Source organism: Cannabis sativa, chromosome 3, assembly GCF_029168945.1.
Source record: "Cannabis sativa cultivar Pink pepper isolate KNU-18-1 chromosome 3, ASM2916894v1, whole genome shotgun sequence".
NCBI classification, from domain to species: Eukaryota; Viridiplantae; Streptophyta; class Magnoliopsida; order Rosales; family Cannabaceae; genus Cannabis; species Cannabis sativa.
This window is the reverse complement of record NC_083603.1, coordinates 7,001,938-7,074,026: the sequence shown is the minus strand read 5'-3', so window position 1 is coordinate 7,074,026 and position 72,089 is coordinate 7,001,938. Positions and strand designations below refer to the sequence as shown.

Genomic DNA, 72,089 nt, shown 5'->3' with positions numbered 1-72,089 from the left:
CAACGAGAGATTGATTTTGTTATTGATTTGGCACCTGGAGTCGAGCCTGTTTCTAAAGCTCCATATAGGATGGCTCCAGCAGAACTCAAGGAGCTTAAGTTGCAACTTCAGGGGATGCTGGATATTGGGTTTATTCGACCCAGTGTATCGCCCTGGGGAGCTCCGGTTCTTTTTGTAAAGAAGAAAGATGGTTCCCTCAGAATGTGTATTGATTATCGGGAACTGAACAAGCTGACGATTAAGAACAAGTACCCGTTGCCTAGGATCGATGATCTGTTCGATCAGCTTCAGGGAAAGATAGTGTTTTCGAAGATTGATTTACGGTCTGGTTATCATCAACTCAGAATTCGGGAGGAGGACATACCAAAGACTGCTTTTAGAACCAGATATGGGCACTATGAGTTTCTGGTAATGTCGTTCGGATTGACCAATGCTCCTGCAGCCTTTATGGATCTCATGAATAGGGTGTTCAAGGATTTCCTCGATAACTGCGTTATAGTGTTTATCGATGACATTCTTGTATACTCTCAGTCAGAAGAGGAGCACGAGCATCATCTCCGAATGGTGTTACAGCGACTTAGAGATCACAAGCTGTATGCCAAGTTCAAAAAGTGCGAATTCTGGTTGTCTGAGGTGTCCTTTTTGGGTCATATTATTGGGAAAAATGGAATTATGGTTGATCCAAACAAGATAGAATCAGTGAAGAATTGGCCGAGGCGCAAGTACCGTGGCGAAATTCGAAGTTTTCTCGGGTTAGCAGGGTATTATCGACGTTTCGTCGAAGGATTTTCTAAACTTTCTATGCCCCTAACCGAATTGACTAAGAAAAATCAGAGATTCGTGTGGTCAGATAAGTGTGAATCAAGCTTCCAGGAGTTGAAGCAGCGTTTGATAACAAACTCTCCCGTGTTAGCTTTGCCATCGGAATCAAGAGAAATTTGTTGTGTATTGTGATGCATCCGGACGAGTCCGGGATGTGTTCTGATGCAAGCTGACAGAGTCATAGCTTATGCCTCTCGTCAACTGAAGGATTATGAGCAACGTTATCCAACTCATGATTTAGAGCTCGCTGCTGTGGTTTTTGCTTTAAAGATTTGGCGACATTATCTTTACGGTGAGAAGTGTGAAATTTATACTGATCATAAAAGTCTTAAATACTTTTTCACCCAAAAAGATCTGAATATGAGGCAGAGAAGGTGGTTGGAGTTGGTTAAGGACTACGATTGTGAAATACTGTATCACCCCGGGAAAGCCAATGTTGTGGCCGACGCTACGAGCGAGAAAAGGTCCCTTGGCCAAGTGTGTACTACGGTTATGATAGCTCCTCAGCTAGCCTCGGAAATGGTTAGTGCAGGAATTGAATTCGTGGTCGGGAAACTACATAATTTAACACTCCAATCTGATCTGTTGGAAAGAATCAGAAAGGCGCAACTGGAAGATCCCGAGCTAGTTAAAGTTCGAGATGAAGTGATGGCCGGTCGGCCTAGAGGTTTTTCAGTCTCGAACAGTGGAATGTTGTTATATAAGGCTCGAGTCTGTGTTCCTTGTGTGAATGAGCTTAAGAAAGAAATACTGGATGAAGCTCACACCACTCCATATTCATTGCATCCGGGAACCACCAAGATGTATCAGGATTTGAAACCCTACTTCTGGTGGTATGGGATGAAAAGAGATGTGGTGGACTACGTGTCTAAATGTTTAACCTGCCAGCAGATTAAGGCTGAACATCAAAGGCCTAAGCAGGGGTTATTACGGCCTTTAGTCCTTCCGGAATGGAAGTGGGAGGACATCACAATGGACTTCGTAACTGGTTTGCCTAGAACCACAGGGATGTATGATTCTGTTTGGGTCATTGTGGACAGATTCACAAAGTCAGCTCACTTTCTACCTGTGAAAGTTACATATTCAGTGGATCAGTATGCTGAATTGTATGTGAAGGAGATAGTTCGTCTCCATGGAGCCCCTAAATCTATTGTATCAGACAGGGATCCAAAGTTCACATCGAAGTTTTGGGTGAGTCTCCAGAAGGCTATGGGTACCAAGTTAAAGTTTAGTACAGCCTTTCACCCTCAGACTGATGGTCAGTCAGAAAGAACTATCCAGATTTTAGAAGACCTATTACGAGCCTGTGTCATGGACTTTGAGGGTTCATGGGTTAAGTACTTGCCACTAATTGAATTCTCCTACAACAACAGCTACCAAAGTACAATAGGGATGGCTCCCTATGAGATGTTATATGGTAGAAAATGTCGTTCTCCTATTCATTGGGACGAGACAGGAGAAAGGAAGTACCTGGGTCCTGAGTTAGTGCAGAAGACCAACGAAGCTATTGATAAGATCAAGGCTCGGATGCTTGCTTCTCAAAGCAGGCAGAAAAGTTATGCTGATCCGAAGCGCAGAGATGTCACATTTCAGGCAGGGGAACATGTTTTCCTGCGAGTTTCACCCATGAAGGGTATTCGGCGCTTCGGGAAGAAGGGTAAGTTAAGCCCTAGGTTCATTGGGCCATTTCAGATACTTGAGAAGGTCGGGCAGGTAGCGTATCGGCTAGCCTTACCACCAGCATTGTCAGCTGTTCATGACGTATTTCACATTTCTATGTTAAGGAAATACGTGTCAGACCCGACTCATGTCTTGAGTTATGAAGCTCTTGAACTTCAACCAGACTTATCCTATGAAGAGCAACCTGTTCAGATTTTGGATAGAAAAGAAAAAGTTCTTCGGAACAAAACTATTGCACTGGTTAAGGTGCTCTGGAGGAATAGTAAGGTGGAAGAAGCCACCTGGGAGTTGGAATCAGATATGAGAACTCAACATCCAGAGCTATTCAGGTTAGATTTCGCGGACGAAATCCTATTAACGGGGGGATAATTGTAATGACCGCTCTAGTATGTGGATTAGAAAAGGCAATTAGCACTAATTTTTATTATTTTATTATTATTTGTGAATTAATTTATTTGTGGATCCCAATATTTAGAAATAAATATTTGAGTTATAATTTCTCAATTCCGGAGATTTTATTAAACTCTAGGGGTATTATTTAGCTTATATGTGAAATATGTTAATTTTGTAATTTTTGCTCGGCGACAACGGAAAATGCGATGGATGGCTAGATTGATCACATGGGTAAGTTTAGAACCCTATTTCCTAGTGGGGAATATTTTAGAAGAAATAAATTATCGGGAATGAGCGGGGTTATGGAATTGACCATTTTACCCCTAGTTTCAAAGAAATACCTTAGTTTTAGTCTAAGGGCATTTTTGTCATTTGAAAGGGATAAGTGATAGGTGGCTGCCCTAGGTCTTTGACACCTAAGCTAGTTAATTTCAGCAAGGGATTAGTTTAACCCTTTTGTCTCATTTGAAGAAAAACCAAGGAAAAGGAAAAATTAGAAAATTTCATTACTCTTGAATCCCTCTCTTTCTTGCTTTCGGCTGAGACAAACCAAGGGAGTTTGTTGTGATTTGTTGGATTTCAGCAAGGATTTCATAGGAAATAATCAAGCTAAGGTAATCTTCAATGAACCCTTCTTAGTTTTTTTAAGTTTTTAAGCTAGGTTGAATGGTATTTTGGGGTGTTAGGAGCTGTTAAGGTTTGATTTGCTTAGAGTTCGAATTCTAGGGTTAATTTGAGTTGATTGAAGTCCCTAGCTACTGTTTTTAATGCTTGAGAATGGTTTTAAGCAAGCTTGAGTTTTGAAACTCAAGCTTTGAGCTTTAATGGCAAGTTGATATTTATTGTGTTATTCTGTGAAATACTGGCTGGGTTTTATTGTGTATGCATTGTTTAGGTATACTGGAAAGTTTGGTAGAGATTGGGCTTGATTTGAATCAAGGGGGAGAAATTTTTGGGTTTCTGCAGATGAACCGGAATTCCGGTTCTGGGTGGTCTGTACCAACCGGTCGACCGGTTGGTGACCCAGAACCGGGATACCGGTTGGATCCGGTCTGCCTGTTGGGGATTTTTCCAGAACCCTAGTTTTGGCCAATTTTGGGTAATATAGGGTATTGCCATGAGGTTTATTGATAGGGAAACATTTAGTTTCGGGTTTTAAGTCCCGGAAAGTGATTTGGCGAGTCACTCATCTGTGTTATCATTCTTGTGATTAGGGCATCCATCTAGCACGTAAATTCCGTTCGGGTCGGCCAGCACACTTGAATTCGGAAAACAGGTAAGAACTGTGTATGATGTATGATGTGATTATCTGAATGTGTGTATATGTGTTTATATATGCATGCTTGAATTATGTTAAACACTACCAACACTTGTGTGAGTGTATTGGTACAGTGATTGTTGTTAATTGAGTACGATACGGTGATACCAACACAAGCATAGAAAATGCTAAGGTGTGTGGTACATCACTCAGTGATACTCAGTGATCGGGATAAACCCTACCAACACTCGTACAGCGAGGTACGTTGTGTATGTGGTATAGTGGTTGTACCCTGGTATTGAACGTTCATGCTCATCTGTTAAGCTCTGTAAATAGGTGTATGGGCACCTATTTACAGGTCGGAAATTATATGTTATGTTATATGCATTTCTTACTGAGTCTGTTGACTCACAGATTCTGCTTTCATGTGTAGGTAAAGGAAAGGCGAAGGCTGAACAGGAATGAACCTGAGCTTGGGTGAGATTGTACTTGTCAAGCAGCGCGACCTGGAGTGTTCGGTCTCGGGACATCTGGGAGTTGTATTTTGAATGTCGCTGTGCGACCTGTAAATCTGTATATTTTGGAATGTATATTTATAAAGTAAAGATTGTAAAGTTTTAAAAATCGGGATCCCGGCACTTGTAAATATTTTATTAAATTACAAAGTTTCATGTTTAAAGCAAAAATTTTAATTTGACACGTTTTTCAAGAAATTACTTTGATTAGCAAAGTTTGCACAATAACTGAAAAAGCACTGTAGCGTGCCTTAGCATTAGGGCGTTACAATTTATACTCCTTTGCACCATGTATTGTTGCATGTGGTTGTTTTGCTGAATTATGTAACTCAGCTGTGCATGAGTATATTGTGTTGTAGGATCGATGGGCCCAGGCAATTGAAGTGTTTGCTCCTCTTCTTCTTCTTCAACACTAGGTTCACGTTGCCGCCTACGCCCTTGCGGTGCATCAGGTGGTGGCTGCCCATAGGGGTGTGGCTCTTTCAGCCTGTTGACAAAGGCGATGTCCATCTTACGAAGTGGCAACACCGTATTGTCAAACTCTAACTGGGGAACTTCATATGCCCCGCAGAGTTCTGTGATAACCCCTGCCAAACCGAAACCACCTCCCGTGGCTCCTTGCACGATTTGGTCAATGCTTTGCCGTATGACTTGTCCAATGTTAATGTTGTACCCTTTCATTATGGCGTACACATATTTAAGGCGATCCATTTGGACATCGGAAAAATGCTTGTTGGGCACTAACCGAGCACTCACAAAGTACAGCCATGTTTTTGCCACCGGGTTAATCTCACACCGGTACAGAATATTGGGCGACCCCTCGGTACCATCATTGTCATGGAACCTCAACCCAGGAAATCCCACTGTCTCCGCGACATCCACCATGTCAAATTGCTCTTCTTCCTCAATAATTCGGAGGCGTTGTTCCTCCCTAGTGTAATCTGGGACAGAGAACATCACATTGAATGCGTCAGCAGTGGCGGGAACCTTCTTTCCACGAACCTTCACTTCCCCATTTCGACGGTCGGGCCAATTTGCAAGGAATTCACAGGCCATAGTAACATTAGCCCGACCCCGAGTATCCACGAAACTTCCCCACTTCATTCTTTCAATTTGCGCTCTGATTGTCTCAAACCGAGGTTGGCGCCTCAATGGATTTTCAGGGAATTCAATACCCCTATCTTCAATATAAGCTCTATTCTTCAACCTTACGAAGCGATTGTGAGCCTCGATACTACCAAAGCGGGTTCTATCAAAACCCGTTGGTGGTGGGTTCGAAGACGAACCTTCTTCAACATTCCTTGTCCTCTTTGGTGCCATTTTTTTTCTTTTCTTTTTTTTTTTTCGAAATTACTTCTTTTTTTTTTTCTGAAACTTTTTTTCTAAGAAAAAAAATTGGGCAGCACCTCCCCTTAAATTTCCTCTATCCCAAAAATACAAAATTCACTCAATCAATGTTCCTAATCACTTAATACCACAATACAATAATAATAAACCCAATATTATCAATTTCTACCCCACACACAATTATATCACTCAAAACTTAAAATAATTAATCAACTTTTTAAGAGCATGAAGAAAGTGATACTTACAACCCGAAAACGCTTAACTCCACCTCCATTGTTGAATGTCTTGAAAGCTTGAGTTTGAGGGTGACAACAATGGTGATTTTTTTTGGTTTTGGGTATTCTTTGGTGTGGGTTTTGAAGATATGTGTAGATTATTGAGTGAAATTGGGTTTTTGATTGGATTGGGTTTAAGAAATTTGAGAAAAGATGAAAAGATTGAAGTTTGAAGATGAAAAATTGAATTTTTGAGAGGAAAAGAGTGTAGGGTCGGCTGAGAGGATTTGAAATTTGAATTTGGTTTGTGTAGGGTTGAATGAGGGGGAAAGTGTGAATTTATAGAATTTTTCGTCAGCAAGTCGCGACCTGGCCACAGGCTAGTCGCGACTTGCTAATCGAGGAAAATTGGTCGTTTCTGGAAAATCAGCAAGTCGCGACTGAGGTCGCGACTTGAGAAATAGGTCGCGACTAGGCTTAGTGCTAGTCGCGACCTCTGGGCTTCAGGTCGAATTTTTTTTTTTTTTTATTTCACGCTTTTCACGATTCAATTAAAAAGAAATAATGTCTGGTACGAAACTAAAAATTGAAAATACTAACAAAACAATCAAAACAAAATAAAACTTGGGCTGCCTCCCAGAAGCGCTGTGTTTATCGTCATGCAGCTAGACGCTGAGCCTTGGATTTCAAAGTGGCGCCAGGATCATGGCGGACTTGGCTTGGTCAAACTGACCTCCCAAGTAGAGCTTTAACCTTTGTCCATTGACTTTGAAAGTTGTTGGACTTTCACCTTTTAACTCCACCGCTCCATAAGGAAACACCTTGACCACCGAAAATGGTCCCGACCATCTTGATTTCAGCTTTCCAGGAAACAGTTTCAGCCTTGAATTGAAGAGTAGCACTTGCTGTCCTGGTTGAAACTCTTTCCGTATTAGACCTTTATCGTGCCACTTTTTAGTTCTCTCCTTGTATATCTTGGCGTTTTCATAGGCTTCGTTCCGAAACTCATCTAACTCATTCAGCTGTAACAGTCTTTTCTCCCCTGCAGCTTTTAGTTCCATGTTGAGAGTCTTCATGGCCCAAAAAGCTCTATGCTCTAATCTTGACAAATGGTCTGCTACCAGGTTCTCGGTGCCCTTTTTATCTTTTATCTCTAAGTCGAACTCTTGAAGTAAAAGTACCCACCGAATCAGTCTTGGTTTTGCATCCTTCTTGGTCATAAGGTATTTGATTGCTGAATGATCTGTGTAAACAATTACCTTATTTCCAATTAGGTAGGGTCGAAATTTGTCACAAGCAAACACTATTGCCAGCATTTCTTTCTCTGTAGTGGCGTAGTTTAATTGAGCGTCATTCAGAGTTCTACTAGCATAGTAGATTGTGTGGAATACTCTGTCAACTCTTTGACCCAGAACCGCTCCAATGGCATAGTCACTAGCATCACACATCAACTCAAACGGCAGTTCCCAATTTGGTGAAGTTACTATCGGTGCTGTAATCAATTTCTCCTTTAAAATCTTGAAAGCTTTTAAACAATCTTCTCCGAACTCAAATGGAACTCCATTTACAAGTAAGCTCGATAAAGGTTTTGAGATTTTAGAGAAGTCCTTGATAAATCTGCGGTAGAAGCCAGCATGTCCCAGGAAACTCCTCACTCCTTTTACAGAAACTGGAGGTGGCAAATTTTCTATTGTTGAGACCTTTGCCTTATCCACCTCAATTCCTGCTTTTGAAATTTTGTGCCCAAGAACAATTCCTTCTGTTACCATAAAGTGACACTTCTCCCAGTTCAACACCAAGTTAGACTTCTCGCACCTTGTTAGTACTTTTTCCAGATTTTCCAAACAATGATCAAAGGAAGAACCAAACACTGAGAAATCATCCATAAAAATTTCAATACAAGATTCTATCAGATCTGAAAAGATAGCCATCATACACCTTTGAAAAGTGGCAGGGGCGTTGCACAAGCCGAAGGGCATTCTTCTGAAGGCAAAGGTACCATAAGGACATGTGAAAGTAGTCTTCTCCTGATCTTCAGGCGCTATAGCTATCTGGTGGTACCCAGAATATCCATCAAGAAAACAGTAGTACTCTTGCCCCGCTAATCTGTCTAGCATTTGATCGATGAAGGGCAAAGGGAAGTGATCTTTTCTTGTTGCCTTGTTGAGTTTCCTATAATCGATGCAGATCCTCCAACCTAAGGATTGTTCTTGTAGGAATCAACTCATTCTTTTCATTCTTTATCACTGTCATTCCACCTTTCTTCGGGACCACTTGCACCGGACTAACCCACTTACTATCTGAAATAGGATAAGCAACTCCAGCATCCAACCACTTAACTACTTCTTTTCTGACTACTTCTTTCATGGGTGGATTGAGTCTTCTTTGAGCATCAATAGTTGGTTTGGCGTTGTCTTCCATGAGAATTCGATGCATCACTGTTGAAGGACTGATTCCTTTAACATCTCCTAGTGTCCAAGCGATTGCCTTGTTGTGAGCCCGAAGTACCCTCAAAAGTCTATCAGTTTCCACATCAGAGAGAGAAAATTTGAAACAATAACTGGCAGCTTTTTATCTTGACCCAAAAACTCATACCTCAAGTGACTAGGAAGCACCTTCAATTCAAGTTCTGGGGGCTTTTCAGTAGATGGCTTCAGCTCTTTTGGAACTGCTCCCAATTCCTCAAAGTATCTTCTGTTCAGAGGCCCATAGGAGTCGAGCCACTTCACATACCCCATGACCTCTTGTCCTTCTTGCTCCGTCAATTCATATTCAGTTAGACTTAGTTCAAGAGGATCATCTAGCAGCTTTTTCTCACTCACCATTTCATCAATCAAATCAATAAAGAAGCAGTTATCACTTGCCTTTGGGTACGTCATAGCCTTTAGCACATTAAAGACCACTTCTTCTCCTTGGACTCTCAGCTTTAATTCACCTTTGTGAACATCGATTAGGGCTTGGCCAGTTGCCAAGAATGGTCTCCCAAGAATAATTGGGACATTGCTATCTTCTTCCATATCCAAGACGATGAAATCAGCTGGAAAGATGAACTTATCAACCTTAACTAACACATCCTCAATGACTCCTCTAGGATGGGCTAGTGATCGGTCCGCCAATTGGAGAGTTCTTGTTGTTGGCTTTGCTTCACCCAAGCTGCAGTCTTTTAAACACCGATAGAGGCATCAAGTTAATGCTAGCTCCCAAGTCACAAAGTGCATTTATTCCCTCAATTTTTCCTATAGTACAAGGAATAGTAAAACTCCCTGGATCTCTTAGTTTAGGAGGGAGTTTCTTCTGTAGGATGGCACTGCACTCTTCAGTTAGAGCCACTGTCTCATAGTCCTCCATCTTTCTCTTCTTTGACAGGATTTCCTTCATAAACTTCACATAACTTGGCATCTGCTCTAAAGCTTCAGCAAAGGGAATGTTAATGTGAAGTCTTTTGAACACTTCCAGGAATTTGGTGAACTGCTTGTCCAAACTTGACTTTCTGAGCCTCTGAGGATAGGGTATTTTCACATGGTGATCTATATTAATTGGTGGAGACTGCTGTGGCTGTGGTTGACTATCAGTAGCCTTCGTTGGAGTGGGTGTTGGGGTCGACATCGGTTGCTCTTTATTCTCCTTTTCTCCATTCACTAGTTGTGGCAATTCAGGACCATCATAATTTTTACCGCTTCTCAGGGTAATTGCCTTGCAGTTTTCCTTGGGGTTTACTTCAGTTGTGCTAGGCAAATTCCCTTGAGGACGGTTTGCTACTTGAGTTGCTAGTTGGCCCATCTGTGTCTCGTGTGTCTTTGATTGAAGATCTAGTTTCGATCATGAATTGAAGCAAGAATACGTCCGCAAACTAGAATTTCCACCAGAGGTTTGTTGCTGATTAAACTGTTGATTCTGATTCTGGTTCTGATTTCGTTGCTGATAGAACCCACTGTTTCTTCGGTTGTTACCCTGGTTGAACCCATAATTGTTGTTGTTGTTCTGTGAATAATTTCCAATGGCTTTAGCTTCATCCATTGGCAAATCATCCACATCTGCTTGGCATTCTGAAAAGTGATGGCTTCCCCCACATAATTCACACACAACTTGGGCTTGTTTAGCTTGCCCTGCAATTATCTTTGTCAATGCCTCAACCTGTGCTGTCAACTTGGTGATGGCGTCGACCTCTAACACACCAGCTACTTTCTTTGATTGACTCCTCTCAGTTGGCCACTGTTGATTGTTTAGAGCCATCTCCTCTAATAGATCATATGCCTCATTAGCACTCTTCCTCATAAAGGCTCCCCCAGCTGCAGCATCTATTAAAGTTCTTGTATTTCCTACCAACCCATTGTAGAAGTTGTGAACCAGCATCTACTTCTCTATACCATGGTGAGGGCACTTTCTGATCAAATCTTTAAACCTCTCCCAAGCCTCATGGAGAGATTCATTATCTTGTTGGAGAAAATTATTAATTTCTCCTCTCAGCTTTGCAGACTTGGCTGGAGGAAAGAACTTTGACAAGAATTTCGTTGCCAGATCATTCCAGGTGGCAATAGAGTTGGGTGGCAAGGAGTTTAGCCAACTCTTGGCTCGCTCTCTAAGAGAGAATGGGAACAGTCTCAGTCGAATAGCATCATCACTAACTCCATTAACTTTAAAGGTTTCACAAAGTTCCATGAAATTAGAGAGATGCAGATTAGGATCTTCAGAAGGGAGGCCACCAAACTGAACTGAAGATTGCACCATCTGCAGTATGGCAGGTTTGATCTCAAAGTTGTTTGCTTCCACTGTCGGTTGCCTGATACATGACTGCACTCCCGTCAGAGTAGGGAGAATGTAATCTCTCAAGCTGCGGCCATTAGCTTGATCTTCTACTGCGCCACCATTGTTACCGTTATTGCCTCCATTGTTTGCAGCATTGGCAGCCATGATGTCTGAAGTTTCAGCTGTTGCTGAAACTCCCTCTTGCCTCTTGTTCTTTCGGTTTCTTCTACAAGTTTTCTCGATTTCGGGATCAACTGGCAATATCACTGCTTGTCCTTGACGGCGCATACACTTATGATTCCTGAAATAGATCAAGAAAATATTGCAAGAAAAAGGTTAGAAAAATCAGCAAGAGAAAATATACCAAAGTAGAAGTTAGTATAATTTTGTGTAATATCAATCTTTAAACAATTCTAGGCAACGGCGCCAAAAACTTGTTACGAAAATTCTGTTTATTACGCAAGTGTACGTATCAAGTAGTATCTCACGCAAGTGAGGTCGAACCACAGGGAATTGGATTGAGTACTACTAAATTATAATTATGATTCTATTTGGTAGAATAATAAGTTGCAATTTTAAAAGTAAATAACTCAGAAATTAAAGAGAAAATAAACGAAGATTAATCAAGATGAGAGATTAGGGAGGTGAATCCTGTTGATAAGTTACCTATGTTATTGCCTAACTGCTATCCTTATCTCAATGTGAAAGACAGATTATAAATTAACCTAACTCTTTTCAGATCTTTTAGGTTCTAAATAATATGTTCTCTAATTAACTTCTTAATTAGATCAACACAAAATCAGCATTAAGCAATAATCTATTAGTCACTAGGCTATGTAAATACTGTCGTTTTACATCAAAACCTAGACTATCCAAATTTTAGCATTCCTAATTCTCACTTTTCAGATTTCGAATTAGGATCATAGAGCATGTAAAAGGTGATCAAGCTTACACATGAAATTAAACACAAATAAAGATAGTATTCACACATAAGATGAAGGAATGGCAATTATTTATTAACTAGGCATAAACTTAAACAACATTCATCATCCTCCCTTATTGGGAAATTTAGCTCATAATAACTCTAAAAACATCCATGATTAATTCAGAATTAAAAACAAACATAAAGATGAATAAAAAGGGTAAAAGAAAGAAACTAGAAGTTGGTATCGCTCCGGGTCTTCAAGATAGCTTCCTCTCCACTTTGCCTCCACTATTAGGTCTGTTTTTGCTTGCCTTTGACCTTCAATGTCGTATTCCTTATATAGGGATAAGTGGTGAGCCTCCAATTGAGTGAAAAATCAAAATTAGGTCAAATCTGCGATTTCCGTACATAGTCGCGACTAGCATTTAAGCAAGTCGCGACTACAGGCAAAACTCGAAAAACCGAGTTTCTGCCAATCTTACGAAGTCGCGACCTGGGTCGCGACCAGGAAAAAGGGTCGCGACCAGGCTCATCAGAGGTCGCGACTACTGATGCTTCAGGAACCAAATTTTCCAATTTTTCCAAGTTTGTCCCAGTTTTTCGCCATTTGACTGAATTCGAACTTTAACACCCCGGGAACCTGAAATAATGAAAATCAAGCGTAAAACTGCTCCAAAAGACACCAATAGACGAAATAATGCTAACTTTGAAGACCCGAAATATAGGTTAATTATAACCTAACAATTAGCATCATCAGAACTGTTCTCTTTCAAATCATCATCTCCGAATACAGGATCATCTAGGTTTGTATATTTGCCAACCTAATCTTTATGACAGCTAGTCGCCTCGTTCTGATCTTCTGCATCTCCTGTCTTGGAATTAGGATCAGTGAAGTGAAGACCAGACTTGTTACGGGTGAGTGCCATGATTACTAACGCAACCTCTAGATGGTATCACTGCTTCCTTCAACTCTCAATGAAAGTACCAAAATATTTATCGAGTAAAAGAGAAAGAGTAAGAATAACACAAATATTTTTACGTGATTGGGGCGTTAACGAGCCTTAATCCACGAGTCAATGTTATTATGTAACTTAGAAAAACCTTGGAAATACAATGAGCATAAGTTCTCAAGTTTTCCTGAGCAAATATTGCAAGAGAAATCAACCCTTAATTCGAATGATTCATTAGGTATTTATAGTATTTAGAGAATTATACTTAGTTTTCATTTTCCCTCTACTAGGGAGTTTACATTGAATTACATAACTTGAGTTGTCTTGTGAAGTTCAGCCCACGAAGGAAGTGATCTTATGACTAGGCAGATTAGATACAGCTGAATTAGTGAAAACCGTGTCCTATAATTGTGGGCAATTAATCGTAAATTAATTGCTTGATCTTTGTTTAGGAAGTTTTCCCTTTTAGCTTGATACGATCTTTTGTCAAGATTTAGAGAGCATTTATTTCCTTATTTGTGTGCAAGAATAAAAAGGAAAACCAGACGACTAGTCTTTTAGGAACATGTTGTCCAACTCTTCGGCATCACAATACTGGAGCTACTTCCGAATACGAGCTGTCACTGGCAGAAGATCATTTAACCACGAAGCTAAGGTACGTTCTTAGAAGGTCCTATATAACTTGGGCTTGGCCCAAATTGTCTTCTTTGTGACCCACTGGTGGGCCTAGATGCTGACTTAGATTCCACGTGTTACTTGTCAAAAACACGGATAACACACCCAATTCATAAGGCTTCACAAAGAAAATTAATTGTTTATCAATCGTCCAGGACCTCCCCCTCCCCTCAAAAAACTCTCTATCTGTAGTTGTTAAGACCAAAAATTTCAAGACAAAAGTTGTCAGGATAAAAGTGTTGGGCTTTATGCCCTAAATAAAACTCTATTTCAATGTAATCTCTATTAGTTAAATATCAATAAAGAAACAGAAGTATTTTCATCACTTATTGTGTTATTTGGTTCATGTTATCATTTATTTGTTTATTTGATTTATAAATTCATCCAAATCCTTATCACATTTATGTTCTTATTATTGTGTCGTCAGCACAGTGGAAAGTAATCAAGATTATGTGATTAAATATATATTCCTAGATTTATCAGTACACAGGGTTTAACTGATATGATAATCTACAACATAGTTTACTTGCACCTTGGATAAGTGCTATGTCCTTTCCAGGGCATTGGTTAAAGTAAAGCTTGGGTTGGATGCATGGACACTACAAGAAATCCAATCATAGCGGCGGGGGTATTAGCGGCGGAGCTCCTCCGCCGCTAATAATGGGGGTATTAGCGGCGGAGGCCCTCCCCCGCCGCTATTGGTGGGCTGAGTTTATTTTTTTTTAAAAATATTAATAGCGGCGGGCTGTCCGCCGCTAATGCCCGCCGCTATTACTATTAGCGGCGGGGTCCGCCGCTAACTATTAGCGGCGGGGTCCGCCGCTAATACCCCGCCGCTAATAGGTGGGCGGGAAAAATCCCGCCCATATTGATTCAAACTATTAGCGGCGGGGTATTAGCGGCGGACCCCGCCGCTAATAGTATTTTATTTAAAAAAAAAAATAAAAAATTTAATGAAATGTTATTAGCGGCGGGGTCCGCCGCTATTGCCCCGCCGCTAATAACACTATATATACCCCATCAGACCCCTCATCCCCATTTTTCCATTTTCTCTCAAAAAATTCCCAAACCGCCTCCTCCTTTCCCCTTCTCCATTTCTGAAATTTCCACCGCCTCCATATCCGACGCACCACCACCCCGACGCACCACCACCCCGACGCACCACCACCCCGACGCACCACCACCCCGACGCACCACCGGTTATTTTAGGTAAGTATTGTATTTTTTTTTATTATTTTAGATTTGTTATTATATAGTTTTAGGTTTTAGATTGGTTTATATAATGTATAGAAAAATCTGTGTATATAGAAAAATGTAGGTTTTTATAATCTGTGTAGGTTTTTATATAGAAAAATCTGTGTATATAGAAAAATGTAGGTTTTTATAATCTGTGTAGGTTTTTATAAATGTAGGTTTTTATATAGAAAAATCTGTGTATATATATATTTTTGTATATAAAATTGGTTATATTTACATATAAATATATGTTTATCTGTGTTTGTGTATATATAATTGGGTATATTTGATTTTTTTTATGTATTATACTTTATAAAAACTGTACATATATTGTAGTGTAGTATATATATTATATATTTTGTAAAGTATATTATATATATAATCTGGGTATATTATATATATATATTTGTATATAACAGTTTATATATATATATGTATATCGTAGTGTAGTATATATATTGTATTGTATTATTATGTAAAGTATAAAAACTATACATTATATATATATATTATATATTTTGTATATATTATTTTTGTAATATAATAGTGTATATATTTGTGTATATACACTATTATATTATTTTTATTATTGTATATTGTATATTTTGTATATTGTAATATAATAGTGTATATATTTGTGTATTGTATATTTTGTATATATTATTTTTTTATTTATATATTTGTGTATATAAAATATATAGTATTGGGTTTTTTTTTTAAGAAAATATAGATTATATGTTAATGTATATATAATTTATATATTGTAACAATATTGTATATTGTATTGTTGTTATTTGTAGGTTTTTTAATTAATTTTAGTAATTAGTAATTTGTATTTGTTTGTATTTGTTTATTTTATGTTAGATTTTATTGATATTAAATTAATTTGTTGTTAAGTTTGCTAAAATTTGAGAAGTAAATTTAGCAAATTTAGAATATTGAAAAAAATTTAAAAAATTAGAAAAAAAAAATATTAGTTTGTAGCTTAATATATACATAAAAAGATTTTTTTAAATAATAATAATTAGTTTTTTAGTAACTTAATAAATAATATAAATATTAAAAGTTAAAAAGATTAATTAGAAGATTTGATTTATTTTTTTAATTTTTATTAAAATTTAAATTAAATGGATTAACTTTTATTTGAATTTTAAAAAATAATTTTTTTTTTGTATTTTTAAGGTGGTAAAAATTAATTATTTTATATTTATTTTAATTTAGAAAATAAATTTTTTTTTTTATATAAATGATAAATAATTCAAAAATTTAAAAATTAAAAATTTAAAATTTAGTAATTTAATGAATTTTTATAGTGTAATATGTAAAATGAATTTTTTTATAATATAATTAGTTTAACTTTTGATAACTAATTTTAAGTTTCAAAAAATAATAATTCATTTAAAATTTAATTATTTGATATTTATTTAAATTTTGAAAATAAATTTATTTTTTTATAAATAATAAAAATAACACAAAAAATTAAAAATTAATAATAAAGAACAATAATAATTCATATTTATAAATATATTAAAAATATATCATAACTTTTGTACTCATAAAATTTCATAAGACTTTACAAAAATTTAAAAATTAATAATAAGTAACAATAATAATTCATATTTATAATTATATTTAAAAATATATCATAAAATTTATATTCATAAAATTTCATAATACTTTACAAAATTCATATTTATAATTATATTTAAAAATATATATCATAACTTTTGTACTCATAAAATTTCATAAGACTTTACAAAAAATTAAAAATTAATAATAAAGTACAATAATAATTCATATTTATAATTATATTTAAAAATATATCATAACTTTTGTACTTATAAAATTTCATAAAACTTTACAAAAATTTAAAAATTAACAATAAAGAACAATAATAATTATATTTAAAAATATATCATAAAATTCGTACTCATAAAATTTCATAAGACTTTACAAAAATTTAAATATTTAATACTTCATTTGTCGTCTAAATTGTAGATGGCGACAATCGATAAGTCTTGGACCAAAATCAGAAATCGTGGTTTCCATGAATTTTGGAATGGTCTACAAGCCTTTTTAGCAATGGCATCAGAACATAAGGATTGTGATGGACGAATACGATGTCCTTGTGTGAGATGTATAAATAGTAGGTTTGAAAAAATAGATAGGGTTAGAGCACACGTATTTGATCGAGGTTTTATGCAAGGATATGACAAGTGGATTTATCACGGGAGCCCGAGGATGCCGTCGTTGATGTAGCGATTCTTAGATGTTGAATCGAGAGGATGAAATGATTCCTATTTTGGAAGATTTCTTTCCCTCGACAATCGAGGCACAAGGAGAAGATGAACAACCAACCACAAACCCACAATTTGATGACTTATTTGAGGAAATTGAAGCCGAATTGTATCCCGGTTGTGATTGGATTTCATCTCTTAACTTTTTAGCAAAGCTATTGCATTTAAAAGTTAGGGGAAAAATTCCTAATAACATCTTTGAAGAATTATTGAAGCTTTTAAAGTTTGCGTTTCCGAAGGAAAATAATATTCCATCAACTTACTACGAGGCAAAAAAGAGATTGAAGAAATTAGGCTTGGGTTATGATAATATCGATGTCTGTTTGTATAATTGTTGCTTATTTTATAAGGAGAATGCATCCAAGGAGGCTTGTCCAGTTTGCGGAACTAGTCGTTGGGTTACTTCCGAGAACGGGAAAGGAAAAAAAGTTCCTTGCAAAGTCATGCGATACTTTCCGTTGACACCTCGACTTAAAAGATTATATAGTTCGAGGATTACAGCGAAAAGCATGATATGGCATCATACTGGAAAATCAAAAGATGATGGGGTGTTGCGACACCCGGTCGATGGTTTAGCTTGGAAAGACTTTGATGCAAAACATCCCGATTTTGCAAGGGACCCAAGAAATGTTCGACTTGGGTTAGCTGTTGATGGATTTAATCCATTTGGCAACATGAGTCTTGCATACAGCATGTGGCCAGTGGTGTTGGCTAACTATAATCTACCACCTTGGTTATGTATGAAAGATAATTATTTCTTGCTATCTACCCTAATTCCTGGTGCAAAATCTCCAGGTAAAGACATGGATATATTTTTAAGACCTTTGGTGGATGAATTAAAGGAGTTGTGGAATAATGGGGTAGCAACGAGAGATAGTTCGACCAACTCAATGTTCACCATGCGTGCTGCGCTTTTGTGGACAGTGAATGATTTTCCTGCTCGTAGTAGCTTGTCTGGGTGGAGTGGTCAAGGTTATAAAGCTTGCCCTACTTGTAATGAAGACACGACGTCCATTCGAGTGATCGGGAAGACATCATATGTTGGTCATCGAAGGTTCTTGCCAAGTAACCATGCAATGAGAAGGGATACTCGATTTGATGGTAAAGTTGAAAGAAGACCTCCTCCAAGACGATTTACTTGTGAAGAAATATTATCACAAGTTAATGCTCTCGAACCCCAAATTCCGGACATCATGAAAATTTTGGGGGCGTGAAACGTAGAAGAGTTGCAGAAAATTATAATTGGAGGAAAAAAAGTATTTTCTACGAGTTGGAGTATTGGAGCACGAATATTTTAAAACACAACATTGATGTCATGCATGTTGAGAAGAATGTTTGTGATAGTCTCCTAGGAACCATCTTGGATAATGATAAATCAAAGGACACAACCAATGCGCGCCATGATTTAAAGAAGATGGGTATTAGGGAATCGTTGTGGATTTATGAAGATGTGAATGGGAGGGTAATGAAACCGCATGCTCCTTATGTTTTGACTCGTGAGAAAAGACAACTTTTTTGTCAGTTTGTTAAAGGAATAAAGTTTCCCGATGGCTTCTGTTCAAATTTAAAGAGCAAAGTTTCTCCAGATGAGTCTAACATTATTGGGTTAAAATCCCACGATTGTCATGTCATTATGCAGCGAGTACTAGCGGTTGGTGTCCGTAAATTTCTACCTCGTGACACTGCAACAACTATTACTCAAACTCGTGTAATTTTTTTCGACAAGCTTATGCTCTAGAACTCTAAATGTAAAAGATATGGAGGATGCTCAAAATAATTTAATTCTGTTATTGTGCAAGATGGAATTGATTTTTCCTCCAGCTTTTTTTGACATAATGATACACTTGGTATTGCATTTGCCTGAAGAAGCGATATTGGGTGGCCCGGTCTTTATGAGATGGATGTATCCTTTTGAAAGGTACATGAAAAAATTGAAAAATTATGTGGGAAATAAGGCACGTCCTGAAGGGTCAATTGCAGAAGGTTATGTTGCTGATGAGGCAGTAACCTTTTGTTCAATGTACTTTAAAGGGTGTGAAACAAGATTTAATCGGCTTGATCGAAATGAAGATGCGCCTTCTGTTTGTCGCTATCTCTCAGTTTTTAATTCTCAATCTCGTCCTTTAACTAGCGGACTTATCAAGCCTCTTGATCATACCAGTCGTGAAAAAGCTGAGTGGTACATTCTTCAAAATTCTCCTGAAATCCAAGCTTACTTAGAGTAAGTTTGTTACATTTTTATAAATTATTTTATTAAATTTTTAGTTTTTATTTTCTATCTCCTTCTATCGTATCTTGACATTATCATACTTCACAGTGAACATTTGGACAAGATCAAGCATGAAAATCCTAATGGTAATCACGATGCCTTGCATAGGCAAACTTTCCGTCCGTGGTTTCACAAGAAGGTATAACGACAAAATTGTTAAGTTTTAATTCAATCATTTATATTCCTCTCATATTAATACATTTTATGTATTTAGATATATGAGCTGCACAAGCTTGGAACTTTACAAAATGGTGATGAGTTACTCGCTCTCGCTTCCGGGTCTGATTACTTAGCAACATTTTACGAAGGTTGTGTAGTGAATGGTGTTCGGTTTATTGCATCAAAGCGAGACCAAAAGCGGAAGACACAAAATAGTGGTGTTATTCTTATTCTTTGGAACGAAGGGTTTAATTATTACGGCACACTTGAAGATGTAATCACTATATCTTATACTGGTGCATTTACAGTGTCATTGTTTGAATGTAAATGGTATAACACTAATCCATTAAGAAAGAAGACAATCACTGAAAATAATATAACTAGTATAAATACTCGTGGACATTGGTATCAAGATGAACCGTACATCCTTGCCAACTGTGCAAAGCAAGTTTTCTATCTTGAAGATCCACTCGCAGGTCGCGATTGGAAGGTTGTTGAAGATATTAGTCATCGACAAATTTGGGACATTACCGACAACGAAGATGAGGCCGATGTAGATGTTGTTAGTGATTCTAACTCGCCAATTTTGTGTTGACAGTTGATCTTGGAGAGTTGATTATGCAATCGAATGAACCTCCAGTAATTGTTGAATCGTCCGATCAATTAGTGGATTCTGAGATAGAGAATAATGAACTGGATGAGAATTATGTTGCTGAAGAAGTAGATGATTTACTAGTTGAACATGTAGAGGATGAAAATGTAAACTTAGTGAATGATGGAAATGATAGTGATTCTTCAGTGTAACTTTTATTTTGTAAACATTTGTTACTAAAATTTTTTACAATTAAAGGAATATTTAATTTCTTTCGTATTAACATTTTAAATACTTATATTTCAATTATGTGTTTCACATTTGTGAATTCTTACGTTTTTTTCCGTCTTCAAAGTAAAGTAAAATGTCAGCTACGTTAGCGACATACCACGGTGGGGATGGTGATGGCAGGGATCCCCCTGATCCTTCTAGGGTACCGTCGTCTTGCGAAGCAGGTTTTCATATTTTTTCAAATCTACAATTGTTCTGAATATAAATAGTGAATGTATGATTTACTAATAAAATTATTTTTCCCTCGAATATATATAGTTCCACCTCCGGTCAGAAAGGGTCGTGGGGTTGCCGCAAACGCTAATCTCGAAAAAAAAGGAGAAGAAGCTGGTAAGCCCTTACGGTGGAGGTAGATCTTGAAACCTAAGAAAGTAGTTGGCACCGAAGCCGGCAATTATGTTCGATTTCTTGGCCAACAAGTGAGCATGTTGTGCCGGGTGGTCATCTAAATTTTTCCGATGTACCCCAACAATACAAGGATCAAGTGCTCAATCGAATCAGAGTGAGTGATTTTTAATTATTAAAGGTTGTAATAATTTTATGTCCTCATTTACAAATTAACATAATTTTAAATTATTTTATTACATAGTACTACTTTGATATCGATGGGAATCCCCACCGAGACCTACTTATGGGGACTTTATATTCGGTGATGGCGGAGCGGTATAGTGAGCGAAAGACGCTCAGACACAAGCATTTCAAACAACATTACAAAAAACCAGAAGATTGGGACACAGTTCTCAAATTCCCCCCTGACTACTTGAATACCGAGACTTGGAAACCGGTTTGCGAATTGTTCGTTAGCGAGGCATTTTTGAATCGTTCAACTAAAAATAAATCGAATCGGCAACTAATGAAATATCCAACAACGCAAGGCACAAAATCGTTGGCGTCCATACGCCACGGAATGGTATGTATTAATTCTTTAATTGTTAAATGTTTCATAAAAAAAAATTCTTTAATAGTTAATAATATTTTTTTCTTATAATAAACTAATTTAATTGTTTATATTTGTATAGGGGGGTCCTCCTGGAGAGCATGTAGTTGAAGCATGGAAGGAGATCCATGTGAAAAAACCGTCTGGAAATTTCGTTAATGAATTAGCTGCAAAAGATTATGTAAGTGATTAAAATTATTTATTATTAAAATTTATATTTTATATTAATTACATATTCTAATAATTTTGATTTAAATAGGAGGAGCCGATCAAGGAGCTTGATAGGAAGCGACTTGAACGACAATCCCGGAGCGATGCGGGACCGAATGCGAATGCGATGCGGTTATCAGTTTGACGTAATGGAAACAGTTCTAGGCCAAAGATCTGACTATCAAAGAGGCGTGGGTAAAAGGCTCAAGGGCAAAGGAAAGAAACCAATCCCTCAAACTCAATCAACGGTGCCTCCCCAACCAACTACTGAAATGATGAGCACCATGGCAGATATATTCTCAGCTATGCGTGCCACTTGGGGGGTAATTTGACGCCTGAACAACGTGCCCAAATATTTAACCCACGCTTTGACAATTTCGTTCAAACGTATAGTCAATCGCAGTCGCCTGGTGGTTCGTCTTCTCAGAGTCATGCCGCTCCTCCGGAACAGCAACAACAACCTCCTACGCAACCACAATTTCAGCCTTCCTCGCAACAACAATTCCAAAATTTGTCACAGCAGCAATTTGAAAATTTTTTGCAGCAGCAACCCCAATCTTTTCCTCAGCAATTTCCTCAGCAGCAACAACAGTCTGCTCCGCCAATGGGAAATCAGTTCTTATACCGAACACCGTCAGAGTCTCCTCCGCTCGGCTCAAACTTTCTTGATTTTGGATTATTTGGGAGTTCATCGCGGGAGAACCAATTTTTTCAACTCCCATTTTCAACCAAGCTGAGCTCGGTAATTTGACGCTGGGTTTATCATCAGACCAAGCGTATGTGCCTTCTCCGCCACGGGCTTCGGGGACTCGTACCGAAAATAATCCAGATCAAGACTTCATAATTAGAGACTTGAATGAAGATGTTAATGAATAATTTATTTATGTTTTGTAATAATTTAGTTTAATTTTGAGACAATATTTTATTAGGATTAATATGTTAAAGTTAATTACTTTGGAGACAATTTTAAATTATTAATAAATTTTATTAAATTGTTTTAATTATATTAATTAGATTTATTTATTAAATATTTAATTAAATTGTTTTAATTATATTAATTAGATTTATTTATTAAATATTTAATTATTTATTTATATATAAGATAAATAAATTTTTAAAAATAATTAATATTTTTTTTTATTATTGGGTGTTGTAGCGGCGGAGCAATAGCGGCGGGACCCGCCGCTTGTGCCTGTGTCAGTCTCGAAACACGAAACTGACACAAAGCAATAGCGGCGGGGTCCCGCCGCTATTGCTCCGCCGCTATTAATAGTATTAGCGGCGGAACCAGTTTTTGGCCGCTAATACTATTAATAGCGGCCAAGCAATAGCGGCGGACCAATAGCGGCCGAGGTCCGCCGCTATTGCCCTTTAGCGGCCAAAAACTGGAGCAATAGCGGCCGAGGGGCCCGCCGCTATTGCTCCTGAATGTTGTAGTGGGAGTATGAATCGGAAGGGACCGATATTGAACTTTGAATCAGATATGTTAAACTTACTGTAATATCTATTCAATTCAATATCACCTAGTTGATCCTAGATCAAATGATCTTAATCCTGACATGGTTAGGTTCGATCTCAAGAGTATTATACATGTTCTTTGATTTGTTAATTAAGCCTACTTTTTGGTCAAGGTGATACGTACATTTTGGGAACATGGTAGTGCAATTGAGTGGGAGCGCTAAACATAGATATGGAATCTATAGATTCTATCAGGGCATAGAAGTGAAATGATGATTTCCTTCGAGCTTGGCTAAACAGAGATAAATGGTTGAGTACTCATTTCAGTGATTATGTTTAGTTCACTGAAATATCATTTATAGGTGGCTAAGTGTTTTAAGGATAAAATACATTAAAGGGTGTAACGGTAAATTAATTCCTATACAATGTAAATCATCTATAGAGGATCATTGATTATTGGGATTATAACAATGGATAACTAATAGCGTATCTATATCGTGAAACATATAGAGCGTTCTATATAACTGAGAGTGCAATTCCAAGTTCTATGGTGGATGCAACAAGGAATTAATAAGTCAGTAAATTTACTTGGTAAATTCTAGAGCTGCTTATTGGAAGCTCAGATATATAGGCCCATGGTCCCCATACTAGTTGAGATAATACTACTTGTAAGACTCAGTTAATTGATTTTGATTAATCAATTATAATTCTAAAATTAGACTGTGTCTAGTTTATGAATTTTCACTAAGCAATGGCTAAATTGTGAAGAAAGAGTTTGTAGGGTTAATTTGTTAATTAAGAGACTTTTATAAGTCTAATTAATAAATATATTAAATGACAATATTATTTAATAATTAATTTTTAGTTATTAAATAATTAGAATTGGCATTTAAGTGGTTAAATTAGAAAATTGGTATTTTTGAGAAAATAAGATGGAAAAAATGAGAAAATGGCAAAATTGGAAAGTGTGGCCCAATATACAACCCATGGCTGGCCACTCTAATAGCAATTTACCATTTATTTTTTTATTATTTTAATGAGAAATAAATCTAACCTAACCCTAGGTGGTTTTCTATAAATAGATAGTGATGGCTTAAGGGAAAAGATGATGCATCTCATTCGTTCAGTTAAAATTTAAGCCTCTCTTCCTATACCTAGCCGAAACCACTCTCTCTCTCTCTTCCTCTCTTCTAAACCGAACCCTATAGTGAAAGAGTGAGTGCCCACACACATCAAGTGGTACTCAATCATAGTGTGTAAGGCTGTGAAGAATCCAGTTTCAAGAGAAGGAGATTCGGACTCAGATCTTGGTGATACTCTGCTACAGAAAGGATACAAGGGATAAAGATCTGAGTGGAATGAGACATTATATTCTGCTGCAACCACTGTAAGATTTCTAATACTTTATATGTGTTTATTTCATATCGTTTTAGAAGTTCATATTTAGGATGTTAATAACATACTTATTAGTAAATCTAGATCCTGGTAAAATAATTCCAACAAAAGGACACAATCCTTGTCCTAAACAAGACATGGTAGGCACATGTCCCTATGAAGTTAATTTGTCTTTTTGGGTTAATTAATTCAATCAGATAAATATTTAAATTTAAAAAGTAGTTAAAGATATTTCAAAGTAGTTGTGATATTCTCTCGAGTAGTTAAAAGATTTTCTCATAAATATCAATAACTGAATTTGGTTATAGATATTTATTTATTTAAATAATTAAATTTGATTTAATAAGTAGAGATTTAGCTACTATAAATAGAAGCTTAATTTGAGAAATCAAAAGAGCTTTTTACATTGCTATTTTCGAAATATAGAGAAGAAAAAGAAATAATTTTCTCTCTCAAATTATTTTTCCTCATGTGTTAAGAATTAACAAGAACACATTATATACTTTATCCTAATAGCACATACTACTCCTTGTGTGTAGTGAATCAATTTAGAAGACACTGGCGTGAGTTCAATTGCATCATCCTCATCATTTGGAATAAAGAATACAACATACGAGAAGTTTCAAGGATACCTTGATAGTCATCAAGAGGTATATGTTTTAAACTTACATTTTATGTTTTGATTTAATGTACACGCATCTGAAGATCCACTGAGCTATGGTACAATGATAATCACGCATCCTGATTTAGTACCATAAAAACCAACACACTTCTCTCAGAGTTCCTCTTAGTTGGACCCCTTCCTTTGTTTGGTCTAGTTTGAGTTTGTGTTCCCTGAGGCTCTTTTCCCGATCGACGCACCGTCTCTTCTTCCATATCTGGTTCATCATGTTGAGTATCCTCCATGACAAGGTGGTTTGGTTATATCGGGGAGACGTGTTTCGTTTTTTTTTTTTTTTTACAAAGACTCTCAATGAAAGCACCAAACAGTTAACTCCAAATTTTGTTAAAAATAAATGAAGTCTTGTAAAGAAAAAATATATATTTATCGTTAATAAATATATATATCTATCACGAAGAACTTTTATGTGGTTTTGTAATTTAAATCTACATACTCCATAAGTGTTGCGATATTTAGCACACGCAAGTGTACGTATCGTTTAAAGTAGTAGACTCACTAGGAGTGAGGTCGATCCCACAGGGAGTGTAGTTAAGTACGTTAAAATTAAACTTTTACTTCTATTTGGTTAAATAAAAAATAAGGAAAGAATTAAGAATAAGAAACTAGTAAGAAACAATTATACAAGAAAATTGAAAGTTAATAAAAACTAGGGCTTCGATTTCAATTGTTTCTATTGAATATGGCCTAATATGATTATTTTCCTAATATTAATTTCTATGCAATGGCAGGTTTACTAAGGTAATTTATAGTCTTCTCAGATATATAAATCTCAATTACATGCAAACTTTCTACTCTCGTGATAAATTTAACATGCAACAGGCATTAAACACAGAAACCCTATAAGCTATCTAAACCATATAGGTACTCTCGTCCTATATCGAAATTCAGTTCTATTCTACTATAGCATATTTGACACTCACTTCTCAGATCTCGCATCAAAATCATAGACAGTTAATTGGTGGCCAGACAATTAAAAGTAATTAAGCACAAATAGAATAAAATACATAGAAATTAGGGGGAAAATAAATCATATTAAAACCATAAAACAATGTTAAACAATATCCATCTAACCCTAATTAAAGTGTTTAGTTACTCATGTTCAATGAAGCACAAATACACATATTAACTGATAGAAAAGAGATGAAAAAATACTGAAGAGAAGAAAAGATGAATGCTGAAAAATCCTGAGCAGTATGTCTTCAATATTGCAGCTGATCTCCTTATTCTGTATCTGAACTCTCACTTTTTCTCTCTGAGATTGCTTGCTGAAATCAACTCTATTCTTCCCTTTATATAGGCATTGAAGGCCTAAAAATATGGAAAAAAACGCAATATTTAAATTCCCATTCGGATTTAAATTTTTGGGAAACCTCAAACGAGATATTTTTTTTTTCTGCTGCGTTGGCTGATAGTATTTTGGCCATAACTCTCTCAATATTGCTTGGAATTGGACGATTCAAGATGTTCTGGAAAGATAAAAGAGAGATCTAGAACTTTTATGTTTTGACTTTTTCCAAAATCTGAACAGAACATCATCGAATTAAGGCTTGAAGTTTTGGCTTGCACAATTTTCTCCATTTTAAATATCATGATATTTTTATTTTTTTCCCATCTTTTTCTCTGATATTTTTCTAATCTTTTTCTATTTTAAATCTGCACAAATAAAAGATAACAAGCGTAAAAATGCTCCAAACACGATTAAAACTCAATTAAAAATATACTAAAATTAATACTAAAAATAACCTAACAAATTCTCCCAAACTAAGCTTTTACTCGTCCTCGAGTAAAACACTAAACAAACATTAAACAAGTCAATATCCAAAACATGAGTAATTTTCAAGTAGCTTCAATAACATGATTATGAAAAAAATTCACTTATGCATATAATCCAGAATTTCAGTTCAATTACACCCTTGACAGATTTCAATTTATTTTCATTTAGCTCATGAAACCATATAATGCAATTAACTAACAATTAAACCACTTTATGCATGCCAATTACAATCATCAATCCACTAACCCAAAATTCCATATGCTTGCAATACTTACTATTCTCCACTAATATAAATTAATGCACAACTAAGAATCAGAAGGTCTTTCTAGGCTTGTAATGTTAGGCTTAGGGTAAAGGTAGTTGAAATGGTCATTTAGACTTGTCTATACCATAAGCTTCTCCAATCATGTCACCCAAAATATTTTTCACACAATCCCAATACCCTTTTTCTAATTGCATGAGGGATATTATTATTTTCAACAAGGTTCCAACAACTTTATATTTATCTTTTTTTTTTATTTGACATTGGTTGTCAGATTTTTCTTCCTTTTCTGTTTTTTTTTTTCAAGTTGTTGCCAATCAATTTTTTTTTTCTATTCTCTCAATTTTCACACCTTTTCCACACACATACAACAAATTTCCCATCCAAATTCCCCCAAACTAAAGATCCACTTATGGTATAATTAGGGTTGAATATTTTGGATATTTATGGGTTTATCTTTTTAGGCTCAATATGTGTAGAACAAAGAATAGGTTAAGGCTGAAAAAGGGTAACTAGGATAAAAATTACAAGGATGGCTTGAAAGGCACAATCGATCCAAAAAAAATTGCCTAAATCACTTTCCTAGTCATGCATAATTTATTATTTCGCCTCAAATAGCAAGCAAGCAAGTTCTAGAATTTTCCAAACAACTTTTCACATATCAAATCAGCATACATAAACCAATTCAATTACTAGAAAATTACCTAATATGATTCTATGTTCTTTTAAGTATAAAATTAAAATTAGTCAAGAATGTGATATCACCAAGCACACGGATTTTTCGAAAAATAAATGAACTTTTTAAATCATGCTATCTACCTACTTTCAAATTGAATCATATTAAGAAAATTAACTTACATTAAAAATAAAAAAATTAAAATTAAAATTTTAAAATTTAAGTTCACCCCCCAAACTAAAGTGACACATTGTCCCCAATGTGACATTAAACTAAAGGGAAGGGAACTTACCTGAGCGCCATGTCAGTATGGCGGCGGTGGTGGTGGCGGGTAGAATCCACCTCTCGCATCCATGAGGGCCTTTGTGCCAAACGAAGAAAACTGACCTCCAATGTTGCAATTTTTAAAGCTTTCCTTAGATTGAGAGTCACCTTCATAATTCTCACACAATAGTCTTTTCATACGTCGTCGAAAAGTTCGAAAGCGTTCTTTAGACTTTCCTTTCTTCTTGTTGGTAGTTACTTCTCGATCATCCTTTACAACTTCCACTCGACAACAAGTAGGAATTTCAGTTGCGGCAAATACCTTGAAAGTCTCTTCTTCTTTTTGAACACGCAACTTTAACTCCCCCTTCTGTACATCAATTAATGCTCTTCCCGTTGCTAGGAATGGTCTTCCAAAGATGATAGGAATATTCTCATCTTCCTCCATGTCAAGTATTAAGAAATCAGCAGGGAAGATGAACTTACCAACCTTTACCAAAACATCTTCAATTATACCCCGAGGATGAGTCAAAGAACGATCTGCCATCTGTAAAGTCACTGTTGTGGGCTTGGATTCCCCTAATTTTAATCTTTTAAACATAGATAGGGGCATTAAGTTGATACTGGCTCCCAAGTCACATAAAGCTTTTGTTTGTATCGAACCCCCTATTGAGCATGGAATGTTGAAACTACCCGGATCTTTTAGCTTGGGTGGTAGTTTCTTTTGCAGGACCGCAGTGCACTCTTCAGTGAGTGCCACCATCTCAAATTCTTCCAACTTTCTTTTCTTAGATAGGATATCTTTCATGAACTTCAGATAAGTTGGCATCTGTTCCAAAGCCTCTATGAATGGGATGTTGATATGCAGTTTCTTGAATATTTCTAGGAATTTCAAAAACTGCTTATCCATCTTGTTCTTGTGAAGTCTTTGAGGATAAGGAATTTTGATGTGATGGTCAATGCTGATTGGAGGTGGTGTTTCTTTTTGTGGAAGCCCATCAGTAGTCTTCTCTTTCTCTGGTGTAGGTGTTGTCTCTACATCATCTTCCTCCTTTGGCTTGTTTTTGTTTGGCCCATCATAGGTCTTACCACTTCTCAAGGTAATTGCATTACAATTCTCCTTTGGATTGACTTCAGTAGTGCTAGGCAAGTTACCTTGAGTCCTGTTAGTGTTTTGAGAAGCCAACTGCTCCACTTTGTTTTCCAAGACCTTAATGGATGACTTAATCTCTGTCATGAATTGTAGCAACATGTCTAATTGAGGATTAGACCCTACACTAGAGTCCTGTTGTTGTTGATGTTGGCTTTGCTGAGGATAAAACCCTTGTTGTTGCTGATTAGGAAACTGCTTCTGGAAGTTCTGCTGACGACCATAATTATTCTGATAGTTTCCAATGGCGTGGGCTTGCTCCATTGGCAAACTGTCAACATCTATAGGGCAGGTGTTAGTAGTATGAGGTCCTCCACACAACTTGCAGACAACTTGAGCTTGTTTGGCTTGTGCAGTCACCAACTTTGTTAATGCCTCCACCTGGGCTGTCAACTTGGTTATTGCATCAACTTCTTGCATACCTGCAACCTTTTTAGTTGGGCCTTTCTCTGTTGACCATTGTTGATTAGTTATGGCCATTTCTTCAAGTAATTCAAAGGCCTCATTAGCACTTTTCCTCATGAAAGCTCCACCAGCGGCAGCATCTATCAGTGTTCGGGTGTTGTTCAGTAATCCAGTATAGAAGTTATGCACTTGTAACCACTTTTCAATCCCATGGTTTGGGCACTTCCTCAATAAGTCCTTGAATCTCTCCCAGGCTTCATAAAGAGATTCGTCGTCATGTTGGGTGAAGTTGTTGATGTCAGCTCTCAGCTTGGCAATCTTCGCAGGAGGAAAGAATTTGGACAGGAATTTCAGGGCCAATTCCTCCCAAGTGTTGATTGAGTGAGTTGGTAAAGAAACTAACCAACTTTTGGCTCGCTCCCTTAGTGAGAATGGGAACAACCTTAACCTAATGGCGTCATCGCTAACTCCATTCACCTTGAATGTCTGACACAGCTCTTCGAAGTTGGCGAGGTGCATGTTTGGGTCTTCTGATGGCAGTCCCCCAAACTGGACTGAAGATTGGACCATCTGCAGTATGGCTGGATTGATTTCAAAATTGTTGGCATCGATGGGAGGTGGTCTTATACAAGATCTAGCCCCTATCAAGTTAGGAAGCAAATAATCCCTCAGGCTACGGTCATTGTTGCCATTATTGGCGTTGTCAGCCATGACTTTGTTCAATCTCTACTGCCGCTCTTTCCAATCTCTTCCTTCTTCTGTTCTTTTTACAAGTCTTCTCTATTTCAAGTAATCTCACGATTGCACCTTGACTTAAACCTGAAAAAGATAAGATTCTAAAACAAACAGGATTAGTACTATAATTGGAAAGAAAAACCAAATTAGAACAAAATTTAATTTTTAATAATATTAACTATCACTCCCCGGCAACGGCGCCAAAAACTTGTTGCGATATTTAGCACACGCAAGTGTACGTATCGTTTAAAGTAGTAGACTCACTAGGAGTGAGGTCGATCCCACAGGGAGTGTAGTTAAGTACGTTAAAATTAAACTTTTACTTCTATTTGGTTAAATAAAAAATAAGGAAAGAATTAAGAATAAGAAACTAGTAAGAAACAATTATACAAGAAAATTGAAAGTTAATAAAAACTAGGGCTTCGATTTCAATTGTTTCTATTGAATATGGCCTAATATGATTATTTTCCTAATATTAATTTCTATGCAATGGCAGGTTTACTAAGGTAATTTATAGTCTTCTCAGATATATAAATCTCAATTACATGCAAACTTTCTACTCTCGTGATAAATTTAACATGCAACAGGCATTAAACACAGAAACCCTATAAGCTATCTAAACCATATAGGTACTCTCGTCCTATATCGAAATTCAGTTCTATTCTACTATAGCATATTTGACACTCACTTCTCAGATCTCGCATCAAAATCATAGACAGTTAATTGGTGGCCAGACAATTAAAAGTAATTAAGCACAAATAGAATAAAATACATAGAAATTAGGGGGAAAATAAATCATATTAAAACCATAAAACAATGTTAAACAATATCCATCTAACCCTAATTAAAGTGTTTAGTTACTCATGTTCAATGAAGCACAAATACACATATTAACTGATAGAAAAGAGATGAAAAAATACTGAAGAGAAGAAAAGATGAATGCTGAAAAATCCTGAGCAGTATGTCTTCAATATTGCAGCTGATCTCCTTATTCTGTATCTGAACTCTCACTTTTTCTCTCTGAGATTGCTTGCTGAAATCAACTCTATTCTTCCCTTTATATAGGCATTGAAGGCCTAAAAATATGGAAAAAAACGCAATATTTAAATTCCCATTCGGATTTAAATTTTTGGGAAACCTCAAACGAGATATTTTTTTTTCTGCTGCGTTGGCTGATAGTATTTTGGCCATAACTCTCTCAATATTGCTTGGAATTGGACGATTCAAGATGTTCTGGAAAGATAAAAGAGAGATCTAGAACTTTTATGTTTTGACTTTTTCCAAAATCTGAACAGAACATCATCGAATTAAGGCTTGAAGTTTTGGCTTGCACAATTTTCTCCATTTTAAATATCATGATATTTTTATTTTTTTCCCATCTTTTTCTCTGATATTTTTCTAATCTTTTTCTATTTTAAATCTGCACAAATAAAAGATAACAAGCGTAAAAATGCTCCAAACACGATTAAAACTCAATTAAAAATATACTAAAATTAATACTAAAAATAACCTAACAATAAGTCAATATTATTTCTGAATTTATCTTTATAGTGTTTACTGATTACAAGAGAATATCTTTGGATATTATCCTAATCTCACAAAGTTTTTCTTTCCCAAAAAGACCGATCCTTTTTTCCGTAGGTTTTGTCCTTATTTATAAGATTTTTAGGAATGACAATTATTCTCTTTTGATTTTATCTAGGTAACCGTTCATTAAACATGGACAATCCCCACGTTTTATATTTACAGCATGTGGATAAATAAAATAACTGTTGATAACCGCTTTTTGTTCTTATCAGGAAGTAGTTTGTTCGTAGCTAAGATAACGTATTCCAAATATAGCTTGTATTCTTCAGCGGTGTTCTGGAATAGCTGGTCATTTCCCGCGAGACGCTAGTTAAGATGTTTGTCCTCGCTATTGTCTTTTACGACAATTCTCAAACTAGTCCTTAGGAATCCCGAGATAGGTTGCACTTTGCTTATTTCTCTTAATCTTTCAACATACTCACGAGTATGTGGATCAAAAGACTGGAAGCTCTTAAAGAACTCACTATCTACCTTTTCCACTTAACTCATCCCTTCATGATATAATCCTACCTCGTTTATCTCGGTCAAGTTTCGAGATTAGCTTGTGATCTTGTTATCCTCGAAAATCACTATATTTATAGCATAACGCGAGGTCATTACATCTTTTGACGGTCGTCTATCCTGAGGTAGAACATTTAATTTATTCCTCACATTTATTGTTTTCCTCGATCTTCGAGACCTACATCCACATGCCATATTTATAATTACTGCTTAAAATATGGACGTAACAAAAATATATTGTCAAAAAATAACATTCAAATAGCGAGTTACATTCGTATAAACAACAAAACATGAAAATGATTCACTTAACTGAATTACTTAATTAATTAACCTTGTTGTTAGCACTATAGTACTTAAAATTCTCCTAAAACTAATAGATGGTATGTTCTAACTATTATTTACATTGTTTTATAGAACAATTTCATTGATAATTTTCCCATAAGCTAAAAACAAAGATGCCCTTGTCCGTAGTAGGTATAAAAATGACAAATAGTTTTAAATGGCACCCACAAAACATAAAGATACAAATAAAAAAGAATGGGCATCTCTTCCCACTTGCTCAACTCTCACAGCTTAAGTACAGTTAAACCTCAGTGTAGGTCCCCACACCCACACCCAAATATAAATGTAACAATTTGATGAAACCATGCAACTTGCAAGGCAGAGACCATACCCCCCACAACAACACCTATATGACCTATATATATAATTGTACTATACTATATACTCTCTATACGTACAACTCAAAATAAATTAAAATTAAATATAGGACTCTTACTCCCATGTTCATTTTCCCAGTCTTGATCACATGATGCATTTGCCTTCCAAATAAACTTTGATATTATATATATATAATATTCATACAATAAACATACACCACAAGAAAAAAGAATTAAAAAGAGTATCTAAAACATTTGAGTAGTCGGTTTCTTTTTGACAATTTAAAAACAAACAAGGAACTAGGCCGACCTCTTCAAAATTTAAAATGTATTTTTATTTACATGATGATGATCTTCAAATTCAATATTGAGAGTGACCCCACCCTAACCCTAACCCTAACCCTAACTCTTAACATATCTATAAATTTATGGTGCACTCTCCAAAAGATGTGCATTGATGTAATTCTTTGGTGTTTTTGAAATCCAAATTATTTTATTTGTTATGACAGCGTACAACGTAATTATTTAACACATTCAACAAATTTTCAAAAAATTTAATATGCTAAAAATAAGGTTTAAATAGCATGTCTCACACGTGCCTTTTTTATTTTATATTGCAAATCCAATCCCAATCCATCTAATAGAATCAGATATCCAATAATAATTGGATCGGATTGGATGTAAATTTTAAAAATTAAATCGGATCGGTTGTTGGATAAGACATCCAATCCAATAGATAACCGACCAAACCGATTCAATTATCATCCAATGGTCATCCATTTATATTTATATATTTTTAAAATACATTTCTAATTTTATATATTTAATATATTTTATTTAAAAATATATATTAATTAATTTAATATACATTTAACACATGAGATTAATGAAAAAAAAAATCTTAATTCTAAAATATTAATTCTCATCTTCCTAAATGCTATAAAATTGTCAATGCGTATTGAATAAATTTTATTTTTTAGTAATTTTATTATGAGATCATGAGAATTAAGTTGGACTAAACTAATGTTTATTAGGTATGTTAGATTATTAAGTTTTAAATTATGTTTTATATATATATTTTTAATGAAATATCAACTTAAATGGTAGCTGAAATGGATTGGATGGATCCAATCCAATCTAATAGAAAATCAGTCAATGCATCCAATGGTTGGAACCGATCCAATTCAATACATCCATTGGATCGGATCGGATCGAATGTCTCAATTCATGACAAAATTCAATATCCCATAAATAATTTGATTAGATCGGTTGGGTCTAAATACATTGGATGTGATTCAATAAACACTCCTTACTAAGAGGGGGATAGTGAGAGAAGGAGGGGGTTCTAGTGGTTGACGGCGATAGATCTTAGCCTAGGAGAGAGAGAGAGAGAGAGAGAGAGAGAGAGAGAGAGAGAGAGAGGAGTGAGGGCGACGAGACGAGAGACTAAGAGGGAGAATCGTGAGAGTGGGAGGGGTTGTTTGGATTTTGGGGTTATAGTTTTGGGTTTATACTTTTAGAAAATTAGATTAGGGTTTCGAGGAGAATCGTGAGAGTAGGAGGGGCTCTTTGGTAGAAGAAAAAGAGGAAGAACAAGAAGAATAAAGATGTGTCTAGACCAAACCAAAGGGGTCTCGATGGTTCTAGAGAGAAAGAAAAAGAAAGGAAAAATAAATAAAGGGAATAAAATGGTAATTTGTAATTTACATTATTTCTTAAAATTATTTTTTAAATTTGAAATATTTTTTATAATATTTAAAGAATTAATATTATGTGGTTCGCGAAAAATTCGCTACATTAAAGAATACAATGTGATATATCTACCGTGATACTTAACAGAGTATTTAAGACGTAAGAGTAAATAGCATAAAAGAAGTTATAGTTCAAGTAATTTTGTTGCCAATATTAAAAATTAAAAAAAATACGGAAAAAGTGCACCGTAAAAGTACACATTTATATAATAACATATTATAGTTATAGCAAATATTTTCTTGATTCCCCTTTAAAGCTTGTTACCATAAATTGTTTGTAGATTTTCAAAAGTAAATGGAATATCTGCTAAAAAAAATTAGTTTATAACTCTTCAAAATGCCAAAAAAACAAAAAACACTAGAACATGAACGAAAGTCATACTCTTACCTAAACAAAATTACAATAAATATAGGTGCAATTTTTATATTTAGTACATTTATTTGTATTTATCCAAAAAGAAAAAAAGTGGATTTCCTTTGGAGTTATATATGTGCCACTCAAAGTGTAATAACGGCCATTGATAACTATTTTCATTTATTCATCATTAATAATAATAATAATAACATCGAATAGAAAGAGACTTTTTATGTCAAATGATATATAAAGTTTAGTTATAATATTGACCAAAGAGACTTGTATTTTTCATTTAATAAAACGCGTTAAATATTGAATTGAACCCTTCAAAGACGTTTTGATGAAAATGACTCCAAAAACACTTTCTTTGGAATTTGGTTATTACCTTTAGACAACTAAGCATAACATGTCAATGTGTTGAAAATGTGGCATTAATTCATAGAGATTTAAACTAGCTAGGTGTGTTAAGTTTGACATGTGAACGTTATTTTTTGGTGATTCTAACCTCATTCATGTTTCTATCAAAAAACAAAAAAGACCATTCATGTGAATGGCAATTTTTGTGTTAGAGCTATATTAATATACAAATATCATAACCAGGTAGATAATTAGAAACATGAATTGTCTCCTATGAGGAAAAAGTACACAACCTTTGCAAATTCAAAGTGTGAAGAGCCCACCTATTTATAAATATCATGTCATGATATCATTACTACCTTGAAATCCTCATTCAAAATTAAAACTCTAAATAAAGGATTTGAATCTAGTTTTTTTTAAGGAGAGGTGTAAAATCACTCCACTATACCACCTCTTATATGGTAATTGATTATTATACTTGTCATTAACTTATTTTAACAGTATATTCCTATCGAATAAGAAAGTAAAAGAGTAGAAGAAGTAGCTATTCGGGAAATTTTTTTTATCCTGGTTACTATAGGAAATATTTAGGGCAACCGCTTCTTTATGTTTTTTATTCCTTATTGTATGACATTTTTGGTATCTTTTGCATCTTTTTCGCCACATTTTTGTCGGAATTATGGTGTCATGAAATTAGTTATTTTTTCGTATTTCTTTTTTAGGAGGGTAATAGGAAAATACTGACAGAAAATAATAGAGTATTTCTCTATAAAAAGTTCTATTTCATACGGTTAAAGATCTCGTGACACCCAATTATAAGTCGAGAGATATTATTTTTACAATTATTATCTTTTAAATTTAGAGCACTCCCAATAACTTTTCTATTCTATCTTTTAAAATACCTCACTAAAGCTTCATTATTTCTATTGTAGCTCATACATTTACATATATCATAAGTTAGCTTCTTTATGCTTCTCTTTATATTATTTAAAAATTATATCTTTATATATATTTTATTAATTAAAATGAAGAAAAATATAAAAATGAGTAAAAAGAATAATAAAAAATAATTAATGGAATAAAAGAGAGAAAGAAAAAAATATAAAATGTATTTATCTCTTCACTATTCGTTTATTCATGAGTTAAATATAGAGAAAAAAATTTTAGAGTTTGAAATGAGTTATGATAGCTAAGGGTTTAAATCATTTGTTGGAATTCAATTTTAAACTTTTAACTATTTTTTTTTTAACTTTTAGTTATTATAATTGTTGTTTTGAGTGCTTTTATAGATGACCTAAAAACCTAGATGTTACATTTATAAAATAATTAAAGACATTTTTGTTATTTCATCTCATTATATAATCTCATTTTCCTCCAAACCAAACCCAATAGCTTCATAAATAATAATATTAGGGAATTTGACAAAATCCAATTGAATAAATAAACAAATTATTGACTTCTTTCGTTCCCAATATAACTTTTTAACTATGATACGTGATAAAATGGGACTTGACCATGACTACAATGATATGGAATCTTAGCAAAAAATAATAACTAGGACGATGGGAGAGTTTGGCAAAATCAATCTGACAATGCATAGATTCCCCTTACAATAATACAAAAACAAAATATATATACTTTTGTCAGTCAAGAATTGCTGCTTCTTTCAATCTTTTTTATTTGTCATTTTGGTAAATATTAATTGCTTCTTTCAATCTTTTTTATTTGTCATTTTGGTAAATATTAATGGCTATTTTATTTTGGCTATTTTATTTGTCAGGAAGCATTTTTAACAACCTTAAAAGTTCAAGAGTATGATTTGGTACATGTCAAAATTCAGAGGGCAAAAATCATAATTAGCCTTTTATTTTTTATTATTAGACTAGATTGCTACTTGATTCAATACATTCTCTTTTTTAAATTTGTTTATATTTTTGAGGTTAGATTAAAGCAAATAACAACAACAATAATAAAGATAGAAAAGATCATAATGTAAATTTCAACTCAATACTATTTTGTCTTGACAATCATAAAATCAAATATATAAATGCTCATGTGAACAACAGTTGTGTAGATAACAATTCTTCTTCTTCTTCATTTTGGATCCAATTCCAAAGTCATGTTTTCTGTTGTAAAATAAGCAAAGAATGAAAAGGGTTTAAGGAGTATTAAAAATTTGACTCGTGTGATAATCTTCTCAGCTGGATTTTCATCACTAATTCCCTTTTTGGTTTTTTCTTTTCAAAGAAAAATATAAGAACTAAAATAAGAAGAGCATAAAAAATTTCAAATTAAGGAATTGAAGTTAGTCCTTCCATCAGATTAATTGTCAGCTAAGCTCATGAATCCCATTCAGGCTTTCCAAAACTGGACTGGTGGAATAGATGTTGAGCCCTCGGGTTCGTCCCGGTGCCCCGCCTTTCAGTGATGAAACATCTATGACAATCCTGCTCAAACCATGATAATCAAGTCAGTAATCATCAAGCCATTAGAGCAAGCCTTTGCTAAACCATATGATGAAGAAACTTACAAGTCCTTGAATCCCTTTTCAAGTTCAGGAGTTCTGCTGCTTATGATGATTTTCTGGTCGATTTTCGAGATAGAATGATCCTCAGGAAGATCAACCCATATGGGTTCTGAATAGAAATTACAAACAATATTTAGTTTCATCAAAGTTCATCACAGAAATAAGTTTTAAACAAAAAGCCTCACAACTTAATCTTCATACCAATTTCAGGGGAACCATTCTCACTTTTGTCAAGCCCCAAGAGTTTCTACACCAAAATTAACAATCTTGTTAATAAGACATAAATAATTGTTTGAAGTTTTCAAAAGAAAAACTTCAATACCCAGTCAAAGATACCTTGAGACTTTTGTAACACTCTTCAAGATCATCATTGTACAAAATATGATCAAAGATGCCTGATGATTGACCTTGCTCAATTTCAGCCTTAGCATTTCTGAGTCTTTTTAGTACCTGTTCTTCTGTTTCGGTTCCCCTGTAAAACCGAAAAATATTCAATTTTGGAACAAAAGGGAAAATTTGAGGAACAAAACATATAAGCCAAAACAGGCAGAGCTCTTCTAACTCTACCTTGCTCTAAGCCTCTTCTCAAGTTCCTCCATTGAAGGTGGACATACAAAAACAAATATAGCTTCAATAGAACTAGCTTTAACAGATCTTGCCCCTTGAACATCAATGTCCAGAATACATCTCTACATTCAAGTTTTAGTCAACAAAAAGTCATATTCAGAATAAAAGTTCAACCTTTTTCAAAGCAAATAGGAAAAGGGTATTAGTATTAGATGTTTAACCTTTCCATCATCTGCTACAACTTCAACTGCTTCAACACTTGTTCCATAAAGATTTCCATGGACAGAAGCAAACTCAAGGAACTTCCCATCTTGGATTTCTTTCTCCATAACACTTCTATCTGTGAAATGGTAGTGAACCCCATCTTTCTCCATGTTCCTTGAAGCACGAGTTGTATGGCTAACAGAGAATCCAAACATGGATGGGAACTCTTTCATGAGCATGGAGATAAGTGTGCCTTTACCAACTCCAGAAGGACCACTTATAACAACAGGCTTCTCAGCTTTACCCTTAACACCTTTACTCCAAGCAACAACCTCAGTCCCCAAAATTTTCTTCTGTTGCCTAACATATGGGGTATCCACCTAACCATTTGAATAAAATGGAATAACAAATTATATTCCGTATCAAAAGGAAGAAAAGGGGTAAGGAAGAAAAGGGGTTTGGTTTGATTTAACTAAAATATCATATCTTCAAAGAATACCAACCTCAAGAAACCATGCAAAATCATCTGGGGTGGAACATTTCTTAATTCCCAAAATTCTGTCTTCATTCAAAAGCACAGTTGAAAAGCCTTTACTGGGTTTTGGCGCTGTCCCCAAAACTGTAGGGTATACCCTACAAAATATTTATCAGAAAATTAGTATCATAAACTTCAGAGTACTTAAAAAGAAGCTCTTTTAAGTCCAAATCTCTAAAAAAAAAACTCACCATTCACCACTAGATTGGTCAAATATCTGAACCCCAATTTCTAATGTTGACTCATTAGAGGATCCACCAATCAAATACTGTTTTTTTAAAATAAAAAACATAAAACAAATATAAGATTCCGTACATTGTAAAAACTGCCATACAAAAACAGGACATTTCTATTGAAATACTATATCACCAAGTTTGATTATCATACAGTTTTGTTGCCAACAACAATGGTTGTTGTTGAATCACAGCCGTTGGATTTTAGATCGAACCCGTTTGAAAATCCCTTCTGAACCTCATCAAGAAAAAAAGCTGGAGCTTCTCCCTATGACAACCACAACAAACCCAATACAGATCAGAACACAACAAAGAAACCCTTTTGATTCATTTATCAAGTGATCACACTAAAGATGAACGTTATTAACTCACCATTGATATGGAGAAATCTATTCCTTCAATCTAGATATAGGTTGAGTTACCTGTTCAAATAAAGATCTCAAACGGTAAGAACCAATCCATATTTTCTGGATCTACAAGTTTAAAGATGAACATGACAAAAAGTATTGTCAAGAGAATGAGACCATAAATCACAACATTCCAACAAGAGAAAAGTCAAAATAGGTTCCATGAATCAAAACCCAGATGCTCATTTCAGCTCCTCAATGAGAAAAAACACAGAAACATACAAACAAAACCCTTTTTAACCCAACACCAAACACAATGTAAAAGAAAAAAAAAATGGATCAACAAACTAAAGGCAGAAAATTAGCAAAGAGAATAATAATAAGACAGACCCATATACCTTTCAATACGTAAAAAACAAAAAAGAAAGCTTTTTTTATTGAGAAGAAGATATTTAACAAAACCCCAAGTGAGGATTTAAAGACCACTTCTTTGTTTTCGAAGCTTTTTTCTTTTCTGGGTGGTTTTTTCTTAGTTTTCTCTTTCTCAACCTGTTTTCTCAGGTCTTAAGGTTAAGAATCAGAGAAGAACAAACTCAGGATGAAAAATCCTAGAGAAAAAGTTAGGAGCAACGTTGAGAAACGTTCTCATATTTGTAGTAGGAGCGAGAAAGAGAAAGAGAAGAAACAATGTCGAATTCACGAACCAAGAAGACCGGCTTTCGTTTTCTCGTAAGGGCCTTGCTTATGAAGTTTCTACCCTACTTTCTATTTTTTATTTATTTATTTATTTATTTATTTCCTTATTAATATTTATATTTATTTTATTTAAATATTTATTTAGATTTTAAGGGGATGGGGCTAGAGTAAGGGGAAATTTTTCTTTTATTTTTAAAGTGTGAAGGAAAAGAAATTAAATTAATATTTCTTAAGGAGTGACACGTGTATAATAGTACGATAATTAGTTGACACGAAGGAAGATTTTATTTTATTTTATTTATTTTTGCTAAGAAATTAGGAAGAATTTTGTTGACCACCCAAAATAATAAGAATAAAAAATTAATTATTGAAACTACATAAACAAACTATTTTTTATTATATTTTTAATAAGCTCCAATGAGAAACAAAATTTAGTAGTGATTTCTCAAAATATAATTATTAGTTTAGAGATAATAAATCCGAACCAAACGAAACAAGCATTTATAATCCCAAAATTAAAGGGATATTAATTAAAATGAGGGGTAAATCTATTTATTAAGTACCAGCAATTATTTATTTTAGCTAAAAAGTATGGTGAATCTACCATTATGACTGGGATAATAAGGGCTTTTATGGTAAGTTAAGTTTATATAATTCACAAAAAGGAGCTATTTAAATTATTGGAAAAATATATACTAGAGTTAAAGGAGTGTTATGGTAAATGTAAAACCCTATAAATTTCGGGTAAGTTTTTTTTTTACGTTGTGATTGTTTAGGATAATTTGTAAATTTTTTAAAAAAATTTAAATAATTTATCATGTCAAAATTAAGATTCAAAACTTGATCTTTCTTTGGATGATCATGTTTGGTGGTCTTGCTACCCTAGTTGTATTAGTTGCAGTACAGGCTTTGTCAACCAATTCTCTTCCTGACTGGAAAGTAGCTAGTGTGTTTTATTTATCTTTAAACTTGGCTAAAAAGTTTCGTTTATCTTGTTTTTCCTTTATTAATCGTAGTTGTAATGCTTTGGCTGATGGTGTAACTAAGAACGCTAGAATTTCTAGTGATTTGGCAATTTTGTATCAAGGGGAGGGTAATCCCCCGGTGATTCCCATCAATTTTCTTAATTAATGAACTCATGGTTCTTTCAAAAAAAAAAAAAAATCTTGATTTGTTAAATATTTTTGACACTCTTTTCTATCTTGATATTGTTTTCATTGGATTAACTCAAAAAAAATTTAATAAGTCATTTTTTTCAAATAATAATAATAAAAATTTGTGCAATAATACATTTAAACTTTTTTTTGTGCATTAATTGATCATGTCATATAGGCTCAAGTAAGACATTCAATTGTGTCGATTTAAATTATTCAAAGAAAATCTTTTATATATATATATATATTATGTCAAAAAGATGGTAATTAAATCATTGTAAACTATTTGAAATTTTTTAAAAAAATTATAAATGACTTTAAATAATTACAATGTATACTATCATAAAAAAATTAGACTAAAATTTTTTCACGTTCATGAACTACACAGACCATACATGTACTCTCATCCAATATCGAAATTTTATCTGAACAATTATAGCATATTTAATTACACTTTTCAAATTTTAAATTAAACAACTGAAATCATATAAATGGTGATCAAGCATTCACAAGAATTAAACATAAATGACATAGATGATAATAATGAAGAAAAAAATCAAGAAGTCGCATTAATCTATAATCAAGAGACTCCATTAAAACCCTAGAAAAAGTATTTAGTTCTAATAAGCATAATTATATCCATCAAATTAAAATTAAAAAAAATATTAATGGAATAAATTAAAGAAGAAAATAAGAAACACTCTTGAAGAAGTTTCTAATCTTGATTATCCCTAGCCTCCAAATATTTTTCCTGAGTTTTTCAGAAGTGAAAATTGATGAAAATCACACTTAAATGTATTTATATAGTAGCCCTAGCGATTCTAGGTGGAAAATATACATTTGCCACCCTTAAATTGAGTTTTTAGTGATATGTACGGACGACAGTGTTGCGGCCCGTTACTTGGGCGCTGCAACTCTAAATTTGATTTTCAAACTCTGGCATCCTGTAGCGACAACCAATATATTTTTGTTGTAATTCTCTCGATATAACATATAATTTGATGATTAAAAATGTTTTAAAAAGATAGAAGAAATCTCTACACATTTTATTCAAAAAAGTTTCTTAGAAAATGAACGGAGAATAGTCAAAAATTGTCTTGAAACTTCAAACTAGATTTTTTTTATCACAAACAGAGCGCGTTAAACATCCCAAAATTAGAATTTCTACTCATTATATCGTACAACTCCAAACTCCATGATAAATCTACCATATTAATTTTTAACATGCTTCTTCTCATTTCAACTTATATGATGTATTTATAGAAACTTATATTACTAGGATCTTATTTACTATCATGTATGTTGATTAACAACCTAAAATATGTTTCTAAAATGATCAAATTCAACACACTAAGTTTAAGATTTTCTTACATTGAGAACATAGCGGAATAAATGGCTCCTCTCATTCAGTACTCTAACTCTCAAATCCTTTTAGTAGCAGAGTATCCCCAAGTACTGAATCTGAATCTTTTTTTCTCTGAATATATATGTGAGTAAAGTTCATCATAGTCTTCCTCAATGCTATGAGTATCACTCATCGCTAGTGTGAGAAATTTTTCAACTCACTAGGATATAATGGTGGCTGAAATCTCTGAGAAAGAGATGAAGGAATTTCGAAACCAATGGTAATAGCCACATTCGAAATTTACAGAGAAAGAGAAAAAAAAAGTGAGTTATTAGAATTTTTTATCTTTATCTTTAGGCTTAGGTTATAAATTTATTATATTAAATAAAAGAATAAAATATTTTGAGTGGCCAAAATTAAATCTCACTCAAAATTTAAATCGGATCAGATTAAATATAATTGTATCATATAATTAAGTACAAATTTATTATTTATTATTAATTAATTCCATAATCCTTATAAGATACAATTATTAGTTTTAAAATTCAAAACTTTATACATATTATAATTATTATTATATTTTTAATTAATAAATAATAATTAATAATTCAATTCTGAATAATCATTAATAACTATAAATTAAAACTCTAAATATAATTAATTACTAATACTAATTTATCATAATTAACAAACAAATTCTTCTTATCTTCTCAATTTAGCCCAACTTAGTAAAAAATTCTCAAATTTAACATAGTTAATTTTTGAATTTTAATTGATTAAATATATCAATTAATTGAGACATCAAGTTGATATTATCCTAGGTACTGCGGGGATCATGAGCCTATGTAATCAAGCTCTTAATAAGTTGATTTAAAATTTACCGAGTAAATTTTCTAACTTATTAATTTCTCATGAATTCACTATAGACCCAGAATTACACTATTGATTACATAGAAAGCTCCATATACCTAATATAGGTACGCTATGAATTGTCCATTATTTCAATCAAACTAATCAATGATCCTATACAGATGGTCTACATTGAGTAAGGATAAAATTATTATTTTACCTTTTATTTTATCCTTAAAATACTTAGGTCATTGTAAATGATATTTCAGTAACTAATATAATTACATAAATGAGCTCTCTATCATTTATCGTCTTCACCCAAACTCAAAGGAAACTATCATTTTACTTCTAGATAAATATAATAGCTATAGATGTTCATATCTATGGTTAACACTCACACTCAATTGAACCACTATGTTGACCTCAAAAAGTGATCAACCGACAACGGGGTCGTATGAATCTGATGCTTGATGCTTGTCACGTGTTACACAAATAAAATGAAAAAGTAGTAAGCACACAGATTTGTTATAGAGGTTCGACTCGACCCTCTGTGATAGCGAGTAATGACCTACTCTCTTTTTGGTTATATTGATACCTGGAGATAATACTATTCAGATCAATATAGGTGTCATCTGATATAGCTCTCTATATGGATACAAAATATGAATCAAGTTGGTAGATCTCTAATGAGAGAGATGAATACCCTTAGAGGCCTGTGAGAGAGGAAGACAGATAGAGAGAGAGAGAGAGAGAGAGAGAGAGAGAGAGAGAGAGAAAGAGAGAGAGAGCCTTTGGGGTGTGTATTAGAAAGAGAAAGAGAGGCTAGGGTTTCTGACCTAGAGTAAATTGGAGGCTAAGGATTAGGCTTAGTGACTTAGCCTTTCTAGATTAGAGTTAAGGTCTTTATATAGGAAGCTTAAGACCCTAATTTACAATGAAACCCTTAGATATTTACATATTAAATTGGTTGAATACAAAAGACTAAACTACCCCTTCAAAGTAGATATTTTCCATCAGTTTGTTGGGTCATTACGGGCCCAATTCATAGGTAGCTTGTTGTCCATGTTTTGGGTTGTACAAAGAGTCGTGTCAGGTTAATCCTAGCTACCCATAGACCTATAGGAGAGGTCTCGCTGGCCATGGTCAAGCCAGGTCAATCCTTGTCGGCTATGGTCCTACTAGGACTTGGTAGGTCATGTGCCTGCGAGGACCCTACAGGCCATCATGGCTTTACCAAGAGGAGGCCAGCCTTTGGATGTGGAGGCTAGCCTTTTGTAAGTTGAGGAAAACTTTGTACATTATTTTCTTGTAGAGGTCAGGTTCCCTTGGTCCAGAAGTCACTTTTTGGCCGGCCAGCTTGTGCTCAAATCTTAGCTGGCCTATATGCTCACTCTGGCTGGCCTATAGGCTTCTCTTGGCCGGCCAAGAATGTTTGTACAACTCCTTGAGGGCTCGCTTCACTCCATTTGGTTGCTGCTTGAGAGTTTTGCTATATCTTGCATGGAGGCCTTGTCTTGCTACTGGCAAGGCTGTACTCCACCTGTACTCTTTGTATTTGGCTTACATGGACATGCTACATCAAGTTGACAAAATTTAGGATAATATTTGCCCCCAAGTCCTTTTTCAAACATCTGGTCAGATAGGAACTTTTTAGCTTTCATCTTGTTTGTAGTAGTCTCTGTTGTGCAGTCTTTTCTAGCCAAGTGTTGGCTTTTTGCATGGCATGCTTTTGGATCTTTGATCTTCTCTCTGTATATATCTCATCTTCTCTCTTCTTGGGTATCTCTTCTTTATACCTGCCATTAACAAGTTTCAAGCTTTTGGAAACTTTTTTATTCTAATGTTACTTTGTAATATCTTTGGTATATTGATCCTCATGACAGTTTTGGAATGTGTAATGTGTGACTTTTTGATAGAAAAGTGGCCTTCGCTATGATTCTTGACTCTTTGAGTCATAAAGAATACGAGGCACATATTTGAGTTTTGAAAGAAAAATACACATTGGGATTCAAAAATTACCTTGGTCGGCCTAGGAGGTCTTACTTGAGACTTGGCCGACCCTAAGGCTTAATCATGGGTGTTGGCCAGCTTTAAGGTTTTACCCTATAAAGCTAACATGTTCTGTTAACTCAAACTTTTAGATTTCCTTGTTTTGATGATTAACAAATATTTGATTATAATTTGTTACTAATGGTTTATTGATTTTGTAGCAAATTTAAAAGAGAAAATAAATATTCTGGTATTTTTACCAAACTTTTGAAAGCAACACTAAATGGATTCAACAAGCATATCAAGAGCAAAAGATTCATCAAGGGATCAACAACTCAAGACCCTATTCAAAAGAGGTCTTCAAAAGCCCAAAGTCAAAAAGTCAACCCGAAAGTCAAAGTCAAAGTCAAAGTCAAGGTCAACTCTCGGGAAAAGTCAACATGGGATCAAAAACATGCAAATCAAGCTAGGAGGCTCATCTACATCAAGACTACTCAAAATCAAATGGTATAAATCTACTTTAGTCTTGTTAAAGTGATTTGCATAGCACACTAAGTTTTTATAAATTTGAATTTTGGCCCATTCACTAACTTGTGCAACAAGTTTTCTCACACGATATTTCAAAATTTTTTTTGATTGAAGTTCTAAATCACATTTTGTTTAACTAAGAGAACAAAGTTGGAATTTCTGAAATCGGATAATCGAGTAAGAAGTTATGCGCGTTTAAGTCCCGAAAAATGGCACTTTTGCCTCTGGTCAGTCATCCGGAATTCCGGTTGGCAACCGGAATTCCGGTTGTAATCAATCCGGAATTCCGGTTCCCATCCGGACTTCCAGTTCATGGCTGACCTCACCTCGGGAAACGTGCTAACGGCTATAAACGGCTAGTTTTTTATCAAACACTATATAAACTCGATTTTTCTTTCAAAAATTAAGTTGGTTGAGCATTTATTACATATATCTAACCTATCTAAGTGAGATTAAGGAGCTTCTAAGTTTGAAATCCAAACCAACACTTTTCAAACACTTTGAGCCAAAATTTGATTTTATTCATCTTAAGTGTGCTTGCTTTTCACTCTAGGTTTCCATTGTATCATCATATTTCTAGAGTGATTTTAGCTTGTATATCAAACACATTTCCATATTGTGATTGAGGTGAGGTTGGCACCGGTTTTGTAAACAACCCGGTAATAGTGAGATTGGCACTTCAATAATCCGAGAAAGAGGTTAATAGTCCTCGGGGGTGCGAAACTATTGTAAGAGGTTTGGAAATACCTTGGTGAAAATTTCCCGGTTGTAAGGGTTAGTCAAGCCCGTTAACTTGGCTCGATATTGGAACTCAAAGCTAGGTCCATAGCTTTGACGACCAAGGACGTAGGTGGCATAGCTCTACCGAACCTTGTAAAAATCGAGAGTTTGCATTTTCTAATCCTTAAACTCTTTACTTTACAAGCTTAATTATTTGTCTTAATATATTGCTTGCCATACTACTTGCTTTTACTTGATTAATTGACTAATTGCATAATTTTGTGTTAAAAATTTTAATTTTCCGAAATTAGTTTAAATTTCCAATTCACCCCCCCTCTTGGAAACATATCTTGGGCTAACAATTGGTATCAGAGCGAGGGCTCAAATTATTTGATTAGATTTCACAATCTAGAGCATGGAGTTTCCAAGTAATTCACAAAATAACATGTTAGAAGGTTTCAGCACAAATAGAGCACCATACTTCAATGGAGTAGATTTTCCTTATTGGAAAATTAGAATGGAAACTTACCTTCAATCTATTGACTGTGATTTATGGCATATTGTGTCTAGTGGTCCTTATGTTGCTAAACATGTCATAAATGGTGTTGAAGTAATTAAGACTTATGAAGCATATGATGAAAATGATAAGAAAATGTTTTCTAAAAATGCTAAAGCTAAATATGCTCTTATATGTGGTTTGGATAGAGACATTTTTAAAAATATTGAACAAGCCTCTACCGCTTATGATATGTGGAAAATGCTTGAAGTTACTCATCAAGGAACTAGTGCTATGAAGGAAACTAAAATTCAAATTTATTCCACTCAATATGAGAACTTTAAGATGAAATCGGATGAAACCATTGCTAATATGTATACTCGCTTCACTACAATTACTAATGGTTTGAACTCTCTTGGCAAGGTACTTACTCAAAAGGATATGGTGACCAAGATTTTGAGAAGTCTCACCAAGGCTTATCAAGGAAAGGTGGTTGCCATTCAAGAAGCCAAGGATCTCTCAATACTTCCCTTGGAAGAACTAATTGGCTCACTCATGAACCATGAAATTTTCATGAGTGCTCAAGAAGAAGAGGAAGTTAAGAAGAAAAAGAAGACTATTGCATTCAAGTCTTCCTCCTCCCATGCCATTAGTGAAGAAGATGAGGAAAGCTTATGTAGTGACATGGAGGACTTGGCACTCTTCTCTAAGAAATACAAAAAGTTCATGAAATTCAAAAAGAACTTTGGGAAGAAGCCACAAAGAGGGAGTGACTCAAAAGAAAGAAAAAGCAAAGATGATCCACCAATTTGCTTTGAATGCAAGAAGCCCGGACATATGAAGATGGATTGTCCAATGAGAAAGAAGAACAAATACAAAGGAAGGGCAATGTTAGCGGATTGGCTCAATAGTGACGAAGAGAACTCCGAAGAAGAAGGAAAGAATGAAGTAGCAAACATGTGCATGATGGCACTTGATGATGGGGTAAGCATTTCTAACCAAAATGATTGTGATAGCGAAAATGATGATGATAACTTAGATATACCATATGATGAGTTGTCTAATTCATTTAAGGAACTATTTGATGATTTTGGTAAATTGCTTGTTAAAAACCAAACCCTTAGAGAGAAGACCAACATGCTTTTAAAAGAAATTGAGATTTTGAAAATAAATGAAAAAGAACTTATAGCTAAATCTCAATGTGCTACATGTGCTTCACATAAGAAAGAAATTGTTGAATTGAAAGCCCATGTGAGAAGCCTAAAAAATGACATATATACCTTCACTAGAGGTAAGGAAGGCTATGATCTCATGGTGGGAAACCAATCATGTGGTTTTTCAAAAAATGGTATTGGTTATGATCCTAGTAAGAAACAAAAATTTTTGAGAAACTTTTTTGTGAAATCATCTAGTCTACCTCACTTTACATGCACATATTGTAACCGAGATGGTCATACTATTTCCTATTGTCATGTAAAGAAATTTGCATATCTAGGCAAGACTAAATGGGTACCAAAGGGTTCTAGAACTAACATGAATGGACCCAAAGTTATATGGGTACCAAAAGCCAACAAATGAACTTGTTTTTGTAGGAGTCAACAAGAAAGAGCCAAAGCTTATGGTTCTTGGATAGTGGATGTTCAAAGCATATGACCGGTGATCCATCAAGATTTTCAAGCTTCAAAAGCAAGGAAAGTGGCTTTGTCACTTTTGGAGACAATTCAAAAGGAAAAATCTTGGGCATTGGTGATATCGGTAACATATACTCTCCATGTATTAAAAATGTGCTTCTTGTTGATAATCTTAAACATAACTTGCTTAGTATTAGTCAATTATGTGATATAGGTTTTCGTGTTGTGTTTGAATCCTCAAAATGCTCCATTGAAAATATTTCAACCAATGAAGTTATTTTCCTTGGAGTAAGGAAGGATAATGTGTATGTTATTGATGTTGATTCTTTTGATAGTAAAAATAAATGTTTAACCGTTATGAATGATAATTCTTGGTTGTGGCATAGAAGATTAGGACATGCTAGTATGGATTCTATTTCAAAATTGGTTAGAAAAGATCTTGTTATTGGTTTGCCATCTATTCCGTTTGTTAAAGATAAACTTTGTGATGCATGCCAATTTGGAAAACAAATTAAAACATCTTTTCATTCCAAGAAAGAGATTTCAACTACTAGACCTTTGCAATTGCTTCATATTGATTTATTTGGTCCTTCTAGAATTGCTAGTCTTGGTGGTAAATACTATGCATTTGTAATTGTTGATGATTTTTCAAGATTTACTTGGGTTATTTTCTTGACTCTTAAAAGTGATGTTTTGGAAAACTTTGTCAAATTTTGTAAAAGTGTGCAAAATGAAAAAGGATACTCTATTACCTCCGTTAGGAGTGACCATGGTGGTGAGTTTGACAATGATGCCTTAGAATTGTTTTGTGATGAACATGGTTTTAACCATAACTTTTCGGCACCAAGAACTCCACAACAAAATGGAGTTGTCGAAAGGAAGAATAGAACAATTCAAGAAATGGCTAGGTCAATGCTAAATGAAATTTCATTACCAAAATATTTTTGGGCCGAGGCCGTCAATACCTCTTGTTATATTTTGAATCGTGTTTTCATTAGGCCCAACATGAATAAAACCCCTTATGAGCTTTGGAAAGGAAGAAAACCCAACATTGGCTATTTTAAAGTTTTTGGATGCAAATGTTACATTTTAAACACCAAGGACAACCTTGGAAAATTTGATGCTAAATCCGATGTTGGAATTTTTATAGGGTATTCAACACATAGTAAAGCTTATAGAATTTATAACAAAAGAACTAATGTTGTTGAAGAATCTATTCATGTTGCCTTTGATGAGACTAACCCGCCTACAAGCAAAAATTTAGATGATGATGTTGTAGGTTTGGGAGATGAGGTTCAAAATCTCGAAATTGGAGAAACTTCCAATGCTCCCTCATAAACTCCCAAAGAGGAACCACCCGTGGAAAAGGTAAATGAAAGCCAAGGTATGAATTCTAACCTTCCACATGAGTGGAAATTCAAAAGTGCTCATCCTATAGACCAAATTCTAGGTGATCCTTCTCAAGGTGTCACTACTAGAAACTCCCTTAGAAACTTGTGTAATTTCATTGCTTTTATTTCTCAAATTGAACCAAAGAATTTTAAAGAGGCCGAAGTTGATGAATTTTGGCTTCTAGCTATGCAAGAAGAAATAAATCAATTTATAAGAAATAATGTTTGGGAGTTAGTTCCAAGACCGTCACATCAATCGGTGATTGGAACAAAATGGGTCTATAGAAATAAGGTAGATGAGCATGGGGTCATTGTGCGTAACAAGGCTAGATTAGTGGCCCAAGGTTACAATCAAGAAGAAGGAATTGATTATGAGGAAACATTTGCCTCGGTAGCAAGACTTGAGTCCATTAGAATGTTGTTAGCTTTTGCATGCCACAAGAATTTTATCTTGTACCAAATGGATGTAAAAAGCGCATTCTTAAATGGGTACATTATGGAAGAGGTTTATGTCTCTCAACCACCCGGTTTTCAAAATCATAAATACCCTAACCATGTTTACAAATTGAAAAAGGCTTTATATGGTTTAAAGCAAGCTCCTAGAGCTTGGTATGAAAGATTAAGCACTTTTCTTATTTCAAATGGTTTTTCAATGGGTAAAGCGGATAATACACTTTTTATAAAAAGAAAATCTAAAGACATTATTATAGTACAAATTTATGTTGATGATATTATTTTTGGTGCTACTAATGATGCTCTTTGTGAAGAATTTTCTAAGTGTATGCATAGTGAGTTTGAGATGAGCATGATGGGAGAACTCAACTTTTTTCTTGGACTTCAAATCAAGCAACAAAAGGATGGCATATTCATAGGTCAAACTAAGTACATTAAGGATCTTCTTCAAAAGTTTGACTTGGCAAATGTAAAGTCCATGAATACACCCATGAGCACATCCATAAAGATGGACAAAGATGAAAGCGGTAAGAATGTGGACATCACCAAGTATCGAGGTATGATTGGCTCTTTATTATATTTAACCGCTAGTAGACCGGATATTTTGTTTAGTGTTGGTCTTTGTGCTAGGTACCAATCTTGTCCTAAAGAATCCCACTTGAGTGCCGTTTAGAGAATATTTAGATACTTGATAGGCACAATGAATCTAGGACTTTGGTACCCCAAGAACTCAAACGTTGAAATAGTTAGCTACTCGGATGCCGACTTTGCCGGTTGTAAGACGGATAGAAAAAGTACTAGTGGAACTTGTCACTTTCTAGGAAATTCCTTAGTGTCATGGTTTAGCAAGAAACAAAACTCGGTAGCTCTATCCACAACCGAAGTCGAATATATAGCCGCGGGTAGTTGTTGTTGTTGCTATAATTTTAAACACTACGCAAGTATACGCAATCAAGTAGTAAAACTCACACAGGTGAGGTCGATCCCACAGGGAATTGGATTAAATACCACTAAACTATACTTATAATTCTATTTGGCAATATCAAAAACAAGTATGATTTAAAAACAGTAAAATATGAAAGAAATTCAGAAAACTTAATAACACAATTTAAGGTTGAGCAAGATGAGACAATAGGGAGGAGAATCCTGTTGTTGTTTACCCAAATCGTTAATGATTAATTACTATCCTATTCTTGAAGTGAATGACAGATTATGAAACAACCTAGCTCCTTTCAGATCTTCTAGATTCTAAATCACATGTTATCTAATTAATTCCTTAATTAAACTAACATGAAATCAGCATTAAGCAATAATCTACTCGTCACATAAGTCATGCAAATACTTTCGTTTCACATAGAACATTGATTATCTTAATTTTAGCATTCTCAATTCTCACTTTTCAGATTTTGAATTGAGATCATAGAACATGCACAAGGTGATCAATCTTAAACATGAAATTAAGAACAAATTAAGATAATTTCACACACAAGAATTGAGGAATGGTAATTAAACATTAACTAGGAAAACATTAAACAACAATCATCATCCTCCCTAAATGGGAAATTTAGTTCAGAAATAAATCCATAACCATTCCTATAGCAATATTCAACATAAATAAATTAAAGAGGAATAAAGAAAAGAACTGTTGGAGGATGAATTCTGGATCTTCACTTGAATCTCCGTGCTCTTCTTGCCTCTTTCTGATGTGTTTTAGGGTTCCAAATCGCTCTCTCTGACTTCCAATCGCAGTTTTCTATTTATACTTGAAATTTAGGGTTCGATGGACGAAAATACCCCCGGTCCGTACGGGATCTCGCCGCGGCCATGCTTCCTCTCGCCGCGGCGAGAATGTGCCAAATTTAGGCACTTTCTGTAAGTTGAATCTCGCCGCGGCGAGCCTCTTCATCGCCGCGGCCAGATATGCAAAAACTCAGAAATTAAGTTTTTCTTCGGCTCAGCACGTCTTTCAATGAGTTTCTGCACCCGAGACCTCTTTTACTCCAAAGAACCTGAAAACATAGAAAACAAGCATAATTCCGTCCCAACACAGCTAAAAATGCACATAAATCGGATCCAAAACATAGGCTAAAAATAGCCTAACAAACTACCCCAAACTGACTCTTTACTCGTCCCCGAGTAAACTAAGACTAAACTAAAAAACTGACAATGATAGCTGAACTTTCCAACAATTTAATTGTTACCACCACCTGCACAACTTCAATCCAATAATAACCAGAATTTCAACTTGCCAACTCTAAGAACTAAGTTGAATGTGCAATTTACAAGTAAGTAATTCATACAAACATAAAGCACCGCAATTCCCATCAATATCACAACTGTTCTAACTTTCCAACTTCCCACTAACACATGATCAATAAGTTTGAATGACATACTCCTCTCCACTAATGTTGACAAATTTCTATTCGGAATCAATAGGTCTTTTTCGGTTAAAATCACATGGCTTAGGTACATGGGTAGGTAAAAAGTCATTTAGGCTATACTATACCATAAGCACAATTAACCAAGCAAGCCTAGACATTTATTTTGCTTACTTTCCATATATCCCAAAAACAGAAATAAGAGATTACAATTTTTTCTTTATGTGTGTGCCTCATAATTTTCTTAATTTTTTTCTTTTTTTTCATAGGCACAACACACCATATTCTTATTATTTTTTTTCAATCTCTCATTCCTACACTTTATATTTTTTTTTTTTTCACTTACAGCACTTATTTCCCCCCAAACTTGCTTCAAGGCTCATGGCATAATAAAATATGTTCAGGGTGAAAAGAGTTTAGAATAACGAATTCAGCTCCGTTAAGTGGTGAAAAATTTTTAAAACAGGCTAAGCTCAACTTTGGGTATACTAAGGAAATTTTTTTCAGGTAGGCTTGAAAGGCTCAATCGATCCAAAGAAAATTTGCCTAAATCATTTTCCAAACAAAAATCATCAAGGATTTCGCTTCAAGAGAGTATGTCAAACAAATTCTATTCCATGTTCAACCAGTCATTCCACAATCCAAATAGAACACAAGTGATATGTGAGAATAGCAAATGTTTTAAACCTACATGAATCACTTCCTAGCACACATCCAATTTAATTCAAACAGTTGCAAGTCAAGCACACAGTTATGTTTCAATCCATTGCACAAGTGAATAACAACAATTCAATCCATTTTTCAATTTAGCTATCACGGAAGACTAAAAAAAAAAACTAAAACAAACTAAACTAAAACAAATAAACGCGAAAAAAAATAAATTAAGTTTCCCCCCCCCAAACTAAAATGCACATTGTCCCCAATGTGTGATAAGTGAAAGTTTGGAGACCATAAAGGGCATGAATAGCGTCTGTGGTAGCAGGCACTCTAACCCCCCTAACTCTAACTTTGCCCTCTTCTCTTTCAGGCCAGTTGGCTAAAAATTCCAAAGCTAGAGTTTGATTACCACGCTCAGTGACATCTACGAATTGAGTCCACTGCCTCTGTAGGATTTGATCCCTAATAGATGCAAAAGCAGGGGGAATGTTGGCATGTTGGCTTTGGTTGACAATGTCTATCCCTCTATCTTCAATGAATGCCCTATCTTTTAATTTCAAAAACCGCTCTTGAGCCTCAATGTTGGTAAACCTAACTCTATCAAGGTTAGGGCGTCCCCTAGATGGGTTGGATGATGAAGCTCCCTCTTCATTAACCCTTGACCTCTTTGGACCCATAACTCCCAAAATTTTTTTTTCTAACTCTCAAGATTTTTCAAAATTTTGACAGCACTTCCCCTTAAAAATTGACTTCCCGGAATTTAAATTCCCTTCAATCTAACCCAATTCTATTCACACAATCAATTTCAACAATGTATATAGCAAAAATCCCAAATATCCACCAAATAATTCACTATCCAACAAATTCACAAATTTTTCAATAAAAATTGGAATGGAAGTCTTAGAATCAATACCTCAATGACAATGTTCCTTTACTCATCCTCCATTGTTGACATCTTGAAGCTTTTGAGAAGAAAAGGATGAATAAGGTATTTGGGTGAGGTTTTAGGGATTTGGGGTTGATTTTGTGTGGGAAATAGTGTTTAATGTGAAAAATAAGGGTTTAGGATGATTGTTGATGAAAAATTATGGTTAGATTTGATGAAAAAGGAGTTTTGAATGGGATTAGATGAAGAAAAAATGGTGAGGAATGGTGTTTTCGGCGTGGAGAAGTTAGGGTTTGAGTGTGGGGTTTGATTTGAAATGTTGGGGAATTGGGGTTTAAAAAGGGGAAACTGACACTCTCGCCGCGGCGACCTATACCCTCGCCGCGGCGAGAATCCGTGGAAATCTGCTTGTTTCTGTAAGTTCAACCTCGCCGCGGCGGTATGTCCCCTCGCCGCGGCGAGAAATCTCGAAAATAGGCCGCTTTCTGTAAGACAATTCTGGCCGCGGCCAGACATCCCATGGCCGCGGCCACGCCACCGACCACAAATTTTTTTTTTTTTTTTTTTTTTCAATAACGAAACAGAATGAACATCAAGAAAAATAACAGTAAACTAAAAAAAACGTTCAACTAAATCAAAAGAAAACTTGGGTTGCCTCCCAATTAGCGCTAACTTTATCGTCGCTCAGCTAGACGTTGATCGAGATCTTTAAAGTGGCGCCAGAATCATGGCGGACTTGGTTTGATCAAATTGACCTCCCAAGTAGAGCTTTAATCGTTGTCCATTCACTTTGAAAGTATTAAGACTTTCACCTTTTAGTTCCACTGCTCCGTAGGGAAACACTTTGATCACCGTAAATGGCCCTGACCACCTTGATTTTAATTTACCAGGAAACAACTTTAGCCTTGAGTTAAAGAGTAGAACTTGTTGACCAGGTTGAAACTCTTTTCTGACTAGATTTCTGTCATGCCATCTCTTAGTTCTTTCCTTGTAAATCTTGGCGTTCTCATATGCTTCATTTCGAAATTCTTCCAACTCATCCAACTGTAGTAGTCTTTTCTGCCCAGCAGCTTTTAAGTCCATGTTCAGAGTTCTCATTGCCCAATAAGCTTTGTGTTCTAACTCCACCGGTAAATGACACGCCTTTCCAAACACCAACCGATATGGTGACATCCCAATTGGCGTCTTGAACGCTGTTCTATAAGCCCACAATGCGTCATCCAACTTTCTTGACCAATCTTTCCTTGATCTCTGCATCGTTTTCTCCAGAATCATCTTTATTTCCCGGTTAGAAATTTCAGCTTGGCCATTACTTTGCGGATGATAAGGTAGAGCTGTTCTATGACGAACACCATATCTCGAAAGGAGTGCTTCGAATTGTTTGTTGCAAAAGTGACTCCCTTCATCGCTTATGATTGCTCGGGGAGTTCCAAACCGAGTGAATATGTTCTTTTGAAGGAACCGAAGGACTGTTTTACCATCATTAGCTGGTGTGGCTGCAGCTTCCACCCATTTTGACACGTAATCCACAGCTAATAGGATGTATAGATTGCTAAACGATGAAGGAAAAGGACCCATAAAATCTATCCCCCATACATCAAACAATTCTACTTCCAAGATTCCTGTCAAAGGCATTTCGTTTCTCCTTGAGATGTTTCCTGTACGCTGACAACGATCACATGCCTTCACAAAAGTACTAGCGTCTTTGAAAAGTGTTGGCCAAAAGAATCCACTTTGCAACACCTTGGCAGCTGTTCTTGTTCCACTGAAGTGTCCCCCGCATGGTAAAGCATGACAGTGATTAAGAATAGAGTACATCTCCTCTTCAGGCACACACCTTCTTATTATCTGATCTGCACAGTGCTTGTAGAGGATTGGCTCTTCCCAATAATAATGTTTCACCTCAGTAAAGAACTTCTTTAGTTGTTGTCGAGATAGCTCAGGAGGAGTGATATTGGCAGCCAAGAAGTTAACATAATCAGCATACCATGGTACCATCAGACTTTCCCTCACACTAAAGAGTTGTTCATCGGGAAATTGTTCATTTATTTGTACCTCTTTTGTATTCTGACTTTCTTCTAGTTCTAGTCTTGACAAGTGATCTGCCACCAAGTTCTCAGTACCCTTCTTGTCTTTTATGTCTAGATCAAATTCTTGCAAAAGAAGAACCCATCGAATCAGTCGTGGTTTGGCATCCTTCTTAGTCATCAAGTATTTGATTGCTGAATGGTCTGTATACACTATCACTTTATTACCAATTAAATAGGGTCGAAATTTGTCACATGCAAACACTATGGCCAGCATCTCTTTTTCTGTAGTAGCGTAGTTTAGTTGGGCATCATTCAAGGTTTTGCTTGCATAATAAATGGTTCTGAATACCTTGTCAACCCGTTGTCCCAAGACTGCTCCAATAGCATAATCACTTGCATCGCACATGATTTCAAAAGGTAATTCCCAGTTTGGTGTAGTCACAATCGGTGCTGAGATTAACTTCGCCTTGAGAATTTGGAATGCTTCAAGACAATCTTTCCCAAATTCAAAAGGTACTCCACTAGCAAGAAGATTGGATAGCGGTTTGGCCACTTTGGAAAAGTCTTTGATAAATCTTCTATAAAACCCCGCATGACCCAAAAAGCTTCGGACTCCCTTCACTGAAATCGGAGGAGGCAAGTTCTCAATTGTAGATACTTTGGCTCTGTCAACCTCAATACCTTCTTTTGAGATTTTATGTCCCAGCACTATTCCTTCTGTAACCATGAAATGACACTTTTCCCAGTTCAGCACCAAATTAGAGTCTTCACATCTTGCTAAAACCAACTCCAGGTTACTCAGACATTGGTCAAACGATGAGCCAAACACTGAAAAATCATCCATGAACACCTCGATGCACTTTTCTATTAAATCTGAAAATATAGCCATCATACACCTCTGAAATGTTGCTGGAGCATTACATAGCCCAAATGGCATTCGTCGAAAAGCAAAAGTACCATATGGACATGTGAATGTTGTTTTCTCTTGATCCTCCGGTGCTATAGCTATTTGGTGATACCCTGAGTATCCATCAAGAAAACAATAGTACTCTTGTCCTGCCAACTTGTCTAACATCTGATCAATGAATGGGAGTGGAAAGTGATCTTTTCTTGTGGCCTTGTTGAGTTTTCGGTAGTCAATGCAAATTCTCCATCCCGTGACAGTTCTAGTTGGGATGAGTTCATTCTTCTCATTCTTCACCACCGTCATCCCTCCTTTCTTTGGGACAACTTGGACTGGGCTCACCCATTTACTGTCTGAAATAGGATACGCTACCCCTGCATCTAACCACTTCAAGACTTCCTTTCTGACAACCTCCTTCATTGGTGGATTTAATCTACGTTGTGCATCAATGGTTGGTTTCACTCCTTCCTCCATTAAGATTCTATGCATTACAGTTGAGGGGCTTATCCCTTTAATATCTGCTAAAGTCCATCCAATGGCTTTTGAATGCTTCCTTAGAACCCGTAATAGCTTATCTGTCTCTACAGAAGATAGGGAAGAAGCCACAATAACAGGAAGTGTCTTATTTTCACCCAAATATTCATACCTGAGATGCTGTGGTAGGACTTTTAACTCTAGTTGAGGAGGCTTTTCAGTAGATGGGGTAGGCTTTGTTGGTATGACTCCTAACTCTTCATAATACTTTCTATTCAGCGGTCCATAAGAATCGAGCCACATAGCATATTCATAAGCTTCCTTACCATCTTGTTCTACCACCTCTTCTTGTACCAAAGTCAGATTAAGAGGATCTTCAGCATGTGTCTTTGTCTCCACTAACTGATCCACCACATCAATTGCAAAACAGTTGTCACTAGCTGTAGGATAGGTCATTGCTTTGAGTACATTAAATACAACTTCATCTCCTTGTACCCTTAGCTTTAACTCTCCTTTCTGAACATCAATTAGTGCTTTCCCTGTTGCCAAGAAAGGTCTCCCCAGAATGATAGGAACATTCTTGTCTTCTTCCATATCCGTAACAATGAAATCGACTGGGAAGATGAACTTGTCCACCTTTACTAACACATCCTCAATGACTCCTCTAGGGTGAGCTAGCGATCGATACGCAATTGAAGAGTTACAGTAGTTGGCTTTGCTTCACCTAGCTGCAATCTTTTGAACACTGACAAGGGCATTAAGTTAATACTGGCTCCCAAATCACATAGTGCATTTATCCCTTCAATCTTACCAATAGTACAAGGAATAGTGAAACTCCCTGGATCTCTGAGTTTTGGAGGGAGTTTCTTCTGTAGAATAGCGCTACACTCTTCAGTTAGAGCCACTGTCTCATAGTCTTCCATCTTCCTCTTCTTTGACAAAATTTCCTTCATAAACTTCACATAACTTGGCATCTGCTCTAGAGCTTCAGCAAAAGGAATGTTAATGTGAAGTCTTTTGAAGACTTCTAGAAACTTGGTGAACTGCTTGTCTAAGCTTGACTTTCTCGGCCTGCGAGGATAGGGTATCTTTACATGATGATCAGTACTAATCGGTGAAGACTGTTGTGGTGGTGCTGGGCTATCAGTAGCCTTCTCTGCTGTCGGTGTTGGTGTCGGCACTGGTTGAGCATTTATTTCTACATCTACCTCAACTGATTTTGGTAACTCAGGCCCATCATACTTCTTACCGCTCCTCAGGGTAATTGCCTTGCAGTTTTCTTTAGGATTAACTTCAGTAGTGCTAGGCAAATTTCCTTGAGGGCGGGTTGCTACCTGAGTTGCTACCGGCCCATCCGAGTCCGTGTGTCTTTAATTGAGGATCTAGTTTCGGTCATGAATTGGAGCAAGAAATACGTACGCAAACTAGAACTTCCACCAGAGGCTTGTTGTCGATTAAACCGTTGGTTCTGATTTCTTTGTTGATAGAACCCACTATTTCTTCGGTTGTTATTCTGGTTGAACCCATAATTGTTGTTGTTGTTGTTCTGTGAAAAATTCCCCATGGCCTTAGCTTCATCCATTGGCAAATCATCCACATCTGCTTGACACTCCGAAAAGTGATGACTTCCTCCACATAACTCACAAACAATTTGGGCTTGCTTAGCTTGCCCTGCAATGATTTTAGTCAATGCCTCAACCTGAGCTGTTAACTTTGTGATGGCGTCGACTTCTAACACACCAGCTACCTTCTTGGATTGACTCCTTTCAGTTGGCCACTGCTGGTTGTTTAGAGCCATCTCCTCCAATAGATCATATGCCTCATTAGCACTTTTTCTCATAAAAGCTCCGCCCGCTGCTGCATCTATTAGAGTTCTAGTATTACCAACCAACCCGTTGTAGAAGTTGTGAACCAGCATCCACTTCTCTATACCATGATGGGGACACCTCCTGATCAGATCTTTAAACCTCTCCCAAGCTTCATAGAGAGATTCATTATCTTGTTGGCAGAAATTGTTGATTTCTCCTCTTAGCTTTGCAGACTTAGCTGGAGGAAAGAACTTTGACAAGAATTTTGTTGCCAGATCATTCCATGTAGCAATAGAATTTGGTGGCAAAGAATTCAACCAACTCTTGGCTCGTTCTCTGAGCGAGAATGGAAACAACCTCAATCTAATGGCATCGTCGCTAACTCCATTAACTTTAAAAGTTTCACAAAGTTCCATGAAGTTAGAGAGATGCAAATTAGGATCTTCAGAAGGGAGACCACCAAACTGAACTGAAGACTGCACCATTTGAAGGATGGCAGGCTTGATCTCGAAGTTGTTTGCATCCACTGCCGGTGGCCTAATACATGACTGCACTCCCGTCAGAGTAGGGAGAATGTAATCTCTCAAGCTACGGCCATTAGCTTGATCTTCCACAGCGCCACCATTATTACCATTATTACGCCCATTGTTCCCAACATTATTGTTCACATTGGCAGCCATGATTTCTGATGTTTCAGCAGTTGCTGAAACTCTTTCTTGCCTCTTGTTCTTTCGATTCTTCCTGCAGGTTTTCTCAATTTCAGGATCAACTGGTAATATGACTGATTGTCCTTGACGGCGCATGCACTTAGGATTCCTGAAATAAATAAAGAAAATATTGCAAGAAAAAGGTTAGAAAAATCAGCAAGAGAAAATATACCAAAGTAGAAGTTAGTATAATTTTATGTAATATTAATCTTTAACAATTCCCCGGCAACGGCGCCAAAAACTTGTTGCTATAATTTTAAACACTACGCAAGTATACGCAATCAAGTAGTAAAACTCACACAGGTGAGGTCGATCCCACAGGGAATTGGATTAAATACCACTAAACTATACTTATAATTCTATTTGGCAATATCAAAAACAAGTATGATTTAAAAACAGTAAAATATGAAAGAAATTCAGAAAACTTAATAACACAATTTAAGGTTGAGCAAGATGAGACAATAGGGAGGAGAATCCTGTTGTTGTTTACCCAAATCGTTAATGATTAATTACTATCCTATTCTTGAAGTGAATGACAGATTATGAAACAACCTAGCTCCTTTCAGATCTTCTAGATTCTAAATCACATGTTATCTAATTAATTCCTTAATTAAACTAACATGAAATCAGCATTAAGCAATAATCTACTCGTCACATAAGTCATGCAAATACTTTCGTTTCACATAGAACATTGATTATCTTAATTTTAGCATTCTCAATTCTCACTTTTCAGATTTTGAATTGAGATCATAGAACATGCACAAGGTGATCAATCTTAAACATGAAATTAAGAACAAATTAAGATAATTTCACACACAAGAATTGAGGAATGGTAATTAAACATTAACTAGGAAAACATTAAACAACAATCATCATCCTCCCTAAATGGGAAATTTAGTTCAGAAATAAATCCATAACCATTCCTATAGCAATATTCAACATAAATAAATTAAAGAGGAATAAAGAAAAGAACTGTTGGAGGATGAATTCTGGATCTTCACTTGAATCTCCGTGCTCTTCTTGCCTCTTTCTGCTGTGTTTTAGGGTTCCAAATCGCTCTCTCTGACTTCCAATCGCAGTTTTCTATTTATACTTGAAATTTAGGGTTCGATGGACGAAAATACCCCTGGTCCGTACGGGATCTCGCCGCGGCCATGCTTCCTCTCGCCGCGGCGAGAATGTGCCAAATTTAGGCACTTTCTGTAAGTTGAATCTCGCCGCGGCGAGCCTCTTCATCGCCGCGGCCAGATATGCAAAAACTCAGAAATTAAGTTTTTCTTCGGCTCAGCACGTCTTTCAATGAGTTTCTGCACCCGAGACCTCTTTTACTCCAAAGAACCTGAAAACATAGAAAACAAGCATAATTCCGTCCCAACACAGCTAAAAATGCACATAAATCGGATCCAAAACATAGGCTAAAAATAGCCTAACAGTTGTGCACAAATACTTTGGATGAAACAAACTCTTAAGGATTTTGATATTGATTTTGAGTGTACACCCATAAAATGTGATAACACTAGTGCCATTAACCTCTCTAAGAATCCAATATTGCATTCTAGAGCCAAGCATATTGATATAAGGCACCACTTCCTTAGAGATCATATCCAAAGAGGTGATATTATGCTAGATTTTGTAAGCACCGAATTCCAATTAGCAGATATATTCACCAAGCCTCTTAGTGATGAGAGATTTAGTTTCATTAGAAGAGAGCTAGGAATGACCAACTTAAATGAAATATAAGGTTTGTTAGCTATGAAAAATTTCATATCTCTTTACTTACTTATTTATGCATAATTGTTCCAAATATGATATTAATGAGATTTATATGCATAGATGAGAAAATTTATTGATACTTGACCTATATGAACTATACTTGTTGAAAAACTCAAAATTATAGGTCAAAATGTGGATTTTTGGTGAACTTTGGACTTGTTTTTAAACAAGTGAACATGTGAATTTTTGCATATTTGATTTTCTTATGTGTCTATATGCTTGAATATGTGAAATAGAGTGTATTTAGTATGCCTATAGGTTTATCTTGATTGAAATTTGCATGAAACAAATTTTTGGTACCTCACTTGTTGAATTTTTAGATTTTTAGGCCTAAAAGAGTGTTTTTCGCCAAACTTTCTCATTTTTCAAAATTTTTCGATTCCGTAAGTTTGTACACCTCACATTTTATTTTATAAAACTGCTGGAAAAAGAATTTTTCAATTTCGTTGCATAAAACTCATTTTCGGTACGACTCTAGTTTTCTTGGCAATTTTCGAAAAACTTACCAAAAATCGTCATTTTTCATTATTTTTCAGTTTTTCTTGTTTGAGCAATTTTGTTTTATCATATTAAAGGTATTAGAATTGGTTTGGGGTCATTTGGATCAAAATTGGATTTTTTAGCACGTTTTTAGGGGCTTTTTTCTGGTCTGCTGCACCAACCGGAATTCCGGTTGTACCATCCGGAATTCCGGATGGCGCAGGACCAGAAAATAGGGGCTGTTTCGTCTTTTTAATGCGTTTTTCCCTTTTTAAAACCCTACCACCGAATTTTTCATTCCCCATTCAGATTTTCAACCCTAATACAGCAGCCACTCCTCCCTTTTCTCTCAAATTCTCTCTTTCAAATCCTCACTTTCATCTTCCAACATTTAAAAAAAAGAGAGAAGTGTGTTCTTCAATGGCTTCCTCATCTAATCCCTCCTCAAGAGCTCACAAGAGAATGGCTAGTGCAATTCAACAAAGGGAAATAAGGGCAAAAGCAAGGCAAGAACCCACTCTATTCTTCAATGATGAGGATCACAACAAATTTGTCAATGATTTCTCTTCTAGGAAGATTCTCAAAGGTAAAATTTGTGATCTCCCTAGCCTTGATTATGTTGATTTTAGTCATCACTTTGATACCCTAGGATGGACATCTTTTATTCAAATTAATACTCCATTGTATCCTAGACTAGTCCAAGGTTTTTATGCTTGCATTAAACCTACCTTAGAACCTTTAGGTGTTAGAGGAACCCTTAGAGGAGTAGCTTTTGAACTCAATGTAGCATCTCTCAATGACATGTTAGGAGCACCAAATAGTGGCATATTACTTGAACCCAAACTTTCTCTCAAAAATGATGCCATTGTTAACTTTGATGAGTGTTCTAGGAATATTTGTGGTGATGGCCCTTTTATTATGAGACCAAAAAGACACCAACTCACTTTAGAGGCTAAAATTCTCCACAAATTCATTGTTGCAAATCTTGCTCCTAGAAGTGGACACCAAGATGAGATCAATTCCATTGATCAATTACTCATGCATCTCATTATAGCCAAAACTACACCCATCAACCTAGGCTATCTTATTTTAAAATTCATAATTGATGTGGACAAGCCTAATATGATTAAGGCACTTCCTTTTGGTTTTCTTCTTAGCTACCTTTTTCCTCTCTTAGGAATTCCTACCCTACATGAAAAGAAAAATGATCCTACCTCTAGTGACATTCTAGGATCCAAAACTTTCAAGGCTATGGGTTACAAATTCCTTAACAATGAATGGGTGTTCACACCAAAGAGAGGGCAAAGAATGCAAATTGATTTGGAGAGTGATGATAAAGAAATTAATTTGCCCGCAAGTGAAAGTGAAGAAGAAGAAGAAGAAGAAGAGATGCCTCCTCAAGCTCCTCCCATGCCTAACTTTCCCCAATTCAACCTTGAGGAAGCTTTTACTCGTCTTCACACTTCGGTTGACAACCAATTTCAAACCTTGAGGAATGATCTCAACTCACAACTCACCAACCTCAACAATGACATCAACACCATGAGGAGTGACATGGTTCATGGGTTTGCAAATGTGCAAGAGGAGATGGCACAATGGAGGGCATACATGGATCGCTTTGGCCCCCCACCAAACTAGTTCTTGCATAATTTTTTTTTGGCATATTTAGTTTCTTTTTATTTTTTTTTGGTTGCGTGCAAAGGCTTCATGCCTCTTGACTTTGTGTTAGTTGGTCTTTTTCTTTGTTTTATTTTATTTCTTTTTTGTTGTGTTGAATGTTATTTTGGATGTTATTTTTTTTAATGCATTGGATTGTTGCTTTGTTTTTATTTTTATTATTTTTTTCTCTTTTCTTTTATATTTTGTGAATTTCTTGCCACCCTTTTTGATGAATCAAAAGGGGGAGAACAACTATTGATTAATTTTTGGCATCTCCTCAAATTTTTTTTTTTTGGTATCTAATCTATTTATCATAAGTAAAAATTGAGGGGGAGTTTACAAATTCATGCAAGGTAAAATTAAAAGGTAAATTTTTTTTTCTTGCACACATTAAGGGGGAGCTAATCCAATTTACTTTGTTTAAATTTTTTCCTTCCCTTTCAAAATAATCAAATATTTGATATCATCAAAAAGGGGGAGATTGTTAACTCAAACTTTTAGATCTCCTTGTTTTGATGATTAACAAATATTTGATTATTATTTGTTACTAATGGTTTATTGATTTTGTAGCAAATTTAAAAGAGAAAATAAATATTTTGGTATTTTTACCAAACTTTTGAAAGCAACACTAAATGGATTCAACAAGCATATCAAGAGCAAAAGATTCATCAAGGGATCAACAACTCAAGACCCTATTCAAAAGAGGTCTTCAAAAGCCCAAAGTCAAAAAGTCAACCCGAAAGTCAAAGTCAAGGTCAACTCTCGGGAAAAGTCAACATGGGATCAAAAACATGCAAATCAAGCTAGGAGGCTCATCTACATCAAGACTACTCAAAATCAAATGGTATAAATCTACTTTAGTCTTGTTAAAGTGATTTGCATAGCACACTAAGTTTTTATAAATTTGAATTTTTGCCCATTCACTAACTTGTGCAACAAGTTTTCTCACACGATAGTATAAAAAAATTTTTGATTGAAGTTCTAAATCACATTTTGTTTAACTAAAAGAACAAAGTTGGAATTTCTGAAATCGGATAATCGAGTAAGAAGTTATGCGCGTTTAAGTCCCGAAAAATGGCACTTTTGCCTCTGGTCAGTCATCCGGAATTCCGGTTCCCATCCGGACTTCCGGTTCATGGCTGACCTCACCTCGGGAAACGTGCTAACGACTATAAACGGCTATTTTTTATCAAACACTATATAAACTCGATTTTTCTTTCAAAAATTAAGTTGGTTGAGCATTTATTACATATATCTAACCTATCTAAGTGAGATTAAGGAGCTTCTAAGTTTGAAATCCAAACCAACACTTTTCACACACTTTGAGCCAAAATTTGATTTTATTCATCTTAAGTGTGCTTGCTTTTCACTCTAGGTTTCCATTGTATCATCATATTTCTGGAGTGATTTTAGCTTGTATATCAAACACATTTCCATATTGTGATTGAGGTGAGGTTGGCACCGGTTTTCTAAACAACCCGGTAATAGTGAGATTGGCACTTCAACAATCCGAGAAAGAGGTTAATAGTCCTCGGGGGTGCGAAACTATTGTAAGAGGTTTGGAAATACCTTGGTGAAAATTTCCCGGTTGTAAGGGTTAGTCAAGCCCGTTAACTTGGCTCGATATTGGAACTCAAAGCTAGGTCCATAGCTTTGGAGACCAAGGACGTAGGTGGCATAGCTCTACCGAACCTTGTAAAAATCGAGAGTTTGCATTTTCTAATCCTTAAACTCTTTACTTTACAAGCTTAATTATTTGTCTTAATATATTGCTTGCCATACTACTTGCTTTTACTTGATTAATTGACTAATTGCATAATTTTGTGTTAAAAGTTTTAATTTGCCGAAATTAGTTTAAATTTCCAATTCACCCCCCCCCCCTCTTGGAAACATATCTTGGGCTAACATGTTCATGCCTGGGTTTGGTGACCCTGGCCAGTTCTTGGCTGAGTCATGGGACCTTGGCCAACCCTTTCAAGGCTTGAGAACCTTGGCTGGCATGGGCCTTGGTTTCAAGTAAGTAGCCAGTTTTTTGTCCTCTTTTGACTTTGGCAAGAATCCAGCTCTGTAGGCATATCAACCTTAGTCTCATATGTGGTTTCCTTGGAAACTTTGTATGAAACTTAATGGTGAGTCTATTATAGTTGAATGTTCAACTTAAGGCTCAACATGGCTTGGAACCTATAAGGAACTCTGCCTTAGCCGTAGCCCGGTACGTGGCCCCTATAGGAGCTCTGTCTGGTTTTTTTCTGACCATATGGTTCTTGTTGGGCCTTGCCTTGGCCTATAGGCCCTCTGTTTTTGAACACTACTATTATTTAACCTTAAAACCATCTATGACAGACATATGATCGTCCTGCTATCTTCTTATGGCCTTGGCATGTAAGGGTCCAGATTTACTATGTCAAGCCAAAGTATGCTTGCAGGACTTAGAGTTCGGTTTAGTAGCTTATTCGAAGCGTTAAAATTTCTCTAAATAAGTTTTTTGTGCCAGCTTGATGCATTGTATGGTATGGGTGCCTCCCAAGCGACCATGTAGGCAAGTCTCTTGGTCACTTGCTATTCACCAAGTTTCACAGACTTTGCCTAGGTTCTTTCTTGGGGTGTTATCCATAGTATGCATATGGAACTGAAAGAGTCACTTTAAGAAGTTAATCTTGTGAGTAAGTGGTTTAGACATAGTTGGTCTTACGTGTAACAAAAGCTTACAGCTTAGTGCCCGCTTTTGAAAACACGTAGTGGCTACCCCTGCGCCGCTTACCGCTTAACGGCCATCACTTAAGAGTGATGGGAGGCCATGGTTGAAAAGCAATGGGTACTAGCTCTTTTATAGGTTCTTGTATAATGGAACGTTAGAGGAATGAATTGATAAGTTGGCTTTTGAGAGTACATACCGAGATATTCCCTATTTAAGTGTTTAGAAGTTTTAACTCCAAGTTCTTGTTGTACTCGCCAGACTTGTATGTACCTTTATTATTATCTTGTAACATGGTATGAACCTTCTAGTTTGGTCCGAACATACTTGTTGCATGATCTTTGCTGTCAAGGAAGAATTTCTTTCTCGATCTGTTTGTTGAAGGGCCTGGAAACTCTTTGAACTTTGAGTTGGCTTGGTCTCCTCTTCTTTCCCTTTTGTCAAGGGATGCTGCTAGCAAGATATTGTGTACCTCTTGGTCACTGCAGACCAAAAGTATGAGAGAAAACTATTGGTGGATCGGGCTGGCCAAGGCAAGACTAGGTGGCCAACCAAGTCATTGATTCTATGGCTGACCAAGTCTTGTGGAGGTAGTGGTCGGCCATATTGATGATTGTATGGCCAACCTTCCAGCTAAAGTCATGGTTGCGCAGCCTTCTTAAGGCCAGGTTGATGTTGTCGTTTGATCTCTTCTGCAATTGGTTGGCCTTGCCCCCAGCGTAATTGTCGTAGAGCCTTTGTGCACTTCTATCAATAGCTATTCAGATCTTTCTTGGTAACGCTCCCTAGAGGTGGTGTTGAGATACCATGTCTGTGTGTTATGCTATGTAGGATTGGACACCTTGTAGCCGTCCTCCTAATCCCTACTCTGTGGCAAAGTCTTTGTTTGGAGGTATGTTGCTGCAGGTGTATCCATGTTGATTGTCTAGCATGTCTATTCCTTTTGAAACAGAGGGACATAGTTCTTTGAGGAAATGAGCAAGTACCAAGTTTACCTTGGTTGTTAAGGCACAACTGGGTAGTTGAGCGAGTGTGTTGGTTGTTGTGTCGCCTTTGGGGGCTTGCCTTTTAGTATAGCCTTTGAGCTGTGTTATTAACAGCTCCGGTGTGCCATCATCTTATTGTATTGAGCTGTATATTCACCTAGGACATAACCTACGACTAGCTGAGAGTCGTGGTGCATGTCTAGGTGGTCAGCCTGTGTTTTGTGTGCTAGCCTGGGGCCAGCATTTGGAGCTTCATGTTCAACCTCATTATTAGAAGCTTTGTAACTAACCTTGTTGCCTCGTGCCTCAATTTCCCGCAGGTGCCTTGGGGGCCATGCCTGCATTGGGTGTTCAACGGGTTTCATGCCATGAAAAATATCTTGGGTTACCCTGTTTTCTAGGTCACAGTAACTCTCGCCTTTTCCAATCTATTATTGACAGAGTGTGGAATAAATTGTTTGGTTGGTAAGCCAAGTCATTTTTTGTTAGTGGTCGTGGATTTTTACTAAAATATTTGGTTTAAGCGATTCCTACTTATGTTATGAATTTTTTTAGTCTTCTTGTGAAACTTGTTAATGAGTTTCGTCATCTTTGTGCCGGATTTTGGTGGGTACTAGGTGGTGGTGATGATGATAGTAGGTAAATGCACTAGTGTACTTGGAAAAGACTGTGTTGGCATAAAAGTGATGGTGGGATGAGATTTTGAGATTTTTTGTTTTAAATAAGGCTATGTTGGCCAAAAAGCTTGGAGATTGTATTCTTATCCTAATTCTTTGGCTGCTCAAGTTGTTAAAGGGGTGTATTTTCCTTAGAAGAATTTTTTGTCTACTGAAGAAGCCTCTAAGGGTTCGTATATTTAGAAAAGTATTCTCTAGGGTAGGGAGATTTTTGTTGATGGTACCCGTTGGCTTATTGGTGATGGTAGCAGGGTGCATATTCGGTCTAATATTTGGCTTCCCAGGTCGTTACAGCTCAATGATAGACTCATTTGGCACTACAACACTTCTGGTGCTTATACAGTAAAATGGCTATTGGAATGCTATTTGTTTGTTAGGAAGGGGGAATTTGCTTTTTCAAATGGGCCCTTGTATTGGTGGAACTATGCATAATCTCACCATCGTGGTGTTCCAACGAATTAGAGGTACTCGCTATTTAATTTGGGTGAGGAAACTATTTTTCATGTTCTTTGGGGTTGTTCTAGCCTTAAATCTACTACTGCTACTATTTTGTTTGTTTCTTAGATGAATAATCAGTCTGATATGGATTTCTATGCTTTCATTCATGACCATGAAGCCATTTTGCATAAAGACGAGCTTTGCTTGTTGTTGCTTGTGGTCGCATTGGCTGTTCTTCAAGGATTATTACTTTGTTCTCGGTTGGGGCTTACCAATGTTCTAGTAGAATGAGTCTGTCAACGAGTTTGTGATGCTTTTGTTGGATTAAAATCTCTAATGTGGGTTCATATGTATTTGTGTGTATTGCTATATAAAGTTTAACCCAAATAAAGTGGTCATTTTAGTAATTGTGGGTCACATTGGGTATTAAAGTGTCATGGGCTAAATGTGTAGATACCCTAAGCGATATTTCTAATCTATTGAGGGGCTAAATTAGAAATACTTAAAATTAATAACCTAGCTATGAGGTAATAAATTGGTAGTGGTCCCCAAGAAACAAGAACCAATTTCTATTCTCATCTTCCCCCATCAAGAGAGAAAATTAGAAAACCCTATGTCTTGCTTTCTTTGAAGATCATTACTCAAAATTACTACTAAGATTATTTCTACAAGATAGATTAAGATTATCACTATCTATAGATTAAAGTACGCTTCTACTATTTGGCTTCTTCTCTTTGAATCAATAAAGATACTTTTTAGATCTATGGTAATATACTTATAATTATATATAATATATTTATCTATAAAATTGAATATTATTATTGCATATTTATGAGTGATAAAGAAAATAAGAGCTTTAACATCTAAGGATAAGCTAATGGCTGAGTATGGAATGATTTTAACTGACATTTTCTCTATATGTAATTTTGTTCAGGTAATTGATTTTAATCATTGTAATGACAATACCATAGCTCATCATCTTGCTAAAATTACTTTAACCTTAGATCATACTATGGTTTGGTAGCCGAGACTTCCAAATTTTTGTGAGTCTTGGACTCATTTTTAGATTTTTTGCCCTTTAATGGGAAAAATCATTCCTTTTACAAAGTTTTAGACTCACAATGCTTTGTAAATAAATTATTGAATGGATATACATTGAGCATAAAAGACTATAATAAAATTTTTAATCTAGTACAATGTCCTTTATAAGTTATTTCCGAGAACCTTCCTACATCCAAATTGGATAATGGAGTTATCAAAATTCTATCCTTCTATATATATAATAACAACAATAATATATAATTATTTATATATATGGACTATAAATTAATTACATATGGATGGATTGGACATGAAATTTCGACCAAAAGGGCCATGGTTGGTAACTAGTACATAACATAAGTCGGCACTATAAATTTTAGTTGTCAAAATAAAAAATTTAGGACTCGCTTGGTACGTCGTGTTGTATTGTATTGTATTATATTAGTATTATTTAATGTAATATTATATTTGATATTGACTTGTGGTGAGGGAGGGATAGGAAAAAGGGTGAAGTCATGGGTTCGAACTTAGGACGTTGAAGCTATTAAGCTATTAACTGATTGTAAAATACCATTACGCTACACTCAAAAAAAAAAAAAAGACTTGTATTAATAGATTGTGTAAAGTATTAATATATTTTCAATACACTTGACCTTAATACCATCTACGGATCTGGGTCTGAGACTGGGTACGAGTCCGGGGTCTAATCTAGGGTCCGAGTCCCTGGTTCCGGTCTCGGGTCCGGTCTGGGTCTAGGTCCAAGTCTCGGGTCAGGGTCCAAGTACCAGGTACAGGACCGGGTTCTGATCCGAGTTCGAGACCGCGTCCGGGTCCGGGTTTGAGTCCCGAGTCCGAGTCCTGGGTTCGAGTCCCGGGTCCCAGGTTTGGGTCCAGGTCTAGGTGCTGGGTCCGGGTTCAGGTTTGGGTCCCAGGTCTGGGTTCGGGTCCGAGTCTGAGTTTGGGTCCCGGGTCCAGGTCCAAGTCCGGGTCTGAGTTTGGGTCCCGGGTCCAGGTCCAAGTCCGGGTCTGGGTTCGGGTCTAGGTCTTGAGTTTGGGTCGGATATTGGTGTTGACCCCGAATTCTTTGTAAATAATACAAAATTAATACAGACCATTTGTTATGTATTAAATAATACAACATGGGCTCTTTTAGTACGCTGTATAAGGGTCGTATTGTATTAAATAATAAATAACACTATGTTTGGATAAAGTAATGTATTGTATCAATTATTACGATCAAAATTTTTAATACAATGTATGTTGTATTATTTAATACATAACAAATAGTCTGTATTAGCTTGTA

At 35.6% G+C, this 72,089-nt stretch overlaps 4 protein-coding genes and 3 non-coding genes across 7 annotated transcripts; 5 read left to right on the top strand and 2 right to left on the bottom strand.

Annotated features, from left to right (window-relative positions):
- The first annotated feature begins 10,593 nt into the window (after nucleotides 1–10,593).
- On the top strand, nucleotides 10,594–10,700 carry LOC133036409 (small nucleolar RNA R71). The gene has a single exon (XR_009687066.1). It is a non-coding gene; the product is annotated as a small nucleolar RNA R71 (small nucleolar RNA).
- Nucleotides 10,701–17,031: 6,331 nt separating this feature from the next.
- On the top strand, nucleotides 17,032–18,273 carry LOC133035877 (uncharacterized). The gene has a single exon (XM_061112316.1). The coding sequence runs from the start codon at nucleotides 17,032–17,034 to the stop codon at nucleotides 18,271–18,273; it is 1,242 nt and encodes a 413-aa protein (XP_060968299.1).
- Nucleotides 18,274–20,782: 2,509 nt separating this feature from the next.
- On the top strand, nucleotides 20,783–21,563 carry LOC133029010 (uncharacterized). The gene is made up of 3 exons (XM_061111281.1): nucleotides 20,783–20,872; nucleotides 20,960–21,280; nucleotides 21,390–21,563. Exons 2-3 carry the CDS (start codon nucleotides 21,002–21,004, stop codon nucleotides 21,498–21,500), a joined length of 390 nt encoding a protein of 129 aa, XP_060967264.1. The 5' UTR covers nucleotides 20,783–20,872; nucleotides 20,960–21,001; the 3' UTR covers nucleotides 21,501–21,563.
- Nucleotides 21,564–28,068: 6,505 nt separating this feature from the next.
- On the bottom strand, nucleotides 28,069–30,294 carry LOC115704515 (uncharacterized). Its single transcript, XM_061112315.1, has 2 exons — nucleotides 28,722–30,294; nucleotides 28,069–28,466 (listed from the first exon to the last, which is right to left on the bottom strand). The coding sequence occupies exons 1-2, from the start codon at nucleotides 30,292–30,294 to the stop codon at nucleotides 28,069–28,071; spliced, it is 1,971 nt and encodes a 656-aa protein (XP_060968298.1).
- Nucleotides 29,789–29,895, top strand: LOC115708408 (small nucleolar RNA R71). Its single transcript, XR_004009910.2, has one exon. It is a non-coding gene; the product is annotated as a small nucleolar RNA R71 (small nucleolar RNA).
- Nucleotides 30,295–37,498: 7,204 nt separating the features above from the next.
- Nucleotides 37,499–40,696, bottom strand: LOC115709677 (guanylate kinase 2). The gene is made up of 11 exons (XM_030637840.2): nucleotides 40,340–40,696; nucleotides 39,967–40,016; nucleotides 39,749–39,862; nucleotides 39,553–39,629; nucleotides 39,330–39,459; nucleotides 38,844–39,206; nucleotides 38,623–38,744; nucleotides 38,392–38,527; nucleotides 38,257–38,302; nucleotides 38,059–38,164; nucleotides 37,499–37,975 (listed from the first exon to the last, which is right to left on the bottom strand). Exons 2-11 carry the CDS (start codon nucleotides 39,967–39,969, stop codon nucleotides 37,858–37,860), a joined length of 1,215 nt encoding a protein of 404 aa, XP_030493700.2. The 5' UTR covers nucleotides 39,970–40,016; nucleotides 40,340–40,696; the 3' UTR covers nucleotides 37,499–37,857.
- Nucleotides 40,697–60,450: 19,754 nt separating this feature from the next.
- LOC133036358 (small nucleolar RNA R71) lies at nucleotides 60,451–60,557 on the top strand. The gene has a single exon (XR_009687015.1). It is a non-coding gene; the product is annotated as a small nucleolar RNA R71 (small nucleolar RNA).
- The last annotated feature ends 11,532 nt before the right edge of the window (nucleotides 60,558–72,089 follow it).

What these genes read in the sequence shown, in the direction of transcription:
- LOC133035877 (XM_061112316.1), top strand. Translation starts at nt 17,032, where the DNA reads ATGTTGAATCGAGAGGATGAAATGATTCCTATTTTGGAAGATTTCTTT.
- LOC133029010 (XM_061111281.1), top strand. Translation starts at nt 21,002, where the DNA reads ATGGGGACTTTATATTCGGTGATGGCGGAGCGGTATAGTGAGCGAAAG. An exon ending in CGTCCATACGCCACGGAATG is followed by an intron (nt 21,281 to 21,389) that starts GTATGTATTAAT and finishes ATATTTGTATAG; the next exon opens with GGGGGTCCTCCTGGAGAGCA.
- LOC115704515 (XM_061112315.1), bottom strand. Translation starts at nt 30,294, where the DNA reads ATGGCTGACAACGCCAATAATGGCAACAATGACCGTAGCCTGAGGGAT. An exon ending in ACCCAAGCTAAAAGATCCGG is followed by an intron (nt 28,467 to 28,721) that starts GTAGTTTCAACA and finishes ACATGGAGGAAG; the next exon opens with ATGAGAATATTCCTATCATC.
- LOC115709677 (XM_030637840.2), bottom strand. An exon ending in TTGTAGCAGATGATGGAAAG is followed by an intron (nt 38,745 to 38,843) that starts GTTAAACATCTA and finishes ACTTGAATGTAG; the next exon opens with AGATGTATTCTGGACATTGA. An exon ending in GAGAAGAGGCTTAGAGCAAG is followed by an intron (nt 38,528 to 38,622) that starts GTAGAGTTAGAA and finishes TCGGTTTTACAG; the next exon opens with GGGAACCGAAACAGAAGAAC.